At 44.0% G+C, this 72089-nt stretch overlaps 1 protein-coding gene and 1 long non-coding RNA gene across 3 annotated transcripts; one reads left to right on the top strand and one right to left on the bottom strand.

The window, feature by feature from the left end:
• Nucleotides 1-22680: 22680 nt before the first annotated feature.
• LOC110505277 (uncharacterized) lies at nucleotides 22681-29792 on the bottom strand. Its single transcript, XR_002470723.3, has 2 exons — nucleotides 29196-29792; nucleotides 22681-23147 (listed from the first exon to the last, which is right to left on the bottom strand). It is a non-coding gene; the product is annotated as an uncharacterized LOC110505277 (long non-coding RNA).
• msrab (methionine sulfoxide reductase Ab) lies at nucleotides 26183-70057 on the top strand. Of its 2 annotated transcripts, none has more exons than XM_021584406.3 (6): nucleotides 26183-26607; nucleotides 35549-35617; nucleotides 36417-36536; nucleotides 44950-45054; nucleotides 52770-52876; nucleotides 66050-70057. In XM_021584406.3, exons 1-6 carry the CDS (start codon nucleotides 26427-26429, stop codon nucleotides 66233-66235), a joined length of 768 nt encoding a protein of 255 aa, XP_021440081.1. In that variant the 5' UTR covers nucleotides 26183-26426; the 3' UTR covers nucleotides 66236-70057. The 2 variants fall into 2 exon arrangements, with proteins under 2 accessions (XP_021440081.1, XP_021440083.1); XM_021584408.3 differs by lacking the exon at nucleotides 26183-26607 and adding an exon at nucleotides 29267-30079.
• Nucleotides 70058-72089: the final 2032 nt, after the last annotated feature.

The raw sequence follows: 72089 nt of genomic DNA, 5'->3' as shown, positions 1-72089 counted from the left end.
AATGGAGATTGGGGAGGGAGTAATTTAAAGTTTTCTCTCTTTCTCAGATCTTAAACATGTTCAGATCTTACATTTTTGGTATATATATTGTCTGGTTCAATATATTCGTTGGGGGCAATTCGTTGGGGCATGGACTCTACAAGGTGTCGAAAGCATTCCACAAGGATGCTGGCCCATGCTGACTCCAATGCTTCCCACAGTTGTGTCAAGTTGACTGGATGTCCTTTGGGCAGTGGACCATTATTAATACACACAGGAAACTGTGAAGCGTGAAAAACCCAGCAGCGTTACAGTCCTTGACACACTCGAACCGATGCGCCTAGCACCTACTACCATACCCCATTCAAAGGAACTTAAAATCTTTTGTCTTGCCCATTCACCCTCTGAATGGCACACATACACAATCCATGTCTCAATTGTCTCCAGGCTTAAAAATCCTTCTTTAACCTGTCTCTTCCCCGTTATCTACACTGATTGAAGTGGATTTTTTTTCTACACACAATACCCCATAATGACAAAGTGCAAAGGTGTTTTAGAAATGTTAGCAATTTTTTTGAAAATGAAATACATAAATATCTAATTTGCATAATTATTCACACACCTTAGTCAATACATGTTAGATTCACCTTTGGAAGCGATTACAGCTGTGAGTCTTTCTGGGTAAGTCTCTAAGAGCTTTGCACACCTGTATTGTACAGTATTTGCAAATTATAATTATTTTAATTATTCAAGCTCTGTTAAGTTGGTTGTTGATCATTGCTAGACAGCCATTTTCAAGTCTTGTCATAGATTTTCTAGCCGATTTAAGTCAAAACTGTAACTAGGCCACACAGAAACATTCCATGTCCTCTTGGTAAGCAACCAAGCTCCCTTCCATGTATTTTTATCCTTAAAAACTCCAGAGTCCTTGCCGATGACAAGCATACCACGCTTGAAAATATGAAATAATATGAAAAATGCAAATAGTCCGGGTAGCCATTTGATTAAATATTCAGCAGTCTTATGGCTTAGGGGAAGAAGCTGTTAAGGAGCCTTTTGGACCTAGACTTGGCCCTCCAGTACCGCTTGCAGTGCGGTAGCAAAGAGAATAGTCTATGACTAGGGTTGCCAGAGACTTTGACCATTTTTGGGGCCTTCCTCTGACACCGCCTGGTACAGAGGTCCTGGATGGCAGGAAGTTTGGCCCCAGTGATGTACTGGGCCGTACGCACTACCATCTGTAGCGCCTTGTAGTCAGATGCCGAGCAGTTGCCATACTAGATGGTGATGCAACCAGTCAGGATGCTCTCGATGGTGCAGCTGTAGAACTTTATGAGGATCTGAGGACCCATGCCAAATCTTTTCAGTCTCCTGAGGGGGAATAGGCATTGTTGTGCCCTCTTCACGACTGTCTGTGTGTGTTTGGACCATGATAGTTTGTTGGTGATGTGGAAACCAAGGAACTTGAAGCTCTCGACTCGCTCCACTACAGCCCCGTCGATGTGAATGGGGGCGTGCTCGGCCCTCCTTTTCCAGTAGTCCACGATCAGCTCCTTTGTCTTGATCACAATTGAGGGAGATGTAGTTGTCCTGGCACCACACTGCAAGGTCTCTGACCTCTCTATAGGATGTCTCATCGTTATCGTTGATCAGGCCAACCACTGTTGTGTCAACTGCAAACTTAATGATGGTGTTGGAGTGGTGTTTGGTCATGCAGTCGTAGGTGAACAGGGACTACAGGAGGGGCCTAAGCACGCTGCATTGAGGGGCCACGGTGTTGAGGATCAGCATGGCAGATATGTTGTTGCCTACCCTTACCACCTGGGGGTGGCCAGTCAGGAAGTACAGGATATTGGTGCATAGGGAGGTGTTTAGTCCCAGGGTCCTTAGCTTAGTGATGAGCTTTGAGTGCACTATGGTGTTGAACGCTGATCTGTAGTAAATGAACAGCATTCTCACGCAGGTGTTCATTTTGTCCAGGTGGAAAAGGGCAGTGTGGAGTGCAATTGAAATTGCGGCATCTGTGGATCTGTTGGGGAGCTATGCGAATTGGATTGGGATGCAGGATGCATGTTTTGGAATATTTTTATTCTGTAAGGGCTTTCTTCTTTTTACTCTGTTATTTAGGTTAGTATTGTGGAGTAACTACAATGATGTTGATCCATCCTCAGTTTTCTACTATCACAGCCATTAAACTCTGTATCTGTTTTAAAGTCACCATTGGCCTCATTGTGAAATCCCTGAGTGGTTTCCTTCCTCTCCGGCAACTGAGTTAGGAAGGAAGTTGTATCTTTGTAGTGACTGGGTGTATTGATACACCATCCAAAGTGCTTCACCATGCTCAAAGGGATATTCAATGTCTGTTTTCTGTTTGTTTTTTTACCCGTTACCAACAGGTGCTCTTATTTGCGAGGCATTGGAAAACTTCTCTGATCTTTGTGGTTGAATCTGTGTGTTTGAAATTCACTGCTCGACTGGGGGATTTTACAGATGTGTGGGGTACAGAGATGAGGTAGTCATTCAAAAATCATGTTAAACACTGTTATTGAGTCCCTGCAACATATTATGTGACTTGTTAAGCCCATTTTTACTCCTGAATTCATAGAGAGAAACAGCAATGGCATCTTTCTGTAGGCACTAACTCCGCCTTGGTTCGTTGGACAAAGCATATGAGGAAAATGAATGCCGTTTTTGTAGTGTTTTTGGATAAATGCCGAAAATAAAAGTCCATGTTAAACACAATCTTAGGAGATCTTTTACGTTTTGTTCTATGAGATAATCATCAGTTAACATCACCTTTTGTGAATTTTGGAGACTGATGTAATAATAAAAAAACACCTAAATCACATACAGGCTTCCTAATTCATAAATGTCATTTAACTGATTGCTATTATCTCTTGAAACCAAAAAGTATAACATCTCCTAAACCTGTGTTAAAATCAGACCTTATTTCCAGCGTTTATTTCAAACCAACATTATTTTCACGTTCATTTTTCCCATAGGGAAGGCTGAATGAACCAGAGGTTATTTCTGGGTTTTAAGACGACAAGCCGGCGAGCTCTATTTAGGCTTGCCATAACAAAGATATTGAATAATTATTGACTCAAGACATTTCAGCTTTTCATTTTTAATTTATCTGGAAAGATTTCGTTAAACATAATTCCACTTTGACATTACGGGTTGTTGTGTGTTGGCCAGTGACACAAAGTCTCCATTTAAGAAAAATTTTGAAAAAGTTAAAGGGTGTGAATACTTCACTCTCTCTCACACACACATGCCGTATATGCAATAGAAGCAAATTCAATGGAGACTAGAAAGAGTCATTTTATGGTGCTTTCTCTCTTTCTCAGATCTTAAACATGTTCAAATCTTAAGAATTGTCTGGAGCAATATATATAAAAACAATATCTAAAGAAATTCACACACACTCGCTCACACACTCCTAGAGTACTGGTATATTAGAGAAAGAGGGAGATCACACTCTCCATTGACTTGCATTGGGATTATTATTTTTTTTATGCTGTATGATCAACTCTAGGAGTGTGTGTGTGTGTGTTTGTGGAATTCTTTAGGTATTGTTTTTATATATGTTGGTCCAGACAATTATCCAGGCTATATCACATCTGGCCGTGATTGGGTGTCCCATAGGGGCGGCGCACAGTTGGCTATCATTGTAAATAAGAATTTGTTCTGAACTGACTTGCCTAGTTAAATAAAGGTAACATTTTTTTTTATTTTTTAAAGTCAAAAATAAAAAGATTTTAACGTTTAAGATCTGAAAAAGAGAGAAAACACTGTAAAATGACTCACTCTCCAGTTTCCTTTGAATTTGCTTGTACTGCGTATACTCCAAGTGTGTGTGTGTGCGTGCGTGCGTGCGTGTGTGCGTGCGTGTGAAAGAGAGTGTGTGTGGATTTCTTTAGATATTGTTTTTATATAAATTGTCCCGGACAATCTAAATACCCAAAAATATTCTGATTTGATCATTTGAACATGTATGCTTATTTAAATCGCTTACCATTTTAAACGAAACACTCATTTATCATGGAATTGTATGCTGTCATGAATTTAGATTTAATCTAATCTCATGCATGCAGATGAAGGTTCGATTCTATTTCCTGTCTGTCTGGCGTCTCACAAATATCGACCTTCTGCGTGACTTTTTGATCACAGGTAGGTCTAAATGTAAAAAAAGATATTGTAATTCGTAGGCTTACTGATGATATTAAAGGTCACAAAATGTGTGTACATGAAAATGGTTTGTCGTCTACCATTCGATATCTTATTTTGCTTGTTTTGGCATCGCGTTATGTGAATGGCTTCGCCTGCAACACTTTCACATCAGGTCACTCCTCCATCTTTACCTTTTTGCATGACAGTTACATTTTGAAATGTATTTATGTATTGAATTGGGAAATAATAAATAAAAGCTTTCCTCTCACAGCCTTTTTTTGGTGTCTTTCATGCGCTCTCATCCAGGCTTTTGCTTTCTTGGAACCATGTCCAATTTGGCATTTGAAAAATGGACAAAAAAAAAATTTTAAACAGACAGTAGTGTTTCTCTCGATGTTGCTGCTTTATTTAAGGATACTTACAAAAAAAATAGAGGTTATAATTTCAATATTTCATCATCCAAAATGCAAGGGCATATTTGTTGAGTGGAATTTCACTTGCAAGAACATGGGCAGATGCCTGCATAGGATTTTAGCTGAAGATAAGTTTCTATCAGCCAGACGTAATAGATTCACCAACCAGTTCTCCTTTTAAATCAATTTCGGTACTGCACTGGTTTACTAAATCCGTCCAACTATAAGTGTCCCAACAACTAGGGCCACAGTTGGCTAGGCTACCCTGCTGTTACTCAGAATCCGGTGAGAATTCGTTCTAGTTGGAACACTGAAGATATAAGGCATAATTTGGGTCTACCTATCTTTCTCCCCCCTCTCTCTCTCTCTCTCTCTCTCTCTCAGATGGGACACATGTACCTTGGAGGCATGTGAACACATGCATAAACTCTGCCATTTGATTTCCACTTCTCGCCACATGGTCCGTGGCTACCCTGGCGTGATCCCTCTGTCCATTTGGCCATGGCGGTGGTCTACGTACGCATCTCTCTCTCTCTCTCTCTCTCGCTCTATCTATCTGCCCATTTCTTTATCTTTGGTTCAGCTCGCTGGTCTCTCAGGTGAGTAAGTGTGTGACGTCCATGGCTTCTCTCTTGGCATTCACCGCGTGCCTTAATTGTATTGAAATTAAATCAAGGTCCACTGTGAACACAAAGAGCTCAAACCCAAGTTCCAACCTCCTCCTCTTCTCCTTTTCATCCTGTCCTTCTAGGCTACGTCCCTATCACTTTACTATCCCTTTCTCTCAGTTGTCCTTCTAGGCTACGTCCCTATCACTTTACTATCCCTTTCTCTCAGTTGGCCTTTTTTGCTTTACATTCACTGTTCTTTTCCCGCCCCCCTCTTCTCTTCTCAGTCCCACGTAGTCTTGTCTGCATGTGGATGCCTGCATGTAGAGTCTTGCACCGCCTGTAGTCTTCCACCCCCTGCAGTCTTCCAACCCCTGTAGTCTGACACCCCCCCCCCCCCCCCCCCGTAGAGTCTTGCACCCCTGTACGTGCCCGACTGTGCTTGACCTAAGAGCTTCTAGTCCGTCCTCTCTGTTTTAGTCCATCAACTCTCCTCCCGCTCTCCTCTCATCCTCACCTGTTCTTCTCTTCCTCTTGGCTCTGGTGCTGTTCTGCCGACGTCCTTTTTGCAAGTCAGAAGCGCCTCGCCAGATAATCCCACGCACACACACATACATGCAGCCCCTTGGAACACGGAAGAAACATGGACTCGCTACTACACACACACACACACACACACACACACACACACACACACACACACACACACGCAACGTCTATATGCATGCCTATGCTGCTGCCTGCAACGTATGTGGTAAGTGTGCTGGTGGGTGTATGCATATGTGTATGTATGTGAAGAAGCAATTCCAAAAACACCTGTTCAGAAAAAACACCCAGTCACAGTCAAAGAAACATTCATATGGAATTGCGAATACTATTTTAGCATGCTACTGCTACAGTAAACCATGCACCAGAGAGAGAGAGAGAGAGAGAGAGAAATGTACCTTTTTTTGTATCATGCAGCCCTGGTACCTGCTTGCTAGTTCATTCCTGCAGTCAGACCTTGCCCGTAGTAGCAAAACAAAGGATGACAACACACACTGTGTCTGAAATGGCTCGACAGAGATGCTAAGCTATAAGCTATATCCATTACCCTTAGCGGTCGGATTGCAGCCCGTGGTTCATGTGAAGGTGTTCGCAAGCCGTTAGACCCACACCAAGCATTTCTCTGTCATAGTTAGTTTCAGCTGTGTGGCTCTCTCTCTCTCTCTCTCTCTCTCTCTCTCCATCCTATTCCCTCCCTCCCTCTCTCTCATCTCTCTCTCCCTCGCTCTCTTTCTGTCTCTCTCTCCTTGCGCAAGCATGTATAGCTCTTAAAGACACGTACGGAAAGAAAAAGGCAAAAGTGAAACATCCAAGATACTTTAAAGCACCACACTCAATGAAATGACTACATACACGCAAATAAATGAATGAGTAAATACACGTGATAATCAAACCAAAATGAGAATGGTGCGAATACGCCAAGACTCTCATACATCCATATCTGCAGAGGCACTTAGTGATAATATACAATTCCTTTTTCTTTAAATCTTGACCAGTGGGCTCGATTCCCTTGAGTTTAGATTGAATATTAGACACAAGAAGAACACTGCCGTTTCAGATAACATCCTAATGGAGAAAAAAAATAGTCAGCGAGCAGAGTATTTCCTCCATATCCTTGGGTCCTTCGATTGTGGCGCATCTCCGTCCTGTGAAGCACCATCTGGGGCGGGAGTAGAGGGGTGCACGGGGGCTGGGGTAGGGGTGCAGGGTGCTGCTGAAGGGGGTCTGAGGGGATGGGATGCAGGCAGGTGTCACGCATACAGTCAGGGTTAGAAGGGAAAGGGTAGGAAAGGGCACGATGGGGATATTTCAGTCGTTACCCCCCCTAAAAACACAAAAATCCTCCCCAATTCTCCCCGCCAAAAAAAATCCATTTGGTTTCTGCTCGCAAAACAAACCAAGAGAAAAAATGCCCAAAATATGAAATATACATATATATACATATATAAACCCAGAGAAAGGTATATATGTATAAGGATCCAAGGGAAGAGGAGGGAAACAGAGGTACAGGCGACTCGCTCAAACATACACACACACACACACACACACACTGCACGCAGCCTAGGCATGGGGCTTCAATTTATGCTCTCTGTTTCGACACCACCCCCACCCTCACTCCACACACACACACGCACACAGTCCCGCCCCTATCTGCCCCTGTCCCTGTCCCGTCCGGGTTGAGATGCGTGGCCCAGCTGATCTGTGCTGAGGGATTAGCCAACGGGGCCAGCTGGCAGGGATTACACAGGCGGGGGGGGGGGGGGGGGGGGGGGGGGGGTTGGGGTAGGCCCTAATGCTATGCTAAAGCTGGGGGGGAGAGACCCTCTCTTTCCTGGACACACACACTCCGAGCCCCAGTGGTTATTAAAGGCGGGGGCGACAGGGGGGCGCACGCAATGTTGTTAAATGTATGTAAATGTTGAAGAGGGGAGTGTGTGTGGTGGGGACGGGGGCGTCTGACAATGCAAGGGGATGACCTCTGAACCCTTGCTCGCTCCATCATCCACGCCGATCAGCTGATCACGGGAAACAGGCAGCCGGCTGCAGGCTGGCAGGGAGGGTGAGAGGGGGGCAGGCAGCGTCCCGATCTGCTGGGGCACCTCCACCCCCCCCCCCCCCCCCCCCACTCATTCCCTCTCTCCATCCCTCCCTCTCAGCCATTTGCTCCTTGCTCTGTTCATCCTAATACATCAGTTACTAGCACATTGTTTTGGACCGTGCTAAACTGTAGCTCAAAAATAGTGGCCTGGGTTCACCATTTACGGATCCACTGTTATGTAGTATTTAGTCCATCCTAAATATTCATATCAGCGATGTAAAATGTAAAAAAAGCCCCATGACCACTGCCATGTGAAGTTCATAGGAGCACATCAAATTGGGTGTTAAATGAAAGAGTCTATATTTCTGAGAAATGAAGGCTTAGATACATTTTTCAACCATTTTCCATCCCAAATTTTAGGAATAAGCAAAAACTTTCATATCTGGACAAACAGATGGAAAATGTGTCTTTAGTAAACATCTAACAGAACAAGTCTTAAAAGGTATTAGGAATGCATCAAAACACAATGATGTTGACGTCAACTAACACCAACATTGACATTTACTTTTGCAGAAATTATTATCCTTCTGTAAGTTTAAGAACTATTGCCTAGTGTCTTGTCATTCTGTTACCAAAACCCCACCTGTCTTTAAGATATGTTCACATTTCTATCCCTCGTGAGGGAGGGAGGATAATGAAAGTTCACAGAAGTAACAAGTAAAGGTAGACCCAACAAATTAGGTTATAGCGTTATTACTGATAGCAATTTGGTTTATGATTTATTAAGTGGTTAAAACATGTAAATCTAATACCAGAATTACTACACAATTGTGAAACATAGCTGTCTATGAGTGGTACAGATTTGGGTCCAGTCTGAACCAACCAAATTGTGTATTTTTTTTTTGGGGGGGGGCGTTTTGAATGATAGACATCGTGTAGAATAATACTCAAACATGCAAAAGGAGGATATTCAATTTTTCTACCTTTGTGTACCTATTCAGGATACACCACAATGAAGAGAATGACATTCATAATGATGCATTTCTGTATAGTACAGACCAGGGACCCATGATGTCATTCTGTTACCATCATTCTGTTACCGGTTGTTAATCCACTTCACTTAGTGTAGTTCAATATCCAAAAAGAGATGATTCTTTTTTTTTTTCAAACTCAAGGTGTCACATCATAGCTGACACGTTTCTGCAGACATCTTTGAATCTTATTTCAAGAGTAGAGTTTTTGGGGGGAAAAAGGTGGTCACATAAAAGAACCGAGGGACATTTTATCATGGTTTTTGTTACCAAACTTTACATTTGCACTGTTCTTTGAGTAAATGTTTTTTGGGGAAAAAAAATCTTCTGTAGAAATTGTTAAAAGTTCTCCATAGAGTTGAATGGTTTTTTAAAACTTTGAAATCAACTTTTTTTTTGTTGGGCGTACTTTTTAAAGGGAAACATCTCCGCGTCATTGTGTTACCGTGGAATTGCTCCAATGTAATTGTGTTATAACTCTATATAGTTTCAGAATTGGTCGGGGGGGACTTGTTTTTAGTACTTAGCTTTATTGTCCATTAATCCCCCCCCCCCCCCCCCCAAAAAACAGACCACGGCTGAGAATATACCTAAAAGGTATCGTATTTTGAATCAGACAGGCAATGCAGCACATTTGAATAAACAATATAATTTTTTTTGTGCCAAACACCAATGCACTGATGAACAAGGCCTTCTTGCCATTTTCCCTTTTTACATTTATTTATTTGTATTATTTAACCAGGTACAAAAACAACAACACAGAGTTACACATGGGATAAACAAACGTACAGTCAATAACGCAATAGAAAAATCTATGTACAGTGTGTGCAAATGTAATAAGATTTCCCCGTCCTTAGAAATGATATATTGCAGAGGTGCACGGGGGGGGGGGTGGGGGGGGCTGAGGAGTATTTATGTCTGTAATAAAGTCATTTTGTGGGAAAGACTTCTGATTTGCTGGGCCTGGCTCCCCAATGAGTGGGCCTATTCCCTCCCAGGTCCACCCATGTATGCACGCTTGCCTAGTCATGTAAAATCCATAGATTAGGGCCAAATGAATTTATTTCAATTGACTGATTTCCTTATATGAACTGTACCTCAGTAAAATCTTTGAAGTTGTTGCATGTTTATTACATTTGTAAAGCACCTTTTAGCTAGCGACTGGAACGAGCTGCAACAAACACTCAAACTGGACAGTTTTATCTCAATCTCTTCATTCAATGACTCAATCATGGACACTCTTACTGACAGTTGGGGGCTGCTTTGCGTGATGTACACTACCAGTCAAAAGTTTTAGAACACCTACTCATTCAAGGGTTTTTCTTTATTTTTTAAAACTATTTTCTACGTTGTAGAATAATAGTGAAGACATCAAAACTATGAAATAACACATATGGAATCATGTCATAACCAAAAAAGTGTTAAACACTTTTATAGTTGAGATTCTTCAAATAGCCACCCTTAGACTATTTGAACATTTTTTTGGGGGGGAGGGGGGATTTCTGCATATAGACACATGCAAATACAAACAGAACAAACATCCACGATTCCTTCCACGTGTGATGAACAGTTGATGTGTGGTGGTGGTGGAGAAAGCACTGTTTGTTTTGGTCATTGGTCGTGTGATATGTTCGAAGGAGATGTCGACCCTGTGCAGGCTAAACGGCATGCTTTTTTCCCCCCGTTGCCCCGTAGCAATTTGAGACACATTTCCCCCACAGCCTTTGATCTACATTTTTGGCAAGGGGAAAAATCTCTCTCTCCTTATCACGCCGAATTGCGTGCATTTCGAATAAATGAAATGACTTCTGATTTGTGCCGTTGAAAATATCGCATCGTCCCTAAAGAGAGCCTGTAACTGTTCGGTAGATATTAAAGCAGATTCAACTGCTTCTTCAGCCACCACCATTTTGTTTTATTCTATGTCATTTTGTGAGAAGCTGTATTCTATGTTTCTCACCAGGGGTCGAATCTTTAGGAAACGGTGATATAAGGCACAGAAAGCTCACTACTGTTTTCACTCTCTCAATCACTCTCCATTTTACTCGTATTCTCTCTCTCTCTCTCTCACACACACACACACACACACACACACACACACACACACACACACACACACACACACACACACACACACACACATACAAATATACATGCATGCACACACAAAGAGATTGCACACATATGTGTGTGCAGGAACACGAACACATAAACATACGCTACACATTGCACACACACACCGGTATCGAGAAAGATTATTGTAAAATCTAAAGGAGATTCTGAGCGGCCTTGCAGTCAGACGGCGTCGGGTTTTAATGGTGAACGTATCAAGTCACACATGGAATCGCTGCGAAGCATAGGGAACGTTGAGGACTTTTCACATGAACAACGCTGTAATGTTGCCTCGAGGTTTGGAGTGGGCTGATAGGGAAAGCATATGTTTGTTTGGAAGTTGTTAAGAAAGGGACTGAGCATTGGATTATTTGATGTCCAAGCTCAAATGTGTTGGTTTTTGTAGAGCGTTTTAGCCATTCTTATTCCATTCTATGAAGAGAGTAAATATGTGCATTCTCTAATTTCTGTGTGTGAATGCATGTCAGCGAGAGGTGTATGTTTACAAAGGACTTTGTAGGGTAAATACTTTGTGTGTGTGTGTGTGTGTGTGTGTGTGTGTGTGCGTGTGTGCCTGACTTACATAACGTGGCCTACATAATGTGGACTACACACGTGTGTCTGTGTGTGTGTGTATGTGTGCACGTGCACATGCTTGCGTACGTGTGTGTGTGTGTGTGTGTGTGTGTGTGTGTGTGTGTGTGTGTGTGTGTGTGTGTGTGTTACATAGAGGAGGAGGAGGAGATTTGGTATTTTTCTCTTTCCCATCTCCCTGCTACCACATCCTCCATTTTAACTGGTGTGCAGCAGAGTATCTCTCCGCCATGGTTTGGTAATCTGATGGAGAGATTAGCACTTAGGCAGCATTTGGGCCGGATTATGATCTCATTACAAACGACTGGTGCTTCTCCAGACCCTGTTATACGTGTTAATGTGGCATTACACAGATTCCAGTCTATTTTTGTCAGCCATTTTGTAAGTAATCGACTACTCGTAGGAAGAACAGATTTTATTTCATTCATCTTATGAATCGCATGTTTTTTTTTTTTTGTGGGCAGCTGCTGGCATAGCTCGGCACCTGTTTGTGTTCTATTCCAAAACAATTATTTTGTAAGCGCCCTTTTCATTTAATTGAATATATTTATAATACTGTATGTGGCTCTTTTTTATTTCTTTTTTGTTTCTTCATCTTGACATGACAACTGTTTTTTTGTGAAATCCTCTAGTATTTTAGGAAATATGTTGGCTCATAGCACACACACACATGGGCTCTTACACACACACACACACACACACACACACACACACACACACACACACATACGTTAAGGAAATGAATGCATGTTGAATTTTTCTAGGCCTACTCTAAAATGTAGAAATATTAGCATTAAGGAGAATACACTTTTTGATTAAGAAATATGCCCATGGTTATATATAAAGATGTTGTGTGAACCATTATTGTATGATTGCATCCTTTCAACAAATAGGTCTATAGTTTAATATTACATGCTGATTTTGCGAAAGATTTGATGTTAATCTACAGTGCCTTCAGAAAGTATTCATACCCCTTGACTTATTCCACATTTTGTTGTGCTATAGCCTAAATTCAAAATGGATTAAATAAAATAAAAAATCTCACCCATCTGCACACAATACCCCATAAAGTGAAAACATGTTTTTAGACATTTTTGCAGATTTATTGAAAATGAAATACTGATATATCTAATTCATGTAAGTATTCACACACCTGAGTCAATACTTTGAGTCGTCTTGGGTATGTCTGTATCAGCTTTGCACATCTGGATTTCTCTATTTTCTCCCATACTTCCCTGCAGATTTTCTCAAACTCTGTTAAATTAGACGGGGAGTGGCGGTGAACAGCAATCTTCAAGTCTTATCACAGATTTTCAATGGGATTCAAGTCTGGGCTTTGGCTGGACTTTCACATTCTTCTTCTGAAGCCATTCCAGCATTGTTTACCTCTTTACCCCAGTTTAAGGACATTTGCACTCTAAAGCAGGTTCTCATCAAGGATTTGCATGTATTTGGATTTATTCATTGTTCCCTCTATCCTTACCAGTCTCTCAGTCCCTGCCTCTGAAAATAATTCCCATAGCATGATGCTGCCACCACCATGCTTTACGGTAGGGATGGTGTTAGACGGGTGATGAGCTGTGCCTGGTTTTCTCCAGACATAGTGCTTTGCATTCAGGCCAAAGAGTAACATTTTTGTAACATCAGAACACATAATCATTTGCCTTATGCTTTCAGCGTCTTTCAGGTGCCTTTTTGCAAACTCCAGGAGTGCTCTCATGTTCCTTTTTCTCAGGAGTGGCTTCCGTCTGCCACTCTCCCATAAAGCCCATATTGGTGAAGTGCTGCAGTGACTGTTGTCCTTCTGGCAGTTTCTCCCACCTCAGTCAAGGAACTCGGTTCTTTCAGAGTGGTCATTGGGTTCTTGGTCACCTCACACTGACCAAGGTCCTTCTTGCCCGGTTGCTCAGCTTGGTCAGATGGCCAGAGTCTAGGAAGTTCCATATTTTTTCAATTTCCCAACGATGGAGACCACTGTGCTCTTGGACACTTCCCCGGACATATGCCTCATCACAATTCTATCTCAGAGATCTACGGACAGTTCCTTGCACTTCGTGGTGTAGTTTCTGCTCTGACCGGCACTGTCAACTGTGGTATCTTATATAGACAGGTGTGTTTCTTTCTAAATCATGTCCAAACAATTGAATTGACCACAGGTGGACTCCAATCTAGTTGCAGTGACATCTCAAGGGATGACCAAAGGACATTGGATCAACCTGAGCTTCAATTTGGAGTGCCATAGCAAAGGGGTCTGAATACTTTTGTGAGTGAGATATTTATGCCTTTCTCTTAGAGACGAACCCAGAAAGACTCACGGCTGTAATCCCTGCCAAATGTGCTTCTACAAAGTATTGACTCAGGGGTGGGAGATATTTCTTTATTTCATTTTCAGTAAATTTGCAAACATTTCTAACAACATGTTTTCACTTGGTCATTACGGGATATTGTGTTTATACTGGGATGAGAAAATACATTTTGAATTCAGGCTGTAACACAACAACATGTGGAAGAAGTCAAGGGGTGTGAATACTTTCCGAAGGCGCTGTATTAGCTGTAGTATTGTGCCAATCCACTGCAGCTCATGTGGCTTGTGCTGTACAAATATTCACATGAATATATTCTCGACTCATCCTAGATACTATTCCTTATGCTCTCCTGCATGAAAAACGCAGCTTTTTGATGTTAATCTTTCAGTTTAACAACTGGCCAGCAAATTATTTATTTATATCCATAAAGCAATTTCAAATGATGTCATCAAGGTTTGTAGTTGCACTGATTGCAGATGATTATGGACTACACGTCTCTGAGCCTATATGGCAATGCAAATACAGCAGCTTTATCGACATCACTAACGCATTGACAGACGCTGTGCACTGTCCCCTTGCCCAGATAAGCTTGACTAGCTGTATCTGACTGGAGAGTACAATGGGAATGGCCTTGCATTATACGCTATGTCACATTCTGCTATGATTTCTGATACAGATGGATGTGTAGGTGGATAGGAGGACATTTTAAAGCGTGTGGGTTTGTCAGTGTGTGTGCAGAATGTAAATGTGTGTGTGAGTGCGTGTGTGTTTGTATGAATAAAGCATGTGTGAAGTGTGTGTGTACTGTATGTGTGTTTGTGTGTTTGAAGCGAGCAGTACGGTAGGAGGGGGGAGGTGAGAGTAGCCGTGTTCCTCTATCTGGCACACGCCATAGAGCAGCTCGGCAAAATGGCTGATGGCAGCATGTGGTATTGTGTCTGCTGGAGCACGAACACACGTGTGCACCGCCTACTCATGGTGAGCTCTGTTTGCACACACACTCACAGCTCCTCGTAAACACACACACACACACACACACACACACACACACACACACACACACACACACACATAGTCTTGAAGATTTCACTGATTAAAGCAAGCACACTAGAACGGGAGACGTATCTCTATTGTATTTTTAACTACAAAGCTAAGCAGCCTCAATCTGTATCAAATAGGGGAAATAGCTATGCCTTTTTAGTTTTGATATAGTGTGTGCGTGTGTGTGTGTGTGTGTGTGCGTGCGTGCGTGTGCGTATGTTAATGTGCGTATGTGTGTGCGTGTGCACACTCATTTCAATTCCAGTGCGTGATAGAGCCGTTCATTGTGGACAGATCGATGACCTTGACTCTCAGTGGGTTAGACACTGATGTGCTCCAATGACCAGAATATCAGTTTCAGTTTCATTAGCGAGAGCACTAGAGTTACAGACTGACTGAGTTGTGTGTGTGTGTGTGTGTGTGTGTGTGTGTGTGTGTGTGTGTGTGTGTGTGTGTGTGTGTGTGTGAGCGTGTGTGCGTGTGTGTGTTCGTATTTATCAAATAGTAAATATTTTTAGAGGATAGTTTAATGTGCCACTTGGTGCTAAGTATCCTAAAACGGTTCATCTGGCTATTTGTCTACTGTATATTACCGTGTGAGGGTTTTACTCTTAAAGCTATTCACTGTTACCATGGATGAAAAAGATCACAATACAAACACCAGATAGTAGAAACAGGCTCCACTACTACCAGTCTGGAGCTGGTGATTATAGCATCCGTATCTGCTTATAGTGGCCTAAATGGTCTCCACACAGCTAGCTAAATCTTACACAGCTTCTCCCCTGCATTATGGGGAGAAAGACCTACCCTCAACCAATCACAACATAACACGACAGTCAGAGAGGATACTGGGGTGTCTTCAATAATGCAGGCCGTAGCAAAATGTTTCAAAATGGAAAAACCTTTTGCGATGAGATCGAGAGTTTCTGTTCAGGTAGATCCCTCCTGGTTTTGTTCTGTTTGGTTTAGTTTGGTTCCTATTGAATACACCACTGATGTTGAGGGGGACCGACCGCTTGACTGACACACATCGCATCTCTGAGAGAGCTTCCCCAAAACTTCTCTCTGCCTCTGCATCATTCTGCATTCAGCATGACCCAATTTCCCCCCCCCCCCTCTCTCTTCCATCCCCCTCTTTTTCTCAAATAAATCGCTTAGTGACCTACTTGTGATTTTGCACCATTTTCCAATCTTCACGTATAATTCAGTATTATTCTGCTGGACGATATCGTACGGAATTACATTTGTGCCAATAATTGATGCTATTATATCGGCACAAGTGTAATTACATAATATCAAAGAATCTGTGTAAAAAAAAAAACAATAGACAAACGCACAGGATTTGATTATGTGTTGAATAAAATTAAAATTCAAAACATTCTATTTAATCATTTAAATGTATTATCAGCTTTTTCAAAATGCTGAAATAAAATTTTCGATTGTTTGTCTGGTCCTTTGTGGCTTAGCTGGTAGAGCCTGGCGCTTGTGAAGCCTAGGTAGTGGGTTTGAGTTCTCTGACCACCCATATGTAAAATGTACTGTATTTACCACGTGACTGTAAGTAGCTTTGGATGAAAGCGTCTGCTAAACGGCGTACATTATCTAGAAATGGTTGTGCAATTACAGCTTACATTGTTATGCATAGGCAATACGTTATACTTTTTCCATAAAACGGTATGTATAACATTTGTAATTACAATACATGGTTCATGGAGGATGTCTTTTCTGAGTTAAACGTAGAATAACGTCCCTACTACTAATAATAACAGTATGTCATCGTGATTGCGGGGATAAGGTAAATCAATTTTGCAGCCTTGTTAAGCAGAAAGAAGAGTGGTAATTTTTAATAATAAGCGCCGGCTTAATTCAATGGCCCACATAACATTGATAACTCATTTAGGTCTGCACCAGTTGGTATTGGAGATGCTGTTTTTATTACTGTTCGTTTTTTTAGAAAGCCATAACATGGGTATGCTGCCAGTAGCTACCACCGACAGTGGGTTTTCAAGTATGTTCATTTGTTTTTAAATTAGAGTAGGCCTATATTGTTCAAGAGCATGCTCTGCTAGGCTAATTTTAGAGCGACATGGGGCATGTCTTGGCTAAACCAAAACAAAAGCCTACTGTATATATCATTTATTAGCTACAGAGATGAATGAATGTCACAGTGTGATAGGTGGCGGAGAAACAAACACCAGACTGAACAGTATCTACCAGTCACACAGTGATGGGACAGTTTCACCCTGCGATTGTGCATTTTGGCATCGTGCAATGAAGGGGATGTACTGTACAGTCATACGGTAGTAGGCCTGAAATCCCTGAATCCACTACTGGATATTGTGCAGAAGATGTGGTCATGTGAGCATGTACCATTACTATGCGTGTCATGCATGTGTGAATAATCACACACTGAGGGAATGAGGCGTATGCTGCAGTCTGTAGCACAGTGCTGCATGTGTCTTTTACTGTTAGCGTGAGTGTTGTTTATTTTTCTGTATGTGTGTGTGTGTGCGTGTGCATGCGTGTGTGTGTGATTGTACAGTGTGTGAGTTTGAGCACGTGTGTGTACGTTTGTACATGCTCGTGTGTGTGCATGTTTGTGTGTGCGCGAATGTGTGTGTGTGTGTGTGCATGTGTGTGTGATAGATTGAGGCTCCTTCCACTATACCGTTTACCAGTCCTGAGGAGAGGAGACGAGAAAAGCGGAGAGGAGAAAAGCGGAGAGAGAGGAGAAAAGAGGAGAGGGCACTGGGGACACGGTCGACCCTGATTGATTGGAATCAGACTCCACATGACGGCAAATCATTTTCATCCATTAACTATCTATCTCTCTCTGTCCATCCATACTCATCCCTCTCCTCCCTCGTCCTATCGCTCGCTCTGCTTTTTCCTCAAAGTATTCCATATGTTTGTCATTTCCTACTTCTCAATAACGGTAGTTGCACAAACGATCTAGCTATACTGTATGAACCTCTGAGCTGGTGGATTTGGAATGTCTTTGGTGTCAACTGCATTTGATTGGTACTGTTTTGCTGCATTGGTATGATGAGCCCAATCCATTAGTATTTTATGATACACTTTCATCTCTCTGTAGGGATTCCACTATAGAGATTCCCTCATTTTTTACTACGAGTGTTCAAGCTCAAGGGTATTTCTTCTTCTGCCCCTAAAGAATTGAACACAAAAACACTGGCCTACATCCTCTCTCTCTCTCTCTCTCTCTCTCTCGCTTTCTCTCTCTCTCTTTTACTCTCTCGCTCTCTCTCTCACCCTGGCTTTCAACTCAATGCGGAGCTCTGCTTCAGGGTGAATTTGCAATTTATTTCCGAAGACAAAAATACCAAAAGGGACGATATAGTCTTTTGTAGCTCCCTCCTCTCTCTTCTCCTCTTTTCTCCTCTCCACATCACTGTGCACTTCCTTCTTCTTACTCAGGCCTAGCAGGTTCCTCTGTCCCAGGGGTGATCGCACGGAGAGAGTATGGAAGGATGGATGGGCGCTGGGGGTTGGGCAGTTTGGGTGCAGGAGGAATTTCTAGACCATTGAAATTCCTTGGTATGTGTGGTCCATCGGAATTGTGTACACAAGTAGACATGCATGCACACGTATACACACACACACACACAGGCACGCACACACACACACACTTGCTCATTCTGTGGTATTAAACCCACATGGTATTTAAGTTGGTGCAACATTTTACCACACAATCATCATAGTTTGTGCACAAAATCCCAAGGTCTGTGTGTATTTCATACAGATAAGAAATCCATCTAGTATTTGTTTCATGTCCTGTATGATTTCTACTAGAGCGGGTCAGCTGGACAGTGATTGGCTTGGCCTGGGAGGAAAAGTTGACCCTAACAGCAGGCTCAGAGTCTGTGTGAGGAGAGGGGAGTGAGTCACTAAAAAGGATTTCACCCAAAGCCTCTTTCCAAAGAGGAGGGAGGGATGGGGTTGAGGAGGGAGGGATGGGATATTGGATGACACAAGGTCCAGATTAACCCTAATCCCAGTACTGGTGCTCCATGCAGGGTTTAGGTGAGGCAACCAGCCTGTAGGTTAAAACCAGGGCGGGGTATCTGGGGAGGGAGTTGCTAGGGAAGAAAGAGACTGGGGGGGTCGGTGTGTGTGTATGGTGGGTGCGTGTGTGCTTCCATGTGTGTGTATATATATGTGTGTGTCTGTGTCCATGTGTGTGTGTAGGCAGCAGGGTGAGGAGTGGTGACAGTGGCACATGCCTCTGGTGTCTGTGGGATTATGCACAGGGTTTAATCTGCCCTGTGTATGTAGGGCAAGAGTGGCTTAGCCGGGCCATTCTTAGCACGGGTCGATTGGGTTCGAGTTTGGGGAGGGCCAATGGGCTCTCCCCCTCTCTATAGATCCGGGCAGGCCCATAGTAACTTGCTATGCCCCATTGCCATTGTACACAAGTGCAGAGTACTCTTGCATGCTTGCAATCCCTTACCATATACTCAGTTGATGTGAGCGGTTGGATAAACTTGCTGGATTGTAGGCTATTTGGTAGGGGATAGTGATCTTGATCCGCAATAGACTTCCCTCCCTCCCTTTCCCTCTCTCTCTAACTATCTCTCTCTCTCTCTCCTGGCTTAAAGCAATGATGTAACAGGCAGCGAGATGTCACGCGGGTGTCACACCTACAAGGTGACCTTGTGCCACTACTGTACATTTCCTGTACCGACAGCTTCTGAATGTTCTGACTTCTTGTAAGTGAGAGTTAAGACTACACATGAGCTGGACAGAGCCCAGAATGCACTCCTTTGTATCTATTTTGTCATTCAAATAGCTTCCTGTCTCTCTCACACTCTATTATAGGTCACTTCCTGTTTCTCGAACTGTGTTAAACATTCCCTACTCAGATCAAACAATGTACAAGGTAAGGCCTTCACCCCCTTGATCCATTGCACACAAACTGTCCATCCTTGCGTTTGAATAGCCTTTCTCTAGTTCTCTCTCTCTCTCCCTCCCTCTCTCTCTCCTTCTCTCTCTCTCTCTCTCTCTCATGTGGCTAGCCTAAAAACATCTATGAAATTTGAAGATACAGTGTCATCAAGTAGAATGAGCCATGATGATGTAAGGCCGTGTTTGATCTCATAATGTGACCTGGAAAAAAGCCTGGCCTTAAAGACATAAAGTCAGTATGTCACCTGAGGTAATAAATAGGTCATAGGCCAATCCTGTCTATGTCACCACGGGGCAGCACCTGGGAAACGCTCTGTCAGAGAGTCACATGGCATTATTAAGCACAGACATAATCAGTCCTTTTGTTCGTTGGTGCCAACCGTGCCTCAGTCCCACCTGCCCAGGAAGAGGAGAGCCCTTTAGAAACGGCGAGCGAGGTGGAGTGATTGGTGAGTTATCATTTTAATGAAGGCCCTCAAGCAGTGTGAGACTAGCAAAAGCAACAATTACGCCAAAGTGCCAAACAGTCTGCTGCTTTTTTTAAAATGCTAATTCAAATCAGTTGTGGAGTCAAGAGGCAAAGATTGAAGCATGGCAGTAGTGGCCTATTCGTTTCTGACACACCTGGAGCCCAATCCCTATTCCCTTTATAGTGGCACTAAAATGGTGCACTATATAGGAAATAGGGTGTCACTTGGGATGCACTCCTAGACTGACACGGACTGTAGGTAGTCTCACTAATAATCAAATGGGGGAAGCATGCTCACAAAGTATCTGACACCAAAAACACACTAATTCACATGTCCCACACCATGCACCGGTGCACACACACACACACACACATAAACCCCAAACCTGGTTTTGACTCAATGAGACGCTAGTTTTTTTTTTTTTTTTTTTTTTTTTTTTTTTCAAACAACTTATATAACCACCACTGCAGTCAAACAGAATGGATGAGCCATGGAGTTCAGTGGGTTTGTTTATTCCAGGTCATTTGGTAATCTCTTTGATTCTCCGCCCAGATCTGCATAACCACTTCTTCTGACTGACGACAGCTGCCGTGTTTTTTTTTCTTTCTTCTTTGCTCCCATGGGACCTCGTTTATCAAAGGTGCATGAGCACAAAAAAAAAATACTTTAAACCTTGCGTGCGCCAGTATTGACCTAAAGGTTGGTATTTATCGATGTTGATCTTGCAGAGGAAATGTGCGTGTGTCCACCCAAATCTCAGACCATGCGTGGTTGAATGTTGCAAGCAAATGTGGTTCTTTTGAGGGGAAATGGAAATGTTTGGTGCTCGAGGAATTATAATAATGGAAGGCTAATAAAACATTAAAAACATAGGCCTAGTGATAAAACATGCATTTTCCATTGGTAAGGAGATCACATAGTAGCATGCGTTTCTGTAGCATGAGTTTTATGATATGGGCCTGAATCATAATCATATTTTCTGACATGACTGGTTTATTCCTGTTACACAACACATATTAGGATACCACTTATTCAATAGTCACGCATGCTCAAAAGTAAATAGGGCCAGTAGCCTAGACAGCATGGGTAGGCTCCAGTATTGCTGTGAGATAGGAGTGTGGCATCATAGCCTATTTCATCTACAGTAAGAGCCTTTACCAAGACAGGAGGTAGAAATACAAACAGCTATTGACAAACAAAATATTGAACAACAATTGTGACTTTGCATAGTGTGGGTTGTAGCATTTACTTTTAAATGGTTTGAACAGACAATCAATCATGATGAATGTGCGGCCGGTATTTGGCACTCGCTATAGGCGGCATGCGTTTAACTTTTTTTACTTTTTTTAATGTCACTTAAAAAGATTAAAATATTCTGCCCACACTTCTACAGAAATGTGATCAACTTTGATTATGTAAGAAACAGACATGGCCCAGTTCCAAAATGTCTAAATCATACAGCAAATGAAGGTGGTTTTGTTAGGTGAATGGAGGGCGTTTTCCAGGCAGGGGTTTATATGCTCGTTTATGAGCACACACATATAATATGGTTTGGATTTACCATGGCATTGTTGAATACTTGTTTCTGATTGGCTTGAAGGGCATTCTAGAGTGTGTATTATTTCCCTATAACGCGTGGTATATTTGCACGGTGGAATTGAATCTATTGTTCATTCTTACACGTTCTATGTTTGAGCTGCTTTTGAATGCAAAAAAAAAATACCCATTGTTGATTAGATTTTCATAATGGCAAGCTAGGAATGACGGTTTGGTTAGCTAAACTAGCAAGTCTGTTTGTTTGGTTACCACTGTAACTACTCTAGTAAACTCGCTAGCTACTTCAGTGGATGTTGAACACATTTGTAGCGGCAAATGTGTTACATTATAGCCATGGTATAAAAAGGCTAATCAACTTGGGGCTCTACTGTATGTGTTCTCTGGAAAATAATGTAACTCCGTGGAAGGTCAGTTCCACTCGTTGTCATTCATTATTTTCCATAGAATGCATAGCCCCTCGTTGATTATCCCTTACATGTCGCATACAACAGTTTGAGAAATCCCAATCATTTGTGGCACACACAAACCCTAGAATCTATACATACGCCAACATTTTGTATGAAATGCACGCACCGTTGATAAATGAGCGCCGGCGGACTCTAAAGGAAGTTACCGCTGACAACACACACACGCACGCACGCACACACGCGCGCGCGCGCACACACACACACAGACACACACACACACACACACACACACACACACACACAGACAGAGTTACCCATACTGCATCATTAAACAGATCAATAGTTTGCATCCACAGTAAACATCACCTTACTTACTCTCCATCCCATGCAGATTTTGTGAGCATGATCAGATCAGGGGAACAATCAAATGTATTGCAAGCTAGCATTTCCTCTTGTGATTAGAATACAAACCACACATGGCCACATAGTCAAAGGCTTTTATTCTCCAAATACAGCCTATTACACTTGAACATGGCAACCATGACATACATTAAGCTAATCACACAACGACGACTAACCAAATCTCTCTGGAGTTAGGAAAAACATGGAACACATTAATCTTTTTTTTTTCAGAAGAAAAAGAGGACACGCACAGACACATGAATGGGCTTAAAACACAAGGGCACAGCAGTCTTCTGTGAATCCCTTTCCTACACAACACCCCTCCATTTTTGCCCTTCATTCCGAGTTCTCCAATCAGTCAGCATCAACAGGCTTGTGAATCTTTCGCGTCTCTCACCGTCGCTTTTCCTTCTTGCTCTATTTTAGCCTGGGATGCCTTCCCCTCGCTCTCCTGGCTTTAGGTAATTACCTCACATTTGCATCGCAAAGTCCCCCGAGCAGCCCTCGGATCCCCTCAGCTCCTCCGCAGGTGATTGAGCTTCAATATCTACCATCGCAGACAGAGAGAGAGAGAGGGAGTTATGGAGGGGGTGATGTGATGTTATTTGTGGATTACATAGCCTACCTATATGTTTCATATCCACCTTGACAGGCAAAAAGAGAGAGGGGGAGAGAGGGATTGAGGCAGTTTGATATATGTAAATCATATGTGATATGATTTGCTTACATAAGTAGGCTACGCATGGTACCAGTCAAAAGTTTGGACACACTGACTCATTCAAAAGTTTGGACACGCCTACTCATTCAAAAGTTTGGACACACCGACTCATTCAAAAGTTTGGACACGCCTACTCAAAAGTGTTGAAATAGTCCAAATGTATTTTATATTTGAGATTCTTCAAAGTAGCCACCCTTTGCCTTGATGACAGCTTTTCCACACGCTTGGCATTCTCTCAACCAGCTTCATGAGGTAGTCACCTGGAATGCATTTCTTTTAACAGGTGTGCCTTGTTAAAAGTTCATTTGTGGAATTTCTTTCCGCCAATCAGTTGTGCTATGACAAGGTAGGGTTGGTATACAGAAGATAGCCCTATTTGGTAAAAGACCAAGTCCATATTATGGCAAGAACAGCTCAAATAAGCAAAGAGAAATGACAGTCCATCATTACTTCAAGACATGAAGGTCAATCAATGTTGAAAATGTCAAGAACTTTGAACGTTTCTTCAAGTGCAGTCGCAAAAACCATCAAGCACTATGATGAAACTGGTTGTTATGTCCTTGAGGCCAAATTTGAGATTTTTCGTTGCATCAGCTGTGTCTTTGTGAGACACAGAGTAGGTGAATGGATAATCTCTGCATGTGTGGTTCCCACTGTGAAGCATGGAGGAGGAGCTATGAGGGTGTGGGGGTACTTTGCTGGTGACACTGTCAGTGATCTATTTAGAATTCAAGGCACAGCATGGCTACCACAGCATTCTGCAGAGATACGCCATCCCATCTGGTTTGCACTTAGTGGGACTATCATTTATTTTTCAACAGGACAATGACCTAACACACCTCCAGACTGTGTAAGGGCTATTTGACCAAGGAGAGTGATGGAATGCTGCATCAGATGACCTGGCCTCCACAATCACCCGACCTCAACCCAATTGAGTTGGTTTGGGATGAGTTGGACCGCAAAGTGAAGGCAAAACAGCCAACAAGTGCTCAGCATATGTGGGAACTCCTTCAACTCCTCCTTCAATGTTGGAAAAGCATTCCGGGTGAAGCTGGTTGAGAGAATGCCAAGAGTGTGCAAAGATGTCGTTAAGGCGAAGGATGGCTACTTTGAAGAATCTAAAATCTATTTTGATGTGTTTTTGGTTACTACATGATTCCATATGTGTTATTTCATAGTTTTGATGTATTCACTATTATTCTACAATGTGGGAAATAGTAAAAATAAAGGAAAACCCTTGAATGAGTAGGTGTGTCCAAACTTTTGACTGGTACTGTATGTACACTGAGTGTACAAAACATTAGGAACACTGGCTTTTTCCATGACATACAGACCAGGTGAATCCAGGTGAAAGCTATGATCCCTTATTGATGTCACATGTTAAATCCATTTCAATCAGTGTCGATGAAGGGGAGGAGACAGGTTAAAGTAGGATGTTTAAACCTTGAGACAATTGAGACATTGATTGTATATGTGTGCCATTCAGAGGATGAATGGGTTAGACAAACTATTTAAGTGCCTTTGGACAGGGTATGGTAGTAGGTGCCAGGGTCACTGGTTAAAGTGTGTCACGAACTGCAAACACTGCTGGGTTTTTCACGCTCAACAGCTTCCCATGTGTATTGAGAATGGTCCACCACCCAAAGGACATCCAGATAACTTGACACAACTTTAGGAAGCATTGAAGTCAACATGGGCCTGTATCCCTGTGGAAGAGTCCATGCTCCAACGAATTGAGGCTGTTCTGAGGGCAAAAGGGAGTTATATATAACTCAATATTAGGAAGGTGTTCCTAATGTTTTGTACAATCAGGGTATGTGCATATTAATACACTCTCAAAAGCATAATGCCTAGTAAAGCTCTCTCACTGCCTGAGACAGGAATTATGAGTCGATGTACAGGTATGTTCTCTTGGTTTATGATTGTGAACATCAAGGTGAACAACTTAAATAAAGTCCTGTGATTGAAATATTTAATCTTCTACCTTGTATAATGGTAGTTTTAGTTTATATTCAGAGGCCACACATTATAACGAAGAAAAAAGTCATTTCTAAGGTTATTCCAGCAAAATGTATGGCAAGCTTGTTATTGACAAAGTGTCCAATCTCAAAAAACATACTACAGTTTCGGAGCTCTTGGCTTCTTAACAAAAGAAGGGTGGCTAAGACTGCTTACCACCATCAAAATGTGTCTGATGGTGGTCTTTTCCTCCTCCATTTTGGTGAGCAGGGATGGACCACACATCCTTCCCTTACCCATTATCCCCTTGTTTTTGAGAGAAACCCACTGGGCACAAACTTCAATTCAACTTCCTGTGCCTAGTAGAAACTTCAAAGTGGCCATATCCTCATCCACAAAATGGAGATCATGTTATAACAAGTCTGTTACAAAGGGATTTATTTTTGACAGCGATCCAATTCACTTTACACTAAACACAGGTACCAGCACTGGAGCAATAATAAACCTAAACTGTAACAGTGGAAGAAAATGCATGGTTATTATACTCAAATATGGCAGATTATTTCACCAATCTCCTAAACAAAATGGCACAAACATTTCAGTGACGATTCTTCGGTAAATATAGGAGGATTCACAGACAAGTGAATGAAATATTTCAAACGAAAGGAAAATGGTTGAGCATTCAAATCTGGAAAATGTTGTTTTCTGCGGAGCAATAAGATACCTAAACTTTATTTTAATTGAATTACCTAGCATTTTCTTCCACGTTTTCTACCACTGTTCAAAACACATGAATTACTTGATTGGAAATTACCAAAGGGGAAAAAATATATAGTCTGTCTTTGCCCTCTGCTGCGTTTAAACAGATGCACCGCCCTGAACTAACCCCCAGAATGAGCGATTGCGGGTGGTGAAAAAAAGCTCATTTGCATGCTGAACGGCGTTCTTAATGTGGATATTTATTTAAATTTAATTTATTTCACGCACACACTGCACTGTAGGCTTTTGTGCCAAAGTCATATTAACCCCTGCCTAGTTATTATTCAGTGCACGACGTCCCGCACGCACGTTGAATATTCATGTTGATGGACATTCGCTGTCGTTTTACTCCTCCCATATCCCAACGCAACAGCGGCGCGACGCAGCGCCATGGAGACTGTCAAAGTACAGAAGGAACTATGTTTACTGTTATCCGCTAAAGCGCAACTGCTTCTCGCTTGGCGCCTTCTTTTGATTGTGTCACTCGCTGTCGCAGACATGGCAGACACAACAGCCATGCCCACCAAAGACCGCGCTCTGAAAGGAAGGGAGGAAAAAATGGTCGTGGCAGGTAAATGAAATCACGTCTCTCGTAAAACTACATCGTGCCACAGAAGATGTTTGTTTACAAGTCCTCCGGGCACAGCAAAGTCAGATGACGATGCACACGTTTTTTGACGATTGTCATATGACGTTTCTATGTTAATATATGGTTCTTCACCTCTCTGGTTCAACTATAGGCATATGGGTTTAACGACCAATGAGGGGTGGTCCTGAGCCTAGTTTTGTGACGTGTTAGGCTACACCTTATGGTCACCAGTCATATTCAAAGTTATCCCAAACTATTTACCGTATCACTTTATCAGGCGCATAGTTTGCCCTCAGATCATTGAAAGTGTTGTTTGACTTGGTCTCTGTGTCATAATGGACAAAATATATTATTTTGACAAAGTAGCCTTTGCAAACATTCCCCTCCACTGTGGTGTAATTCTTTAGGGGCTATTTATTTGAGATAATTTGAGTGAGTTTAATGCTTATCAGAGTATGTGCTTGGATGTTGTCTATAAATGTCTATGTAAGTTGTTTTTGTAATAAGCATAATCACCAATTTCAAGATTCCAACCACATAAGTCTGCACACATGACATATCAGATTGTTGGCATTGATTATGCAATGCATCATCCATCCTGATATTGCAAAGAGGATGATTTTGAGGTCTGGTCAACCCCCCCACGCCCCTCCCCCTGGCCATCTAGCTGCTTAGTGCATGGCCTTGAGCACCACACCCAAAGCATTTTGGGGAGCTCTGCAGCCCACTGCAGCGTCCAGGGGCCCATCTGTGCATTATGCGCATGAGAAGCTCCGCCCTGTCGTAAATTCCCGGGCCGTCTGTCAGAGCAGCTCGGAGACACCGCATGGCGGAAATCTGTCCTCCCCTAGTCACCGTGGGGGGGTTGGGGTGGTTTGGGAGGGGGACTGAGAGAAGGACACCCTGTTCCTGGCCAACTTGGTCCTAAACGTGTCAGGGCCCGTTTTCACAAAGCATCTCAGATTAGGAACGCTGATCTATGATCAGGTCCCCATGTCCATGTAATCATATTCATTAGGATTTAAAAGGGGGAAATGATCCTAGATCAGCACTTCTACTCTGAGAACCTTTGTGAATATAAGCCCAGGCTTGTAGCTCAGCAGTAGAGCAGATGCTTTGCATGTACTGCACAAGACTTATCCATGGTTGATGGTTCAATCCTCAGCATATATCCTAATCGTGGTCTTGTTGTCTGTAGGCACTAACCAGAAACACCTAGCTTTAGGATAGACAGATAAGGTGGCAATACTATCCTAAGTCAGACTTTAACCTCAGGCCTTCATGGAAGGAAGTGCACACAGGCTATAGTGGTGTGAATGTCTACACACTGTGCGTTGCCACATTTTTTTTAAACTAGGCAAGTCAGTTCAGAACAAATTCTTATTTACAATGACAGCCTACCCCAGGCCAAACCCTAACCCGGACGACACTGGGCCAATTGTGTGCCGCCCTTTGTGACTCCCACGGCCGGTTGTGATACAGCCTGGAATTGAACCAGGGTCTGTAGTGACACCTCTATCACTGGGATGCAGCGCCTTAGACCCGCTGCGCCATTCTGTTGTCAACTGTTGTTCTCGGAAAGGAACTTGTAATGTCATTTCTCTGATGTGGTCTATCGACCAACATTTGTCCTGTCAATGCAGGTCATGTTTCCTACATGGTGTCAGTATCCCTGATATGACCCCGTCTCTTGTCAGTAGCCCAGATGGTCTCCCATCCAGGTTCTGACCAGGCCCAAGCCTGCTTAGCTTCAGATGACCGACAGCAGAGGGAATGACTGGTTGGCTTGTATTTGGTTTGACATGGCATCATAGTAGTAGCCGCTGATAGTCAGGATATAGCCTACTGTAGAGAAGGAGTCCTAACTGAGAAAGAATCCGCATGCTTTTGTTTTGGAATAGAGGCTACCTTAACACGGTTTGCTCTTTGGTTTTCCCTGTAGCCTCGTGTATTTTGTATTTTCTTCAGTATTCTGTTGCATGCTGCCGTCTTTCCCTGTACCTCCTGAAGTTATCAATTCCTCAGATTCCATACTGTAGCAGCTCCATCTTGCTGACTGTAGCAGTCAAGATCAATCGGGTGATGGGGCGGGAGTCCTCTCCATAGCAACCGGAAATGGTTGCTAGGATACACGTTATATGGGAAGCACGGGGGATGAATGTTCTGACGGTCTGTGGTCTCCCCTTCTCCCTCACTGTTAAAAACGTTAGCACAAACTTGCCCACAACCCCAGTTTTCCCACTTAATGCTGTCTCGCTTTGGCTGAACTAGCGAAAGTCGTTGCTTTTAATGCCTCACTACTAGTGGCCCGTTGCAAATAGCTTTTTGGAACTTTTTCAAATATGCTGACCGTGTAGATATACCAATGACTATTTTTACTCACAGAAAAAGATAGTATAGTAAGTTTAGTTTTAAACTTTCAGCCACAACACTCCAAATGGAAAACCATTTGGTTTGTCATGTATTTTTTTCTCACTCAGAAGAGCTCAAGGCTCACTCACCTCTTCTTTCCAATAGCTATACAACTACAGACCACCATCACCACCACCATATTGCTCCATCCCACCTACCTCTCCCCACAATGCCTCGCTTCGCCTCATCCCGACTTATCATCCCATGATGCTTTGCGGTGCAGCAGAGCGTAGTTGGCACCAGTAGAAAGCGCCAACCTTCGCCTCGTGCCGGACTGTCTGCCAGCCTGTGTGAGGGGACAGAGAGAGAGAGAAAGAGAGGGACAATGCCACTTGGGAGAAGTTAAAAGTCTGGAATGCAACCTCTACATCACAGCATTGGCATGGAATTCCCGATTCCCGGAAACCTGGATTCTCTCATATTTACGTGTGCGGCAGGAATCTGTTTCCGCGGACGAAAAACGCAGGAATGTTGCAGTGGCACGAAAGGCTAACAAAGGAAAACTCCAGTTCGGTGACGGAACTGGACATATTATCTGGTAGCAAAAGAGCGAACTTAGCCCTACCATGACCGGTGGAGAGGCTGGCTAAAGCAAGTTTTGACCGAACGTGGTAGCCGATGGTTTGCGGAGTTGTTTTATTTCTACCGCCACAATTAAAAACCAAATAAGCCAACAAAAGCTGTCTGATTACTGATTACTACTGCTTTACGGTTCGACTGTAGGCGCTTTTCAATTTCCTCCAAAAACAAAGGACAAAGGAAACGCCCATATTTCATCCAAGTCACACCAAAAGTATTTTTCACACGTTGTATCCTTTTGTAAGCTCACCACCACCCTCCCTTATTCCCTTTCTCTCCCTCCTCTCCATTGCTGGCATATTCAACCAGTTATTTTGCCTCCTCGGTGCTATTTGTAAGGTGGGGTGTTGTTGGCAAAGGCGCCCGCTGGCAATGGCGGGGGGACTGGGCTCAGTGAAAAGAGTCATCCTGAAATCATCTGGACCTCTGCCAGGGCTCCATGGGAGAAATACCCACAGCAGAGGTTGGTGTGTGTGCTCCAAGGAGATGTGGCTTTCGTGTGTGTGTTAGTGTGTGTGTGTGTGTGTGTGTGTGTGTGTGTGTGTGTGCATGTGTAAGGGAGAGAGAGGCTGATGATAGGAACGTGGTGGGAGGAGAGGAGGGGGTGTGAAGAGAGAGAAGGCAGGAGAATGGCAGAAACACAGAGAGAGAGAGTGAGAACGAGAGAATAGAGAGAGAGCGCGATTTTGGCGCTGAGCGAGATTCTGTTGACGACCGCTACATGTCAGCGTGTTCTTGGCCTTCTCTGTTTTTACATATTTAATTCCTTGTTTGTTTGTTTTTTCGACCCCCGTTCACTTTTTGGACCTGGCGCCCGTGCCATTGCGTTCATTTGCTGCCCAAAGGCATGGCGGTCTCGGAAGCCAAAATAATCTCGCCGTCCATCCCTCTGCCACAGTCATCTGTTGCTTCTCCCTGGCAATTTTCTTTTCTCTTTTTTAAGCATTTGGCATCCTACACTCCTCCTTCTTCTTCTCCTACTCCTCCCACTCTTGCTTTTCTGTCCTCTCTCCACTTATTTCTCCACTCATTGCCTTCTTGCAATACTGCGATACTGCCGTTTGCCTGATCCTGTCTTTTTGTGAGAGGGTGGTGGGTGGTAGGGGTATGAGTGTGCCCATGAATAGGAAGGCAAGGCCAGTCTACCTACTGGCTCAAGATGTAACCTGACACGGGGGAGCGCAGTAAGACGAGTGTCTGCTTGAAGCGATCTATCCCAACATTAGGATCAGGAGTTTTTCCTGATCAAGGTTGTTTTTCGTCAGGAGAAACTGTCTGCAGATCTTAGAGACTTTCCACTGGCGCCCTGTCATTCAAGATGGCTGTTCAGGGGTGGGTAGAGTGAGGCTACTCTGGGGTTCAGGGTTTACATTGATTTGTCGCAATGTTGGCTTTTCTATTTTCGAAAGAGCTCCGTGTTGGCCAAGTTATCGTATTTATCTACTTTCTTCTCCACACAAGTCAATACATTTCATATTGTGGGTATTTACTGGATCTCAAGCTGAAATGCTATATAACATCTATTTGTATGGACCCTATTACACACAGTGCATTTGGAAAGTATTCACACCCCTTGATTTTTCCCCACATTTTGTTACGTTACAGCCTTGTTCTAAAATAGATTAAATAAAACATAATACTCTGCAATCTACACACAATACCCCAAAATGAAGAAGTGAAAAACAGTTTTTTTGAAATATTTTCACATTTATAAAAAATGTAAAAGAGAAATACTTTATTTACATAAGTATTCAGACTCTTTGCTATGAGACTGGAAATTGAGCTCAGGTGCATCCTGTTTCCATTGATCATCCTCGAGATGTTTCTACAACTTGATTGGAGTCCACCTATGGTAAATTCAATTGATTGGATATGATTTGGAACGGCACACACCTGTCTCTATAAGGTCCCACTGTTGGCAGTGCATGTCAGAGCAAAACCCAAGCCATGAGGTCAAAGGAATTGTCTGTAGAGCTCCGAGACAGGATTGTGTCGAGGAACATATTTGGCGAAGGGTACCAAAAAATGTCTGCAGTACTGAAGGTACTCAAGAACACAGTGGCCTCAATTCTTAAAAGGAAAATGTTTGGCGCCATCAAGACTCTTCCTAGAGCTGGCTGCCCGACCAAACTGAGCAATCAGGGGAGAAGGGCCTTGGTCAGGGAGGTGACCAAGAACCCGATGGTCACTCTGGCAGAGCTCCAGTGTTCCTCTGTGGAGATGGGAAAACTTTCCAGAAGGACAACCATCTCAACATCCCTCCACCAATCATGGTAGAGTGGCCAGACAGAAGCCACTCCTCATTAAAAGGCACATGACAGCCTGCTTGGAGTTTAACAAGAGGCACCTAAAGGACTCTCAGACCATGAGAAACAAGATTCTCTGGTCTGATGAAACCAAGATTGAACTCTTTGGCCAGAATGCCAAGCGTCACATCTGGAGGAAACCTGGCACCATCCCTACTGTGAAGCATGGTGGTGGCAGAGTCATGCTGTGGGGATGTTTTTCACCTGCAGGGTCTGGGAGACTAGTTAGGATCGAGGCAAACATGAACAGAGCAAAGTACAGAGAGATCCTTGATGAAAACCTGCTCCAGAGCACTCAGGACCTCAGACTGGGGCAAAGATTCACCTTCCAACAGGACAACAACCCTAAGCACACAGTCAAGACAACGCAGGAGTGGCTTCAGGACAAGCCTCTGAATGTCCTTGAGTGGCCCAGCCAGAGCCAGGACTTGAACCCGATCAAACATCTCTGGAGAGACCTGTTAATAGCTGTGTAGCGACGCTCCCCATCCAACCCGACAGAGCTTGAGAGGATCTGCTGAGAAGAATGGAAGAAACAGGTGTGCCAAGCTTGTAGCGTCATCCCCAAGATGACTTGATGCTGTAATCGCTGCCAAAAGTGCTTCAACAAAGTACTGAGTAAAGGGTCTGAATACTTATGTAAATGTGATGTTTTTTTATATATTTTTTTATAAATTAGCAAAAAATTCTAAAGACCTGTTTTTGCTTTGTCATTATGGGGTATTGTGTGTAGCCTGATGAGGGAATAAAGCTGTAACGTAACAAAATGTCAGGGGGTCTGAATACTTTCCGAAGGCACTGTATGCTTTTAGGTCGCTAGTCATTTCATCAGAAGTCTAAAATTACAACCCAAGCTATCCATTGTGTGTGGCTTTAGGATCACAATTACGTCCATCATTTCTATTATATGATATTTCCCTAATTGACAGTGAAAGCAGTCCACTGTAGAGATAATATTGAGCATATTAGAACAACCACACACACAACCGGGTGGCACCTGGCGATTGGAGATCTTCACTATTCAGGTTAATGTCAAACATGATTTGAAATTCACCCAGATATAACACTGACCAAAAGCAAACGCCCCCTTTTACACTCTGGTGTATATGTGTGTGTGTGTGTGTGCGAGCATTTGTGCGCACACATTCACAGCCGTTTATCCACAAACTAAAATGAGTCTGTGAAGCAGTGTAAACCAGCCTGGCTCGGTTAGAGATTTACAGACTAAGTCACCTCAGTCGTGTTAGCATTAATCTGTGTGCTGGTTAGTCTTTCAGTTTTATACTTTGCGCTTTATTTCCATTCCATTTATTCCCGCAACCACTTCCGTATATGTAGCATATCATTTGTTTTTCAGGTTCTGTTCAATAACAAGGGGCACAGTTTGGCACGACAGCCATTTCCACCATGCCACCAGGGTCATACAAAGCGAATGCATCTTTCCACGTTTTGACCCCCTTGACAGAAATGGCTGCTGGTTGGTTTGAGTTAGGGGAGGGTGGCGTAGGGCTGGGCGATATGGACAAAATATTATCTCACGCTATTTAAAAAAACAATTGACGGTATTTGATGTTTTTTTAATAATACAAGTTCTAAATTTGTGTTATAAGTTAGTGCGTGACCCATACATTCTAAGTTAGGTGGCAACACATACATTCTAAGTGATTTCAATGGGTGTTTCTCCATTCTGATTGTGTTATACTGTTCAACTTCAAACCCCCAAAACGTCAGTATTTTCATTTGCATTTGAGATCATCTCCACACTGCCACGTAGGGCTGCATGATATTGGCACGTAAATCTGGGCCTTATTTTTAACCAAATTTAGAGCAAAACACTTGGGTTAACTGTTGGATTCATGGGAATATAATGTATATTCTAATTATATAGTTAGAATATACTAGTGGGCACATTTAATAAAGTGTGGTTTGACATGAAAATAAATCATCTTTGGCTACATTGAATGTTTTCTCTTAGCTACTTCATGTAGCTAACATATTCTTACTTTGCGTTTACCTCTTTAATTTAGAAGACACTGTTGCCCAAACAACATGCTGATTTAGGTCTACACCATCACTGGTATTATCAGGCTGTATTAGCTAGTTCCGCTTGCTCTTACTCCGTACATTTATTAGCCAGATAGCGATTAGCATTAGCGTCCACCAAGATTTAGGAACAACTTGCTAAGAAAAGGCAAACTAGCTGTTTGCAGATGTAAGAAGCACAAGCTAATAGTGATATTATAGAATGCTGCTAGTAGATTTATATTAAGAAGCAAAGTGAAAACGGCGTCATTGTCGTCAACATTGTTGCATGTGCTGCATTGACCATGCAGACTGAACGCAAGTGTCTCGTGGTTGAGGAACATCCAATGCGCTCCTTGAGTGACAGAAGGCGGGACGAGGTCTGTGTGGAAAGCGGCATGGAGAGAGAGAGAGAGAGAGAGAGAGCGGAGAAAGGAATGACTCAAGTAGCGGAGTAAACTATAAAAATGGACGTTACACACGGCGTATCACATTTAACAATCTAAACATTAAAATACCGTTATAGAAGGTAAAGTAAAAACCAAAACCGGTCCCTGCATCAATACCAGTATATCGCAAAAAACGGTATACCGCCCAGCCCTAGGGTGGGGTTAGAAATGGGGGTCAGAACCATTTAATCTTCTTAGTGTCTTCCAACTCTAGAGCCACCCGGCTCTGATCCCGCTTAGCAAGAACAGGCCAGCTTGCCAAAGCGGTCATTAATCCGACCCATGCAGCATGCCACCGTTTTAGTTTACCTGGGGAGAGGAGAGGAGGAGGACGAGGAGAGGGGAGGGAGGGGGAGATTATACTGGGGCATCGCCTGACGAGTGCCACTTTACCCTGCTCCGCTGTGGTGACCTTTGTCCTCCTGACCTCCATCCACTACTGTTGCCAGCAGCATACCACCCTGCGTACCACTGCTGGCTTGCTTCTGAAGCTAAGCAGGGTTGGTCCTGGTCAGTCCTTGGATGGGAGACCAGATGCTGCTGGAAGTGGTGTTGGAGGGCCAGTAGGAGGCACTCTTTCCACTGGTCTAAAAAATATCCCAATGCCCCAGGGCAGTGATTGGGGACACTGCCCTGTGTAGGGTGCCGTCTCTCGGATGGGACGTTAAACGGGTGTCCTGACTCTCTGAGGTCATTAAAGATCCCATGGCACTTATCGTAAGAGTAGGGGTGTTAACCCCGGTGTCCTGGCTAAATTCCCAATCTGACCCGCAAACCATCTTGGTCACCTAATAATCCCCAGTTTACAATTGGCTCATTCATCCCCCTCCTCTCCCCTGTAACTATTCCCCAGGTCGTTGCTGCAAATGAGAACGTGTTCTCAGTCAACTTACCTGGTAAAATAACGGATAAATAAAAAATAAAAATAAAAAAGCAACATGGCACAGATAGGACACATACATACTCTCACAACGGCATGTTGATGTCGCCACTCACTGGTCAGGGTTCTGATGCTGTGATGTTGATTGTCTCATATTAATCCGTCATCATTTTCATTTGAATTGCACAAACCATATTATACACAAAGATACTGACTGTCATTTCTCTCTCTCCTCTCTCTCTCTCGTTCTCTCTCCCCCTCCCCTCCCCCCATAGAGAAGCATGCTGTCAATGGCAACCCCACAGTGGAGCCGTTTCCAGAGGGCATGGAGACCATCATGTTTGGTAAGCCTCAATGTCTTTCAAATGACCGCTACCACCGATGACCGCTTTCACTTTTCATTGGTTCTCGTTAGCTGTGGTCATATTGCAGTCTTATGAACAATAGTAGCAGTGTTATTAGTATACTATAGTGGTAGTGTTATATGGAGGAACACAGTAGTATTGATAGAGTATGTGTTTTTGATCATCTAGGATCAGCTTACCCTCCCCAAATTGTAAACTTGACAAAATCCAATCAAATTACATTTGTCACATGCGCCGAATGCAACGGGTGTAGTAGACCTTACAGTGACATGCCTTCTTACAAGCCCTTAACCAACAATGCAGTTAAGGAAAATACCGCCATAAATAAGAAATAAAAGTAACAAATAATTAAAGAGCAGCAGTAAAATAACAATAGCGAGGCTATATACAGGGGGTACCATTACAGAGTCAATGTGCGGGGGGCACCGGTTAGTCGAGGTAATTGAGGTAATATGTACATGTAGGTAGAGTTATTAAAGTGACTATGCATAGATAATAACAGAGAGTAGCAGCAGCATAAAATAAGGGGGGGGGGGGTAGGGGGGGGGACACAATGCAAGTAGTCTGGGTAGCCATTTGATTAGATGTTCAGGAGTCTTATGGCTTTGTGGGTAAAAGCTGTTTAGAAGCCTCTTGGACTGAGACTTGGCGCTCCGGTACCGCTTGAGGTGCGGTAACGGAGAGAACAGTCTATGACTAGGGTGGCTGGAGTCTATGAGGTAAAACCATGTCAAACTGACCTTAGATCATGTCTTAAGTATGTCTCTCTCTGGGCCAGGTATGGGCTGTTTCTGGGGGCCTGAAAAGCGCTTCTGGCAGAAATCGGGGGTGTTCTCTACCCATGTGGGCTATTCAGGGGGACACACACCCAACCCCAACTACCAGGAAGTGTGCTCAGGTAACTACACACACACACACACATACACAAACCCCACCCTCCTCACACAAAAACACGTCTATGCACACTAGTGAATCACGGGTCAGCTTGTTTGTTCACCCGTCCGCAACCACCGGGTGATAAAGTGAGAATCTGAGGCCCACACCCGACCCCCTAACCCACAAATATAGAAAATGTGCTCCACAGTCAGAGATGCCGGCATGATTATTTGTTATTCAACTTGTCTATAATAAATAGATACATGCCGTTTCTCTTCTGTCATTACTTGGGACTCTATTCAATCAGATCCGCTTTAGACGACATCCGCATAGCGGCTGTTTTGGCGGTGTTGTAGGTGGAACTGCGTTAGAGCTGTCATATCCACAAGCGGCTCCTGGCATTATACCTAAAGCGGAGTCGCATTACGAGAAATCCCGTGCAGCCTTGTTTACAAGTTTGAACACTGGAATGAGAGATGTAAACTACACCTGGGTTAGGCTGATGAAAAATCTCATTATTTTGTTGAATGATTTTCAATTTGAGCGTCATTATTTCAATATAGCTTACACTTTCTCGTTCTGAACTTCTAACGTGAGTGGGACGGGTCTGGCTTTGTGACAATGATCAAGAGCAGCTACTCACCGATTTGACAGCCCCAATGCAGTTACACCTCCCCGGTCCTATGTCATACAGCGGTAGTTTTCTCTTTCATCTCTGCTTCTCTTGTGCAGCGAAGACAAGGGACGGGGAGAAAATACAATTAAAAATAGGAAAGATTTCAAATGACATCGGTTTGACCGGTTTTAAGGGAATTTAAAGATGTGATATCAGCCCAACACATTTCTGAAACGATTTGAGTTTGTCTTGGATGCATATTTTATGTGGTTGAAATACTGTCAGCTTTTTATGATGCTGATAAAGATAGCATCTTTATAGACGCTCCCTAACCGTCCATTCATTCTCTTCAATCCTGTTCCAGGGTCAAAATGTACATTTGTTGAATTATTTTACTGTAAGAACTGCTTAATTCTGCAGGAGTTAATATTAAGGCTATGTGAGCGGTTATAGACCTATAGTCAGTGTCCAGATTTCAGTTACTATTTAACCCATCTGAGCAGTGCAGTTCCCTTGACGTTCCGTATTGTTTTGTGACTGTCGAATTTGCATAGCGCCTCACAATCATCACGCACAACATATCTCCCAAACACTAGGCCACTGGTCTGGCCCTCCCTTCTCTTTATTTTCAAATCTCCATTATGCAGCTTTTCTCTTGTTGAATTCAACTCAGACATGATCCTTTTCGCCTGAGTGGATCAGCGTGAACTTTTTCAGCCCGAGTTCGCAAAAGCATTTGGCAATTGGCATGTGTTTGGCGCGCGTACAGTTAAGCCTTAAAGCTTAGGCTTACGCACTAACGCAAAATAAAGTCAAACCTGCGCATGACTTATGTACGCCATGTCTTTGTTGGCGTGTATGTGTATATGTCTGCAGTGTTTGCTTGTGTACGTCTGTGCAACACCTGAGTATCTGGGCAGAACATACACTGTATATACAAAAGTATGTGGACAAAAGTATGTCCACCTTCAAATTGGTGGATTCGGCTATTTCAGCACACCCGTTGCTGACAGGTGTATCAAATTCGAGCACGCAGCCATGCAATCTCCATAGACAAACAACGGCAGTAGAATGGCCTTACTGAAGAGCTCAGTGACTTTCAATGTGGGACCGTTATAGGATGTCACCGTTCCAACGAGTCAGTTCGTCAAATATCTGCCCTGCCTAGTGCTGCTAGAGCTACCCCGGTCAACTGTAAGAGCAACAACATCTCAGCCGTGAAGTGGTAGGCCACGCAAGCTCAAAGAATGGAACCGCTGAAGCGCGTAGCGTGTAAAAAATGGTCTCTCCTCGGTTGCAACAAACTGCCTCCGGAAGCAACGTCAACACAATAACTGTTTGTCTGGAACTTCATGAAATGGGTTTCCATGGCCGAGCGGCCGCACACAAACCTAAGATTACCAAGCGTCGGCTGGAGTGGTGTAAAGCTTGCCAACATTGGACTCTGGAGCAGTGGAAATGCATTCTCTAGAGTGATAAAATTGCGCTTCACCATGAGGCAGTCCGAAAGGACAAATCTGGGTTTTGGCGGATGCCAGGAGAACGCTACCTGCCCTAATGCATAGTGCCAACTGTAAAGTTTGGTGGAGGAGGAATAATGGTCTGGGGCTGTTTTGTCATGGTTCGTGCTAGGCCCCTTAGTTCCAGTGAAGAGAAATCTTAACGCTTTGGGATGAATTGGAACGCCGACTGCGAGCCAGGTCTAATCGCCCAACATCAGTACCCAACCTCACTAATGCTCTTGTAGCTGAATGGAATCAGGTCACCTCAGCAATGTTCTAACATCTAGTGGAAAGCCTTCCCAGAAGAGTGGAGGCTGTTATAGCAGCAAAGGGAGGGGACCAACTCCATATTAATGCCCGTGATTTTGGAATGAGATATTCGACGAGCAGGTGTCCACATTTTGATCATGAACACACACACACACATTTCACAATTCTATGTTTTTCCCGTGGCTAGCGTGGACAATGACATGCCCAAAAATATACCTAGACCCCTTTTTGTGGGCCACGCAGAGTGGCATGGCATCCCCTCCTTTGACAGTCCTCCGCCCTGATAATAGCAGCGTTATCACCAATTTCAAGATAATACCTGTCCAGTATCCCTGCATAGGATAGTTAGAGTGGGTAGTGCCACCCTACTTCTCAGAAGGATCAGTCCGAGTCAGAGAGAGAGAGACGGAGAGAGAGAGAGAGAGAGAGAGAGAGAGGACGAGAGATAGGCGTTCTACAGTAAAGCTCTCTGATCCTCCCTCTCTTTCGCTATGCTTCTCTTTCATCTCAGCCCCCCCCCCCCCCCCCCCCTCCACTTGTGACCTACTTGGAGGGATTGGATTCTGTACTGCGGCGTTTTGCTTCACACTGGTTCCTGTGCCACCTTCGCCTCCGCTGCCATACACTGCTAATGTACTCCACCACTACTCCTCTCTCTACTCTTACTGTAACTCAACCCTGCAGCTCAGCCCAAGGCAATTGCCCTCTTCCAATACCAATCCTTCTACCCTTCATTGAAGACGTCCTTGATCTGATGTAGCTGGATGGTTGAATGCTATGTGATGGATACGTTGCTTGCACCTATACAAATGTGTTTAGGTCAGTGGTTAGTTCAAGGGTGGAAGGGTGGTTTTGAAGTATTTAGACAGGGGACAATGTTCACTCCTCAGTAGACAATCAGCGTTTTATTTTCAGGGGATCGGTTTGAGCAAGGCAAGGCACAGAATCGCCGATCTCGATCACATAATGAGAAGTTGTTTGGGGATGCACAGTGATTTGTAGATCCAGGATTCCATGCAGTCCCACTCACACCCGTGTAGCTCAGTTGGTAGAGCAGAGCGCTTGCAACGCCTACGGTTGGGAGTGCGATTCCTGCGGGGCACCAGCACGGGGAAAAAGTCGTGAAAAAGTACGCACTCAGTACTGTAAGTTCCTCCGGATAAGAGTTGTCTGCTAAATTACTCAAATGTCGACCGGCAAAATGGGGGAGAGACAGACATCTTAAACCTGCAACGGAAGAAAGAGGAGGGTTGGGATGAAAAGCGTAACACAGTGGATTTCAGACTCCGTCCTTGGGCTGCTTGGCACTGTGAAGGGACAGCCTCTGGGAAGAGGAATTCATTCAAATAGATTCATCATTGTTGATTGGTACTGATTCATCTTTGGCCATGATAGCCATTGTGGCCATGTTCGAAAAGTCGCTTAAACTAAAAACCATACATATGATACTGCATGTCACCTTTTTAGGAGAGTACTTATGGTTTTGGTTAGCATAACACTTCGTAGAGCAGTTCATTGGTGCATTCGAAGATTCAATGTGAACAATACCAACGGGTGCAATGTCCCTGTTTTATAAATGAAAGAGATGAAACGATCCCAAACACAGTGAGAGTGTTTTCGGCTCCCCCCGCCGCTCAAGGCATTGGAATGCAAGCATGAGCACGGGTGAGCAGGGAGGCGAGCGGGCAGGGGCATGAGCGGGCGGGCGGCGAGAGGGGCGCTTCTGGCTTGGCTGGCGGACCTTCTGAGTGGAATCCCTTTGGGGGGTGCGAGCTCCCTCTTGCTGGCAGCCCCGAAAAAAGCTGGGGGAAAAAAGGGAGAGAAAAAAGAGATAGAGAGGAGAGTTGGGCACAGCGGAGGAACGAGCATCGCTTCACTGGGTGTGACGGATCCAAACGCTGCTCTGGAGACAGAAAGGAGGAGAGGAGCTGTCCACTGAGTCACGGGAGGGGGAAGAGAGACAGAGACAGGGGTCCAGTCCACTACAGTCCAGTGTGTGTGGGTGTGTTAGAATCAGGCCCTGTGAGTGTCTAAGAGGGAGGGAGAGAGGGACTGACAGCTGGGACTGCTTGATTGATGTGTATGTCAGTTTTACCGGGTCCCTCCTGTGTGTGAGTCACACCTTTTATCTCCTGTGTGTGTGTATGCATGCAGCCGTGTGTGTGTGTGTGTGTGTCTGTGCATTCTTTCTGTTTTCCTTCTGCACACTTGATTCAGTGTGTGTGTGTGTGTGTGTGTGTGTGTGTGTGTGTGTGTGTGTGTGTGTGTGTGATTCATAGACCATACCTGATTTATTTATTTATTTTCCATGTATATGACTAGGGTTGCACATTTTGGGGAATATTCAGAGGTGGAAATTTTCCGTGGGAATTAACGGAAATATATGCAAATTAATATTAATACCATTTAAATGTAGATGTTTTTTTGCATTGGATATATTTACCATATCATATGGAGACAGAAACCTTTTACCTTATCATAAGTAGACATAATTAAAATGATTAAATCCTTCCAATAGAAATAGAAAAAAACAATTTAGTTACGAATTTAACTTTAATTAAATGAGTTCACTCTTCACATGGGATGATTTCACTGAACAACAAAAGAAAGGGACTATTGAATGATCCATTGCATCTCCCAAAAACATTTTCAACATACATCTGTAAAATTCTAGTCTAGGAACTAAAGCTTTGATTGTCTTCCTCTCAGGCTTCCATGTCTTCTCCCTGGACCTCCTCAATGTCCACCTCTTGAACATCAGACTCTGAGGCCTCATCTTCACGGTCACTTTCCAATCGTGTTGAGGATGGCTCGTTGTCACCAATTTTTCAACCCTTGTAATGGTCAGCCTGTTGCGTGCTTTGGTGTGTGTGTTCCCAAACAAGGACCAATTGCGCTCTGAGGTGGCTGATGTTGGTGGGACTTGGAGGATGATGGAGGCAACAGGGGAAAGAGCCTCAGATCCACAAAGTCCCTTCCACCAGGTGGCTGATGAGATGTTGGCAATACTGCCATATTGCATCTCCATCCCAAAGCCCTTGCTTGGAAGTGTACTTCGCCAGACTGCCAAGAACCTTGCCCTCATCCAGGCCAAGGTGGCGAGACACGGTAGTGATGACACCATAGGCCTTGTTGATCTCTGCGGCAGACAGGATGCTCTTGCCAGCATACTTGGGGTCCAACATGTACGCTGCGGCTTGTATGGGCTTCAGGCAGAAGTCTTCACGCTTTTTGATGTATTTATTTCAGAACTGCAGTTTCCTCTGCTTGGAGCAACAGTGACGTGGGCAGGGCAGTACGGATTCCTTCTCTTTCATCTGCAAGCAGAGTCTGAACATCAGACAGGACCGCATTGATCGCCACCCTCAATCCGTGCAATGGCTACTGCTGTAGGTTTCAGGAGTTTCAGGCTGCTTACCACTCTCTCCCATAATACATCATCCAGGAGGATCCTCTTGATGGGGCTGTCCATATCGGCAGACTGTGATATGGCCATTTCTTGGAGAGACTCCTTCCCCTCCAGGAGACTGTCAAACGTGATGACAAAATCAAATCAAATCCAATTTGATTTGTCACATGCGCCGAACACAACAGTGAAATGCTTACTTTCAAGCCCTTAGCCAACAATGCAGTTTTAAGAAAATAAAAAATGAAGAACAAGGTCAAAGATAAGAAAAACAACTGATTAAAGAACAGCAGTGAATAACAATAGCGGGGTCAGTGTTTCAATGTACGGGGGTGTTGCTGGGAAGCTTCAATGTGGTGCTCTTATTCTTCTCACTTTGCTTGGTGAGGTGGATTGTTGCTATAACTTGATGACCCTTCACATACCTAACCATTTCCTTGGCTCTCTTGTAGAGTGTATCCATTGTTTTCAGTGTCATGATGTCCCCGAAGGAGCAGATTCGATGCATGAGCAGCACAGCCAATGGGTGTGATGTGAGGGTAGGACTCTTCCACTTGAGACCAAGCAGCCTTCATGTTCGCAGTATTGTCTGTCACCAGTGCAAATACCTTCTGTGGTCCAAGGTCATTGATGATTGCAATACAGTCTGTTTTCTCTATGATTTGCTTGACCTTCACTTGAACTCTGTTGAACTCTGCATCCAGCAAATGAGTAGATAAAGCATGTCTGGTTGGAGGGGTGAATGCTGGGCGAAGAACATTCAGAAATCTCTCTCAATACACATTGCCTGTGAGCATCAGAGGTGAACCAGTTGCGTATGCAGCTCAAGCAAGACATTCATCAGCATTTCTCTGACTACGTTCCTCTATTGAGTGAAAAAACATATGATTCCAGGAGGACTATGAGCTGTCGCCATCGATAAAGTGTCTGATTCATCATTTTCACCTCGAATAGAAGTAGAGGGACTTTTGTCAGAGGTTGCTTGTTCTGAGCGCTGAGGGAACTTTATGGACTTGGCCAGATGATTCTGCATATTTGTTGCATTCTTCACATATGATTTGACATAGTATTTGCAAATGTACACAGCTTTTCCTTCTACATTAACTGCAGTGAAATGTCTCAACATGAGAAAAAAATGAGTAAAAAAAACCAAATACAATTCCCTGTACAGATAAATAGTTAAGCAGTTAGATTAAGCAACTCCTTTGTAAGATAAATATTTCTATGTATGTGTATGGAAACAGGTGAATTAACACTCCTCAGTTAGCAGGCTCAAGCAAGCTAAAACCCACATGGTAGCAAAAACTAACTAGCAGAAATTGTTAACAAGTTAGAAATGATTTAAACACACTTTGCTGTAGGCTACTATATACTAGTTAACAAAAAATAATGTATTGTAATCACATCTTACCAGAAAGTATGTAGTCCTAGGCTCAGACAGTGTAGTAGTGTGGACTCAATAGCATCTCATGTCCAAGATCTTGAGGATCAGCTGTACATGTGATGAAAGAATGCACTGTGCATGCAGAGGGTTGCAATTCCATTGGATTGGGGATAGTTTAACCCAAATATGCCACAAGACCTAGAATTCCCTTATGTGTATCCCACAAAAAAAGGTTCACTGTTATAAGCTAACTTTTTAAAAATGAATTTAAGCAAAATTCCCAAAATTCCAAGGCTTAAATTCCCATTAAAAAAAATCTGGAAATTTACCGAAAGATTTCTGACCCTTTGCAACCCTATATATGACCCTCAGATTGCTTATTGCTTTGTGTCTGCATATGTGGATGTGAGTCTTACTGCACCAGCTGAGTGTGTGTGTGTGTATATGTGTTTGTATATGTGCATGTGTATGTGTGTAACAGCTGACCCTGAGCAGGACCCACTCTCCGGATGCCTCCAGGCGGCTTGTTGAAGCTTTGGGGTCCTGGCAGCTGCAGGCAGCCAGAGAGGTGCCCCCCACGGTGCCTGTGTGCTTTTGGCAACTTCCGACTCGAAACAGAAACAGTTGCTGTGCACCCACGCCGCCTCTAGCAATAACATGTATCTCAAGTGGATTCACGCGCGCGTGTGTGTGCATGTGACTGTGCGCTCCTCTTCACACAGAGGCTACATTCTAATCAGGCAACGTTAATGGGCAGACTTCCAAACACTAGCGGTGCTGAGCAAATGTAATATATTACATGTGATGCTGGGTGAATATTTTAAAGCGCACTCCGTAGGATTTCTACATTCAGCTAGACCATTATATCTATGCAATAGCTGTTTGTGTCAATAAATTGATTTCAAAGGAGAAAAGGAACACATTTTAGAAAATAATTGCTATAGTTTGATGTGTAAGTGGGGCATGCAAAATACTTTACAAGATGATGATGATAATGATCACAGAAATAAATGATCAATCAGACTTCTCACAGTAGGATAGATGAAAAGATGTGTTCACCGATAATATTCTATTCAATTTTAATGGAAATGTCTATGGAATGGAGTTGCATGAGTCCATATGTGACTATGATGTGTTCGACACTGTTATGGCCTGGGTTGCATTCCTTTTGTCACACTGTAGGAAAAAAATGTGCAAACGGGAAAATAATTTGCACCTTTCGTGCCTAATGAACACAACCATCTGGTTTGTCCCCAGGTTTGACAGGACACGCTGAGGTGGTGAGGGTGGTCTTCTCCCCCGAGGACATCAGTCTGGAGGAGCTACTCAAGGTGTTCTGGGAGAGCCACGACCCCACTCAAGGTAGCACCTTACACACACACACACACCCACACGATGCACACATGCAAAAGAAAAGTTGCCCTCCTCAGACAGGACCCAATCCCGGGGGGGCCAGGGTGTATTAGAGCAGAAGGAAGCATGGGTGTGTGTGTGTGTTTCTGTGTTTGTGCATGCGTGCGTGCGCGCACACGTGTGATGGCAGTGGGGGTTGGGTGGGTCTCAGGAGGGTAAGTCAACGACAGACTGTGTTAATGTGTCTGGGAGCCAATCATCCATGAGACTGACGGCAGGGGTAGTTTGTGTTTGTTCCTCAAACCTTCCATGACTAGGCTTCTGCCAAATAATATAATAATACAAATATAGAATCATACAAATATAGAATAATATATGTTTGGCATGTTTTGGAATATTTTTATTCTGTACAGGCTTCCTTCTTTTCACTCTGTTAATTAGGTTAGTATTGTGGAGTAACTAAAACGTTGTTGATCCTTCCTCAGTTTTCTCCTATCACAGCCATTAAACTCTAACTGTTTTAAAGTCACCATTGGCCTCATGGTGAAATCCCTGAGCGGTTTCCTTCCTCTCCGGCAACTGAGTTAGGAAGGACGCCTGCATCTTTGTAGTGACTGGGTGTATTGATACACCATCCAAATTGTAATGAATAACTTCACCATGCTCAAAAGGATATTCAATGTCTGCTTTTAGAATTTTTACCCAATAGGTGCCCTTCTTTGCGAGTCATTGGAAAACCTCCCTGGTCTTTGTGGTTGAATCTGTGTTTGAAATTCACTACTCAACTGAGGGACCTTGCAGATAATTGTATGTGTGGGGTACAGAGATGAGGTAGTCATTCAATAATCATGTTAAACACTATTATTACACAAAGATCAACTCATACTGTGACTTGTTAAGCACATTTTTTTTCTCCTGAAATTATTTAGGCTTGCCATAACAAAGGGGTTGAATAGTTATTGGCTCAAGGCATTTCATTTGTAAATAATTCGTAAAAATGTAGAAAAATATTCCACTTTGACATTATGGGGTATTGTGTGTAGGCCAGCGACAGAAAATCTCAATTGAATCCATTTTAAATTCAGGCTTTAACACAACAAAATGTGGAAAAAGTGAAGAGGTGTGAATACTTTCTGAAGGCACTGTACACACGCACACGCGCACACACACACACACACACACACACACACACACAGTTCTTCCCATTGTGTGTTTGTGAGTGTGCATGCGTGTGTGAGATCTCTGCCTTTTTGCCTTGCCTCAGTTCAGAAGGGCTTAGTCCCAACAATGTGATGTCGAACTGCATAGCCTCCACCAATCACGGCTAGGATAGCAACATTCCCAGCCAACCAGATACTCCCAGCAGCCTCCTCTTTGTGCCCTGTTTCCATATTCAGTAACACACTTAATCTGGTGAGTTCTCTTGGATGTTGCATAAAGACGTACGTGCATACCCTCAACACAAATTAGAAGTTTGTTCTTTCTGTCTCCTCACCAACACCCTCCATTTCTCTTTCTTTATTTCTTTCTCTCTCTCACACACACACACACTCTACTCTTATACACACACTGCTGTGTCGTAAAATGATCAAATCCTGTATGTGACATCTGCATATGGAAATACTCAAATGTAACGTTTGTTCCTGTGTGGATTCGAAAACTACTGTACTAAGAGCTTTGTAGATTCTCTTGGGCGCATATACATCATCACACACATTACGTGTACGCACTCTCAAAACGCATTCACACACATACAGAGCACACACCCACACACCCACACATACATGAAGAGACGCATACAGACAGACAAACAGACAGACAGACAGACAGACAAACAGACAGATAGACAGACAGACACACACACACACACACACACACACACAGACATACAGAGAGCACACACACGCTTGGTTGCTTCAGCAGTTCGTTACTTCCTTGTTAAAAGAGGGACCCAACCCCCTGTTCTCTCAGCGGACCCCGGGGCTCTCAATCTGTCTGGAGGATAAGAGCATCTTATCTCCCCTTTCCTTACCCATTCACCCCTCTCCTCCTCCCATCCCTCCACCCCCCTCTCCCCCTCATCCCCTAACACCCCAGAGCTGATGCTTTCCTCTCCTCTCCTCTTCCCTCCCCTCCTTTCCTTTCCTCTCCTCTCATTTCCACTCCTTTTCTCTGCTCTCATTTCCTTTCCTCTCCCCTTCTCTCCTCTCCTCCTCATTCCCCTCTCCTCTTGTCCCGTCAGCACATCCGCAGAGCAGAGCGGCGCTATGAGTCGACCGCTCCCCCCGAGGCCGTCCCGCTCATCTTCACGCTCCCCTTTTATGTCTTAGTCACTCTCTCCTCTCCTCATCCTCTCTCTCTTCCCCCATCATCAACCCCCACTCTTCATCTTACCCCCCTCCCCCCCTTTGTCTCCTCTCGTCTGTTTTTTTTCCTCCTTCCCCCTCTTTCTCGTTCTTTCGTACATTTTTTCGAAGACATGCCCGCCATGTGTCTGGCTGCCAATGCTGCTGCGTCAGTGAGCAAGGCAACAAAATGGCCGACGCAACCGTTTTCTTCAGAGGACAGCGACGCGCTCGCTGTGTGACTGTTGAAGTGATAGACCTGGGCCACGTTCAGTAGGCTCCACGTGTCCATCGTTGCAGAATGAAATGGCACGAATAGAGCTGACCCGATTCCTTATTCTACATGTCAGAGAGGCATGTTTGTTCGACATAATGCATCTGAATGTGCCACACTGCTGTGTCCTGCTCAATTGCGGGCCTGTTTACGCTAGCACAGGACCACGGAACCTGTATTTGCATTGATGCATTTTCCATGTTTCCCTTCACTAGGTTCCATTCTTTTTTTCCCCCGTTCTGCGAGTTAGCTTGTGCATGGACACACACAGAGGTAAGAGATAGGTTTTGCAGTATATGGTACAGGGCATATAAGTACGTGAATACCTCCCTCTACCTCCCACACAAATGCTGAAGACGGAAAAGCAACATCGCGGATGTGAATGTCGAGAGGATTCCACATAAATCACATTGCCAAATGCATCAACGAACTGCGGGACCCTTTTTATTTGATTTCTACCTCCCCCTATAAACCAGTGACGCCATCACACATTTGTCTGCTACCATCCATCCATCCCATCTTACCTCCCCTCCTCCCCAGCTGGAAAATACACGCATCCCTAATGACACACATCTCCCCCCCCCCTGCCATATTTTAGGGGAACCCCCTATCTAAAGCGAGACGCCCTCTTGGGGGGTGACCTTAACCCCCCTCCCGCACCCCTCCGTCATGCTGAAAGTGGCCCACTCCCCTTCTCATTACCACGTGTCACTTCATTACTGACGACGGGTGGGGTGACAGGTCGAATGTATGGAGATTGTCTGCGTTGTGTGTGTGGTAGTAGGTGAGGCCTCCCGGTATGGCGTTAATATCTCATTGAGGAGATGAATTAGCTTGTGATGAGACACAACAAACAATCACCAGACATGTACCCGGTGAACCCCCCCCCCCCAAATACACCAATATGTGGTGATAGGAGGTGAGGTTTTTGTATACACACACACACACACACACACACACACACACACACACACACACACACACACTGACTAGACTGATGCTTGAAGACCCCAAGTGGTGTGTTGTGCATTGATATACTGTTCATATTAGCAGTAATACATATGGTTGTACAGATAGTAAAAGGACAGCATGACTTTATTTAGAAGACAGACAGACAGACAGACAGACACACACACACACTTGGACGACACAGTGATGAAATCAAATCAAATTGTATTTGTCAGATGTGGCGATTACAAAAGTGTAGACGTTACTGTGAAATGCTTTGCTTACGCGCCCTTTCCCAACAACGCAGTTCAGAAGTTAGAACATGAACACGTAGAGAAGCAGAAAAAAGTAACACAATATAACAGCACAATGAAATAGCAATAACATGGCTATGTACAAGGAGTAGCAGCAGACAAGCAGAGCGTCTTCCCCTGTCCCTCTCCATGATCCTCAGTGTGTGTGCGTCCGTGCGTCACCCTCAGCCAACCCTCTGATGAGCAGCCCTGTTCTACTTTAGCAGGGTTAGCTGAAGGGCTAGCTGTGCCCTCTTCCTCAATGATCCCCTACTCCTAACCCCTACCCTCTCACCCTGCCAGAGAGAGAGAGAGAGAGAGCGGTGGAGGGACGGGAGACTGTTTGTTTGTGTGACTGCCATCCTGCTCGTGCACATTTACACGCACGTTTCATTGCGTACGGGCCCTGAGGGGGTCTTTCTTATGTTTCTCTCTCCTGCGCGTCAGCAACGGGTTACGTAAGACAGGGGCAAAAATAGCAGCAGTGAGTGGAGCGGTCGGTCTCTGGGTTGGCACGCACACAGCTCAAGCAGTCCCGCGGGCCACAGCGCTACCTGGGTACTGGCTGTTGCTCCAACACTGGGGGCTTTAGTGGCACTGCGGCTCTCCTCTAGTACTGTTCTGTAGTACTATTGCCTTTCTTTAGAATAGAAGTTTAGAATAGAATGCAATTTGAATACTAGCTGTGAACGAAGGAGTTTGGCTTGTGTTTAGTGTGTTTGTCTCTGAAAATAGAAAAAGTGTTATTGTGTGTGTAGATATTACTGTGGGCTAAGTTAAGCTATTCTAATCACATCGGATAGCCTTACGCCTAATAGGCTTATTTTTTATGCGAGTCGATTTGAATAAAATTGCCAGTGTTGTCTTGGTTCTGTTCTTTGGTGTGAATTATTGCGAGATGTGCAAGGTTATGGTGCAGGATTACATTGGCTTCCTTGCCAATCCATGCGCTCTGTTCTGCTCTGTCCTAGCTGCCGACTGTGACACTGAGTGACTCTGAGTTGTCCTCGTCTCTGCTCCACTCTCTGCCAGGCACGGAGACATGAGTGTGTGTACGTATATTTGTGTGCAAAGGCGCGTGGCACTGCCGACAGCAGGGTGAGAAGGGAACTAAAGAGAGGAGGAGAGGAACGCGGGCGAGAAGGAGCGGCTAATCGGAGCACTTTAAGTTGTTAACGGGATAAGGGAGTGGGGGGGGGGGGGACGCACACACATTTACACCATAACACCGTCTCTATCAAACATAGTTTGTTATCTTTTGGCTTGAGTGTTTAAAACAAAGTGTTAAGCATTGAGGGGCTGAGATGGTGGTGGGGGGTGTCTGCCATTTTGTTTTCTGAATTATGGTTCATCATCATTTCGAGTAGGCCTTTCTCCCTCAGTTCTCTTCCCTCTTTCCACCCCTACTCCTCGTCCTCCTCCCTCCCTCCCGTTTGCCTTTTTTTATAGCAGCCGGCGTGCCCCTTAATCTGATTAACTTCTTACCGTTTCATCCACTTTTTTGCCTGCAACTGAAAAACACACAAATCTGTGCATAGTATAAGGCCTATACAAACGTGCACACACACACACACAATGCACAAACATGTTTCAAATACACACACTCAGACCTATGCACACACATACCCACACACGTTTCACAGACACACACACACACTCCTCATCCGGCCACGCGATTTCATCAGAGTGGCAGAGAGAGATGAAAGAAAGAGAGAGGGGCAGAGAGAGAAATACAGGAAAGAGACAGAAAGGAACGAAAGAAAGAAAGAGGCTTTTAGGATGTATCCACATCCAACAACTGCCAGAAGTAGGAAGCTAGCTGCAGGGACTGTAGTGTGTACGTATGTGCCGGAGTTAGTGCTGAAAAAGATTTTCTTTCTGGAGAATGGATAAGTAGGAAATCTCTTGAGGGTTTAAAGCACAACCAAGAGGGCTGTGTACCAAATGGCACCCAATTCCATCTACTTTGGGCCCGGGGCCCATAGGGCTGTGGTCAATGGTAGTGCACCACACAGGGAACTGGGTGCCATTTGGGAGGCAGGCGAGATGTGTTGTTGGGGAGAGTTGTCACTACTAACTAGTAATCTCCCTAGAACTCAGAAAACAAACTTTTTATCACCCAACTTTTGTTGCCACATTTTGAGATTTTTTGGGGGGGAGGGGTTCCTTTTTTTTTAGGGGGGGGGGTAATTTTTTTGGGAAGGGGATCTTTTTTTTTTTAAGAACACAATTTTAATTAGGGCTTGGTGATGCGTAGGTTAGGTGGGTGACCTTTTGTGAAATGTGCGGAGGGTGGGGTAACCCCTAGCCCCCTCTACACCCCCCATTATCCCCTCTGTTTTCAGAAGCAAGGCACTCATGAATTATTCAAGAGGAGCAGGGAGGCTCTCATTAATAATTTCTGATGCTCTTTGATGGATGGTGGAGAAAAATAAGGGCCCTTAAAAATAAAGGAAGGGGAAGAGAAGGAAAGAGGGCAGCGATGGGTAGTTTTTAAGTATTAGATTATTTTTTGGGGCTCTGAGGAGTTCTTAACGGAAGAGTAAGAGGGATCAAATGTGACATGATTTACAATATTTAATCGTGATATAGGATGAAGTGTGATGATGCCGTGGATCATGTCATGGATTCCTTGGTTTCATCATTGTCTCCCTCTACTCCATCACCAACCTCTGAAGTGAAAACTATAACATTTGATTTTGTTCTATTTTATTCCATTCTATTCTGTTCCATTATATTATATTAATTCCATTTAATTCTATTCTATTCCATTCTATCTTTCTGCTCTCCTCCTACATTCATCTCTCCCCCCTTCCCCCTTTTAAAAAAAAACTAAGTTTACCTGAGTCCCTTTTGCTTCCAAAATATTTGTTTTCAACTGTTTGTCATCCTACGTCATGGTGAAAGCCATGTGGGGCATGAAGTGGCAACGGCGATGGTCACTGTGGCGGTGGCTGGTTAGGGACCCTAGGAGGTCACACGGGAAGGTCACGCGGAACGGTCGGCGGCGCTGGGCCAGCCAATCAGGGAGCGTTGTTGTGCCCTTTGATGAAGGTGTTTTGGCGGCAGCCATAAGCCTTATCGCACTGACGGGAGCTGGGGGTAAGATGGCCTTCATCCAGCCCTGCCGAGAGAGAAGGAGAGAGAGAAAGAGAGGGACAGAGGGAGCGGGGGGGGGGGAAATATGACGGAGGGATAGAAGGAGAAAGGGATCAGAAGCAGGACAGAGAGTGAAATTGAGAGGGAGGGAGGGATGTGAAGAAGGACCAGAGAGGGGAAGATGGTGAAAGAGGGAGAGAGAGCGAGAGAGAGAAAGAGAGCGATGAATAGAGGGACAGACGGCCTAAAAGAGACTGATGCCATTCGATGCCAAACGTCCCCCAGGATAGTGGCATTTCAAAAGTAGAAAATAGAAGCAAGCTTTTTGGCCACTTAGCAGTACATATACGGGAGCCAAGTCTTCTCCGACGCGTCTGATGTAAAGCTGATGAAAATATTGACAAGCTGCAGAGCACAGCTTGACAAGCCGCGCTAGCAGACTGAGAATGGGAAACAGATACACTGCCTGTCCTCCACTACTGTGTCTACAACACAAGAGAAAGAGCTGCACTTCTATAGAAATAGATGCACGGAGATGTTTAAATGGGTAACTCAATGACAAATGTAATTTCAGTTCACTTACAATTTGAATAATTTTTTTCATACAGTATGGAAATGTAGCCAGGCGGTGTAGAAAATGTATGCTACAATCTTGACCAATCAAGTCTGCTCCTTCATGACAAAAATATGATGTGTATATCACGATGTTTGTTGGCACTTCTACTACAATTACCTGCGTTGTCTGTCTCGTCGGTGTGCTTTCAGGGATGAAGCAGCAGGCAGACTATGGAACCCAGTACCGTTCAGCCATTTACACCTCCAGTCCCTCTCAACAGGAGCTGGCTCTCAGCACCAGACAAGCCTACCAAGAGGTACTGAAAAACCTTCTAACCCTACGCTAACTACACGAACAAACACACACACACCCACACCCGTGTGCACTCACACACAGACGCACGCACGCGCACACACACGCACCAGTGGCGGTCGGTGCCGTTTAAGATGAGGGAGGACGATAAGGCGTGGCCTTATTTCTATGACAGCATATTGGGATGACTGTCATTCATATTCAATTCACCCAGCTCAATGTGACCTCGATAGGTTTAGGCTACTACATGATACTCGAACGTTCCCTATACCCAGCACGAGGTTGCTACAACCTAGCTTATGAATGAAAGTTTACAACGTAGGTGCACACAGGTCGAGATGATTGTTTTAGGTGACAGACTGACACATTTAATAGCGCCTTGCACACTCTTGCCTGCATCTAGCTGGTCTAGGGTGTGATCATTAGTCCAACAATTTGCAAACGAGAGTTTCTATTGGACAAATGAAGGTATGTTTATCCACGTTTCATTCCTTTTGCTGAAGTTTAAGAAACATTTTTCAACAGAATCAGTGGAATGGATATACCCTGATCACATGTAAACACAATTCACTTTCATAGCAGCCACGTTGTATTCCTTGGAGCGTCTAGGCGCTCCCCTTCTCTCACCTTTTCCCTTCGCTTGTGGACTTCAATGCATAACAGCTGTCTGTCACCAGGTGAAAGCCAAACCATATCATAAGCCCTGACCTCTACACACAGCCTACATGGTTGTCACCATATTAGCTAAAGTAACGTCATAATCAGCATACTGTAGCTAATAGAACTAACGCATCAGTAAAGCCGCTACAATCATGCAGTACAGTGTTCCCCCTCTGAATGGCACACACACACACACACAATCCATGTATTAATGTCACAAGGCTTAAAAATCCTTCTTTAACCTGTCTCCTTCCCTTCATCTACACTGATTGGAGTGGATTTAACAGGTGGCATCAATAAGGGATCATAGCTTTCACCTGGTCAGTCTATGTCGTGGATAGAGTAGGTGTTCCTATTGTTTTGTCAGTGTACTCACATACACTATGATCTAACACTACACTTCTAACACGTTGCCTCTTACACTAGGATAACAGTTTTGTTTTTTTGCCCTAGCACTACATAATAATACAAAATAATAATAATAATGATGAACTCATCGTCAAGCTGCGATTATTTGAACCAGCTGTGTAGTGTTAGCGCAAAAACCAGGGTCTCCAGGAACGAGTTTGGGAAGTACTGGTTTAAACAAACCTGAATCTCTGCTTTACGTTGACATTACGTCATTATTAGGGAATTTTGATATCACAAGTGCCGCTGTGTAAAAACACGGACTACTTTTTGCTCCCCGGGTTCACTTGTCTCCAGCAAGTCATGATTCATTGCTAGCAAATGATAACCCTTCAATATCATAGAACCAGGTACTTACTGTAGCACCGTAGGAGGCCGTTCCTTCTCTTGCTAGAATAAAAGACGCCCCTGCTGTGTTCCGACCTGGTACCCACGAACCTGCAGTTTGCAGTTCGCAATGCTCGTCAGTGGTCGAGAGCTTGACTTTGAGCCAATCAGAGAACACAAACCTCCACATGGGAAAGCCAACAAAAGTGACAAGAAAAAATAAAAAAGAGGGCACTTTTCCCCGGTGTTGTCCAACCCCTATTTCACGAGAATTGTTTTAACTATAATACTTCTTTACATCTAGCTAAGGAATCTTGTGCTTGAAGGATTTTTTTGTTTGTTAGGTTGAGTTTGATCATGTGCACCAGGCAGTCGCACACACTTCGTATGAAACAAATGGGGTGGTAAGTGCAGCACAATGCACACAACACTAAATGCTTTACCAAGCTAGTGATATATCAAGATTTTGATGAAATAATTGAATTCACTTTCCATTATTCCATGGTTAGTGCTATCCGGGATCCTTGGGACATCCCTACCCTAAACTGAAAAATAACCCTTACCTAATCTTAACCCTTACCTTAACCATTTTCATTTTCAAGGATCCTCACTTAGCATTATCCCTTCCTGCTTGCTAGCTAACATTAGCTAAATGGTTAGCATCGCCATTTAGCACAATGTAGCTAGGTACTCCACCGACTCTCTACAGTTAACAGGCAGCTTAATTCCAAAAACAAATCCAATGTGATGTAATTATATCTAGTTGAGGCCATCTGGTTAGTATCAACAAGGGCTTACTACATAGTCTAGCTAGCTAGCAACATTGTTAGAACATTAATTAGCTTAATAGCTACAGGCACAAGTCAACAAGCCTCTGCCACCTTGTGGCCTGGAGAATTTAAACAAAGCAAATTGGAGCTAGAACTGTTCTATGTGAACAACAGAAAGTTAACTTCCATCACTCTGGGCGGAGGTGGTAACTACCTATCGGCAGTCAGGTTTCTAAGTGTGTCTGACCCTTTAGTCTACAGAGGTGCCATTTTGGGCCACTTCGCATCAGTTGCACTGAGGAGACAGTGAAATGCTTGACACAGCAGAGGCCTCAGCAGGGTTTGTGACTGAGCGGGACTCTGTTGTCCCTCTTGTTTTCTGTTGAGTCAGGTCACTGGGCTCTTGGCTGACACTGAGGTTACAGAGGTGGCAGGGCATGTCCTACTGTCCTTCTGTGACAGTCTGGACGGATAGACGGACCTAGCCCTCCACCCCTCTGGGGGGGTCATAATATATGTGTGTGTGGTGATTCCTGGGGTGTGAGGTTCATGTGTCTCATTACGATTTAGGAAAGGAAAGGGTATACCTAGTCAGTTGCACAACTGAATGCATTCAATTTGTCTTCCGCATTTAACCTAACCCCTCTGAATCAGTTTGTGTGTGGGGGGGGGATCAGCGGCCTTTTGACAGCCCTTCAGTCTCGGCTCTGTGATCTAATTGCATCCCCTCCCTGTCCCCTTCCTAGCTCCCCTTGTCCCCTCTCTTTGGTCCCAGCTGCCACCCCTGCCTGACATTTGACCCCTGCCCAAGGCCAAGGCTAGGGGGGGGTGTCGTTGTCACAGCAGCCTGACAGCCCACCAGTCCATGACCGCTGACCCTGGGACCGATCAGTTACCATGGCGATCCCATTCCCCTCATTTCCTATGAATCCCATTTAGGACGGGATGGAGGAATGGATTAGGCAATACATGTGCGTCTCAGAGTCAGTTTGGATTAATGTGCCATTAGAGAGAGAGAGAGAGAGAGAGAGAGAGAGAGGAGAGGGGGAGAGCGAGAGGCGCAGGGTGTCAATCTAAGATGGGGTGAATAGGCGAGATGGCTTGTTTCACAAACTGGCCTCCAGTAGAAAAGATCAGGGCTTTAGAGGCTAACTGTTAACCCCAGTCATTGTCATTGAGAGGTTAACCACTAACCCCAGTCATTGCCATTGAGAGGCTAACTGCTAAGCCCAGTCATTGCCATTGAGAGGCTAACCGCTAACCCCAGTCATTGGCTGTATGTGCAGATAGGGGGCTTGCGGTTGGGGCCGTTCAAGATCACAACGGTCAAAGCTGTTGACAATAAACTGTTGAAACAAACGTTTGCTTCTCAGGGAGCTTGTGGCCTAGCTGGTTAGTTTTGAACAATTGCATATTGTAGAGAGAAAGATTTGTTTTGTAAGCCTGGGTCATGTTCATTAGGCACTGACATTGACAAAAACGGAATAAAACAGAGAAGGACCACTTGTCCAATAAGAAACACTTATTTCCGATTTGTGTTGCAAATTTTGTTTTCGTTGCATACCTTAATGAATGGAACCCTGCCATAGAAGGACTTCCGTCTCTCTGTGATAACTTAAATGGTTAGTCTTTTCTATATAGCTCAAGTCCTCATTCGTACAGTGCCAAAGCACATCTGATGGATTTCAAAGAATCTGTCCGTTGCAAAATAGCTGATGTAATGTGAAATTACTATTGCTCTGCCGTCTCATTACGATTTGGTGCTCTGTGTGTGTGTGTGTGTGTGTGTGTGTGTGTGTGTGTGTGTGTGTGTGTGTACTGCACGCACGTCCACTGCAAGCATGACTGTGTGTGCTTACGTGTGTGTGTGTGTGTGTATGTACTGTGCCCGTGTGTGTATGTGTGTGTGCCCCCCTAAAAGCACATCCTCATCCTTGGAGAGATGTGGTTGGCTTGGCAATAGGTACTAGAGGCTGCCCAAGATTCTGCCACACACACAGACGCACATACACACAGCCCAATGAATAATTAACCCTTACAAGGCTCCTTCCTTTTGCAGGGCTTTCAGTTTCTTAACTTCGGTACAGCGGCACAAAAAAGATAGTGTGCGTATTTAAAGCAACAACAAAAAATAGAGAGGCAGAAAAGCTTGTTTAAGCGTGAGAAGAGGGGAGGGCATGGAGGAGAGGAGAGGAGAGGAGGATGAGGAGAGGAGGAGGTGGAGAATTCGCTATAATGAAATTTGAAATGTGCGGAACATCAAAGACTTCTGGAGCAGCGCTGCTGTGCTAAGGAGCACCATAACGCCCCCCCCCCCCCCCCCACACACACACACTCTCTGTCTCCCCCCTCTCTCTCTCTCTCTCTGTCTCCATATCTCTCTCTCTCTCCTGTCTTTCCCTCTCCTTCAATCCCTCTACATTTCTCTCTCTTTCTCCATCTCTCTCTCCTCCCTCTACTTCTCTCCCCCTCTCCTCTCTCTCTCTTCCTTTTCATATTTTCTCCTTCTCTGTCTCTCTCCTGCAGTGTCTCTCCTGAGCTAGGGGGAAGAAAGGAGGGATGGGAGGGTTTGATTAAGGGGAGAAGCGTGGCGGGGTGGGGGGGGAATGGGGTGAGGTGGGCTAGGGGGTTTGTAGGAAGTTGGGGGAGGGTGTGACCGCGTTCCGTTCTGTGTGTAGAACAATGGTTTTTAACAAGCCAGCCAGAGTGCATTGAGTGAGTGTGTGTGCGTGCCTGCGCCCGTGCGTGTGTGCACCTTTGTGTGTGTGCGTGCGTGCGCCTGCGTATGTGATCGGAGCCTTGGCGAAGCAAGTGTGCCCTCTGATAAGAGAGCATGGCTTAAAGAGCTGTGTGTGGGTGGGGGGGGTGGGGGGGGGGGGGGCTAAAAAGTCTAGAGGAGAAACCCAGGCGTTCTTCAATGGGGGCAGAACTGCTCTTTTCGGGGCTCTAAAGAGTGTAAGTACCTGTGCTCTTTTACAGTCACTAAGGAATGCCTTATCCAATTCGTCACCTTGGTTTGGTCCATAAAACTCCTGTCCTTCCCTATGTGTGGTCTTTGACTGTGTGCCTGTCTGTGTGTGTCCATGTATGTGTCTACGTACAGTTGAAGTCGGGAGTTTTACATACACTTAGGTTGGAGTCATTAAAACTTGTGTTTCAACCACTCCACAAATTTCTTGTTAACAAACTATAGTTTTGGCAAGTCGGTTAGGACATCTACTTTGTGCATGACACAAGTCATTTTTTTTTTACAGACAGATTTCTTCACTTATAACTAACTCACTGTATCACAATTCCAGTGGGTCAGAAGTTTACATACACTAAGTTGACTGTGCCTATAAACAGCTTGGAAAATGCCAGAAAATTGTGTCATGGCTTTAGAAGCGTCTGATAGGGAAATTGACATAATTTGAGTCAATTGGAGGTGTACCTGTGGATGTATTTCAAGGCCTACCTTCAAACTCAGTGCCTCTTTGCTTGTCATCATGGGGAAATCAAAATAAATCAGCCAAGACCTCCACAAGTCTGGCTCATCCTTGGGAGCAATTTCCAAATGCCTGAAGGTACCACGTTCATCTGTACAAACAATAGTACGCAAGTAAAACACCATGGGACCACGCAGCCGTCTTACCACTCAGGAAGGAGACTCTTTCTGCCTCCTAGAGATGAACGTACTTTGGTGCAACAAATGCAAATCATTCCCAGAACAAAAGCAAAGGACCTTGTGAAGATTCTGGAGGAAACAGGTACAAAAGTATCAATATCCACAGTACAACAAGTCCTATATCGACGTAACCTGAAAGGCCGCTCAGCAAGGAAGAAGCCACTGCTCCAAAACCGCCATTAAAAAGCCAGACTACGGTTTGCAACTGCACATGGGGACAAAGATCATACTTTTTTGAGAAATGTCCTCTGGTCTGATGAAACAAAAATAGAACTGTTTGGCCGTAATGACCATTGTTATGTTTGGAGGGAAAGGGGGAGGCTTGCAAGCCGAAGACCACCATCACAATCGTGAAGCATGGGGGTGGCAGCATCATGTTGTGTGGGTGCTTTGCTGCAAGAGGGACTGGTGCACTTCACAAAATAGATAGCGTCATGAGGAAGGAAAATTATGTGGCTATATTCAAGCAACATCTCAAGACATCAGTCAGGAAGTTAAGGCTTGGTCGCAAATGGGTTTTCCAAATGGACAATGACCCCAAGCATACTTTCAAAGTTGTGGCAAAATTGCTTAAGGACAACAAAGTCAAGGTATTGGAGTGGCCATCACAAAGCCCTGACCTCAATCCTATAGAAAATGTGTGGGCAGAACTGAAAAAGCGTGTGCGAGCATGGAGGCCTACAAACTAGACTCAGTTACACCAGCTCTGTCAGGAGGAATGGGACAAAATTCACACAATTTGTTGTGGGAAGGTTGTGGAAGGCTACCCGAAACGTTTGACCCAAGTTAAACAATTTAAAGGCAATGCTACCAAATACTAATTGAGTGTATGTAAACTTCCGACCCACTGGGAATGTGATGAAAGAAATAAAAGCTGAAATAAATCCTTCTCTCTACTATTATTCTGACATTTCACATTCTTAAAATAAAGTGGCGATCCTAACTGACCTAAGACAGGGAATTTTTACTAGGATTAAATGTCAGGAATTGTGAAAAACTGAGTTTAAATGTATTTGGCTCAAGTGTATGTAATCTTCCGACTTCAACTGTATGTCCTTGCACCACGTTGTGTCTCAGCATACTCTTGAGTTGAACTATCAGTGATATATATCTCTATTATCCCCATAGTCTGTATTTTATCTTACACGCACACACAGACACACACACGCACATGCACACACACACAGACACACACACGCGCGCGCACAGACACACACACACACACACACACACACACGCACACACACCCCTTAGTCCTACTTATCCACCCTCTAGTTTATAACCGCCACAGTGAAAAAGGCTCTGAATGCTACTAAAATCCCCTACCGTTCACTATTGAACATGCAAAACCCATGCAGGTAACACATGCATATACTTGCGTGCATTCATATGTACATATACAGAATAAGTATTTCGAAAGTCATGGATAAGTAGAAATTAAAGGAGTGTTCATAGGTGAGCAGTGTGATATCGCAGCGTGTAGCCAGAGTGCTGTGGCTGTGAAAAAGCACAGCCACGCTGGCTGGTGTCTCGCTGCCTCCCAAACAAAATGTAGGACCGCACTCTGGCTGCAGATTTGAGAAGCAACCTAAAATGGATGCCTGACCCGGTCTGTGAGTGGGATGAGCGGAGAAGCGCTCACACGCTCTTCATCCTACGTGCACAGATGCGCACTCACACATACTCACACACACAGAAATGAGCATGCACACTCACACTCTCACAGAGGATACACAGAACGTAGCACCCACTCACACGGCAAATGTACTTTACATATAGTACCAGTCAAAAGTTTGGACACACCTACTCATTCCAGGGTTTTTCTTTATTTTGACTATTTCGTACATTGTAGAATAATAGTGAAGACATCAAAACTATGAAATAAGACACATGGAATCATGTAGTAACCAAAAAAGTGTAAAACAAATCAAAATATGTTTTATATTTGAGATTCTTCAAAGTAGCCACCCTTTGCCTTGATGACAGCTTGGCACACTCTTGGCATTCTCTCAACCGGCTTCATCAGGTAGTCACCTGGAATGCATTTCAATTAACAGGTGTGCCTTGTTAAAAGTTAATTTGTGGAATTTCTTTCCTTCTTAATGTGTTTGAGCCAATCAGTTGTGTTGTGACAAGGTAGGGGTGGTATACAGAAAATAGCCCTATTTGGTTAAAGACCAAGTCCATATTATGCCAAGAACAGCTCAAAAAAGCAAAGCGAAATGACGGTCCATCCTTACTTTAAGACATGGAGGTCCGTCAATCCGAAAAATGTCAAGAACTTTGAAAGTTTCTTCAAGTGCAGTCGCAAAAACCATCAAGCGCTATGATGAAACTGGCTCTCATGAGGACCGACACAAGAAAGGAAGACCTAGAGTTACCTCTGCTGCCGAGGATAAGTTCATTAGAGTTACCAGGCTCAGAAATTGCAGCCCAAAAAAATGCTTCACAGAGTTCAAGTAACAGACACATCTCAACATCAACTGTTCAGAGGCGAGTGTGTGAATCAGGCCTTCCTTCATTGTCGATTTGCTGCAAAGAAACCGCTATTAAAGGACACCAATAAGAAGTGACTTGCTTGGGACAAGAAACACAAGCAACGGACATTAGACTGGTGGAAATCTGTCCTTGGTCTGATGATTCCAAATGTGAGATTTTTTTTGTGAGATGCAGAGTAGGTGAACGTATGATCTCCGCATGTGTAGTTCTCACCGTGAAGCATGGAGGAGGAGGTGTGATGGTGTGGGGGTGCTTTGCTGGTGACACTGTCTGTGATTTATTTCGAATTCATGGCACGCTTAACCAGCATGGCTGCCACAGCATTCTGCAGCGATACGCCATCCCATCTGGTTTGCACTTAGTGGGACTATCATTTGTTTTTCAGCAGGACAATGACCCAACACACCTCCCGGCTGTGTAAGGGCAATTTAACCAAGGAGAGTGATAGAGTGCTCCCTCCACAATCATCTGACCTCAACCCTATTGAGATGGTTTGGGATGAGTTGGACCGCAGAGTGAAGGCCAACAAGTGGTCAGCAACTCCTTCAAGACTGTTGGAAAAGCATTCCAGGTGAAGCTGGAGAGTGTGCAAAGCTGTGCAAAACAAGGAGTGTGCAAAGTTGTCATCAAGGCAAAGGGTGCCTACTTTGAAGAATCATTGTTTACCACTTTTTGGTTACTACATGATTCCAAGTGTTATTTCATAGTTTTGATGTCTTCACTGTTATTCTACAATGTAGAAAATAGTACAAATGAAGAAAAACCCTTGAATGAGTAGGCGTGTCCAAACTTTTGACTGGTACTGTATATGATGTGCGCTGTCAGTTCACTGTTCCCATAAAGAACAAAGGCCATAATTGGAGAGTAGGGATACACAAACACACACACACACACTCAAAAGTGTTCATGGCTCTGTCGCTGTCCCGAACCTGTCAGGAGAAGACATTAATAGTCAGGCCTCTAAAGTTTCTTCTCTCTTTCTTTGTCCTCCTTTTTTTTCCCAGATAAAGAGTGAAGAGCAGGGAGCTCCCCTATTCCTCTCTTATTGGCCGTTACCTCTCCCTGCCTATCCATCTCCATGCCCCTCTCCTCTTCATCACCCTCTCTCCTCTTCATCACCCTCTTTCAATCTCCCCCCTCACTCAGGTCATTTGGTGCACTGTCATGGTTGCTCGCTTTGTTTATCTGGATAACAATTGTGTCGAACCTCTCCCTTCCCTTCGTCTTTCAGCTATTATTTTGCCGTTGATCCTCTACATAGGGAAGGATTCCCCAACTGGCGGCCCGCAGGATTTTAATTGGTCCAGAAGTTTTCAGAGCAAAAAAAAATATATATATTTTATTTTAAAGTTTTATTGTTGGACTTAAAAAAAAACTGTAAAAACAGCAACAAATCAGCTCCACATCATTTTAATTTTGGAAATCTGTTCCAAAGTATTCACACGCATAATAGAGAGATATATGTGACCGTAAACAAATGCAAGCAAGGTTTGAAATGATTATGTTTTAGTCAAATGTTATGCAGTGCTTTCGGAAAGTATTCCGGCCCCTTGACTTTTCCCACATTTTGTTATGTCATTTTTTTCAGCAATCTTCGCACAACACCCGATAATGACAATGCAAAAAAAACTCTCTATAAGGTCCCACAGTTGACAGTGCATGTCAGAGCAAAATCCAAGCCATGAGGTGGAAGGAATTGCCCGTAGAGCTCTGAGACAGGAATGTGTTCAAGGCACAGATCTGGGGATTTTAGCAGCATTGAAGGTCCAAAAGAACACAGTGGCCTCCATCATCCTTAAATGGAAAAGTTTGTAACCACCAAGACTCTTCCTAGAGCTGGCCGCCCGTTCAAACTGATCAATCGTGGGAGAAGGGCCTTGACGATGGTCACTCTGACAGAGCTCTAGAGTTCCTCTGTAGAGATGAGAGAACCTTGCAAAAGGACAACCATCTCTGCAGCACTCCACCAATCAGGCCTTTATGGTAGAGTGGCCAGACGTAAGCCACTCCTCAGTAAAAAGCACATGACAGCCCGCTTGGAGTTTGCCAAAAGGCACCAGAACACTATCAGACCATGAGAAACAAGATTCTCTGGTCTGATGAAACCAAGATTGAACTTGGGCAAAGTGTCTGAATAACTTATGTAATTCTGATATTTCAGTAGTTTTTATAAATGAGAAAAAATGTGTCACTATGGGGTATTGTGTGTAGATTGATGACGGGAAAAACATTTTTTTTTAGAATATGGCTGTAACGTAACAAAATGTGTAAAAAGTCAATGGGGTCTGAATACTTTCCGGAGGCTCTATATCCTTTTTTGGGCATTTTGCGGTCACTTTGCAGTCTACAAATGATGTTCCGACCCCCTGACCATCTGCGCCAGAAAAAATTGTCCTGCGGCTGAATGTAGTTGATGATCCCTGACATAGAGAGCATGTCAGGAGCATCATATTATAATATTATATCACAATGAGGTATTGCTTTTCAATACATTTTTTTTTTTTTTTTGTAACTTTTTACAGGATATTGTAGAGTGCACTGTGTGACGATGAGAATATACGTGTATTTTTTTCGAGCAACCTTTCTTTGATTGAGTAACGTATTTGGATTGTAGTAACATTATTATGGGATGCTGTGTGCTCTGTTTAGATATTACGGTATGTCATTTATCTGTGAAGCATTACCCAGAAGAGGACTGGGGGGGGAAAGGAACAGTCCTTTAGCTTGCTTTTGACAGAACTGTCGACCATGTTTTTTTTAAAGATTGCATAAATGACCATGTCCATGGTGAGGGCAAAACTCCTCTAATAATGTCCTACTGATGACTCAATGTGTTTGTGTGTGTCACTCTCTCTTTCTGTCGCTCTCTCGGTCTTTCTTTCTGTCTCTCTCGCTCTCTTTCTCTTTCTACAGCGTGGGCCTTTCCTGAAGTAGAAATATAGAGAATACGGTAGATAAATAGAGAGTGAACCTTTCTTTTTCTTTACTCGGTGTGTCACATTGTATTTGTGTCGGGCGTCCGTCTCTCTCTCTCTAACGGTGGGGGTCTCTTGCTTTCTCGCTTGACTGGAGCTACGGTGAAGCCCGCTCTCCACGGTCCTTCCGTCGTCACACGGGAGAGAGACGCGCTCGCTCGGCCGTAGTGCCTTTGACAGCCAAGCCTTTCCGACAGGCGTGAAGATGGGCTGACTGAGCTAGCTCGCAATGCAGGGCTCACTGGGGCTAGTGTAGCGCTAAGGTGCCCTGCACTCAAAGGCTGTTCAGTCCGACCCATTGCTAACACTAGCGCTAGCCGATTTTCCAGCCGCAGTGAGCCTTGCGGCTCCACTACGGCGTTTTGACACGACGTGACTGCATGCATTCTGATTTATGGGCTCAAAATGGCTGCCGTATTGTGACTTGCATTAGAGTCAGGCTTGAGAGTGTAGCCTATTCCTTCTCTGTTATCAGGCCATTTCTTGGGCATTGTATACCTCTCATATAAAAGCGAACCTCTAATGCATCTGATGCCCTGGGGCTTTCTGTCTATAATGAGTGGGTAGTGGGCCTATTTATAGTCCTGAAAAGCTGCCCTCCATTGTAAAATATGCAAAGGATGGGTAATCCCTTTGCAGCTTTCATTGGGGAATGTGTATATTATAACAGTGCATTTGCCATAGGAATATCCTACATTTGATATAAGTGCAATGCTTTTTGTCCCTCAACTTCTCCAAATGTGGCGTTTGATTTTGATGCAATGTCAGTCCGAAATATCTCATCACAAACCCTATTGGCCAGTGAGGACCGATGGTCTTGAATCCTGTTTTGAATGTGCTCGGGTTCTAAATGATCCTTTGGTTACAGATCTAGGATCAACTTACCTCCTCAAATACTAACCTTAACCACTCCCATCAAAATCAGTTTGTTTTCTGGGGGCAGTCAGTGCTTTGACATAGAGAGAGAACCACCACCTCGGGCATCACCTCCAGCACAATCCCACTCTAAATTCTTCACTGCTGCCTTGTGGCTGAAGGCTGGTACTGCATGTCGCTGCTTTATTCTTTCTCCCTGACAAAAAAAGGGACTAATACTGCTCTGTAAGCAGTACAATGTCTCTCCGCAATGTTTGGCATCCTCTCTCCTCCTCTCGGACCTTCCAATGTGTTTTGAGAACGAGGCCAAGACAACGAGGATGCAAAGAATCGAGGAAGGATGAAGGGATCCCCTTGTGACGGTGAACAATCCAGCACACCTTAGAAGGATTGTTTCTGTTGTGGTCTCCAGAGTGCTAGTCTTTAAATGTATTTTGCGGGTGGAGGGAAGCTGTGTGTTTTGCTGCAAAGGAGTACTCCCTCAGCAGGTAGAGAGTGTTTGAATCCTGCTCTCGGGGTGCTTACACCATGTTGCAACACTTATGGAGAGCTCAAAGCTACCGGGGGACCCTTTCAAGCGTTGTCCCAGAGCGCAAGGGAACAGAGCCAACGCTATAGAGAAACAGAGTCTGTTTCATGTGTCAATCAATCAACCACGCTGCTTTCTAAGTCAGAGAGCAGATCCATTATCTTTGGAAAGAGGGCACCTGGTTCATGTTCTGGGCATATCGTAGCAAAACATTTCAAAATGGTGTGCAATGGATAACGAAAATGAGCAGTTTAGCACCATTTCCGGTTATTTTTCGTACATTTTCTGACTAGTGAACAAAACCTTGAAGTCAGTTTGTAGCTGTTGTTCCGATTAGGGCATTTCCTGACCATGTAACCTGACTAATGCCTCAAAAACGGAATCTAGATTTTTTTCCCTGGTCAGGAGGGAAATCTCCTGGCTCCGTTCATGATACATTTCTTGTATTTTGACCTTGTGTCCATTTCAGGTGTTATCTGAGAAGGGCTATGGATCCATCACCACAGAGGTTCTAGAGGGCCAGGAGTTCTTCTACGCGGAAGACTACCACCAGCAGTACCTGAAGAAGGTCCCCAAGGGCTACTGCTGTCTGAAGGGGACCGGGGTGAACTGTCCCATCGGAGCTGAAGCAGACGATGACAAAGACGAGCTGTGAAAAGAGAGAGCGAGAGAGAGAGAGAGATAGAGAGAGAGAGAGAGAGATAGAGAGAGAGGGTAGAGAGAGAGAGAGTGGATTGAATACAAGGTGGGTTTTTCCGCAGATCTGAGTTTGTCGCTATCCAGGTGGAAATCATGCTTTTTAATTTTCCTGCTTCATATAGTCTCTTTATGGCCAAGTTAGGAGACTTGTTTGGACAATCTTGACTTTCTATAAACAATCAGCAGTAGGTATGGGTTGAAAAATGTTTCCACTCCCTAAAGTGTTTCTGAACTCGCTTAGCATTGTGTTTATCTGACTAATTGGCTAAATAATTTCAAAAGTATTTAGCAATCTGTATGAACTCTATTGTATACAATGATAATTGTATTTTCTCATTTAAATTGAAGTGTTACAGTTCAATATAGCCCATATCAAGGTTATTTTATTATTATATTGGTGCATGATGCCATGAGACCTCTTTGTATGCGAGGCTGAAGTACTGATAGAAATCCACAAGATGGCAATAGATACCAACAAACTTAACCTCTCAACAAAACAGCTTCAGCATTTCATTCCATCCACTCAATGTGACATCCTCACCCTTTAGGGCTATCTTCCATTAAGAGAGAAATTAGTACCCTTTCCGTAGAAGGGATTTGCACGTTGTGGTAGAATTCTTTTTTACATGTGTGTTGGAATCACATCAGTTTTCTCTCCTTCCATTGTCTCATTGCTCAGAAACATACACTGAGTATATACCAAACATTAGGAACACATTTCTGATATTTAGTTGCCTTCAGAACAGCCTCACTTAGTCGGGGCATGGACTCTACAATGTGTCGAAAGCATTCCACAGGGATGCTGGCCCATGTTGACTCCATTGCTTTCCACAGTTGTGTCAAGTTGGCTGGATGTCCTTTGGGTGGTGGAACATTCTCGATACGCACAGGAAACTGTTGAGCATGAAAAACCCAGCAGCGTTGCAGTTCTTGACACTTCTCCCATACCCTGTTCAAAGGCACTTACATTTTTTGCCTTGCCCATTGACCCTCTGAATGGCACACATACACAATCCATGTCTCAATTGTCTCGAAGGCTTAAAAATCCTTCTTTAACCTGTCTCCTCCCCTTCACCTACACGGATTGAAGTGGATTTAACAAGTGACATCAATAAGGGATTATAGCTTTCACCTGGTCAGTCTATGTCGTGGAAAGAGCAGGTATTCATTATGTGTTGTACACTCAGGCTTATGTGTGAGAGCATCCCTGGTTTTCAACTAAACAAAATCAAATCAACGTTTATTGGTCGAGTACACAGTTTAGCAGATGTTGTAGTGGGTGCAGCGAAATGCATATGTTACCGGCTCCTAACAATACCGTAAAATGTTTTTTTTAAAAGCACACAGGGCCTCCCGAGTGGTGCAGTGGTCTAAGACACTGCATTGCAGTGTTAGCTGTGCCACTAGAGAACCTGGTTCGTGTTCAGGCTCTGTCGCACCCGGCTGCGACCGGGAGACCCATGGGGCGGCGCACAATTGGCCCAGCATCGTCCAGGTTAGGGAAAGGTTTGAGCGGCAGCGCAATAGCGACTCCTGTGGCAGGTCGGGCGCAATGCACGCTGACACGGTCGCCAGGTGCACGTGTTTCCTCCGACACATTGGTGCGGCTGGCTTCCGGGTTAAGCGGGCATTGTGTCAAGAAGCAGTGCAGCTTGGCTTGGTTGTGTTTTGGAGGATGCACGGCTCTCGACCTTCGCCTCTCCCGAGTCCGTACGGAAGTTGCAGCAATGGGACAAGACTGTAACTACCAATTGGATACCACGGAATTGGGGAGAAAAAAGCACTATAAATCAAGAACATTGGGACAAAGCCAATTAATAACCTAAATAGCATCGTAACAGTAATCAAAATGCAAGCTATATGCATGTACACTGGAAGATTTTAGACAAGATATGCTATATTGAATAAAAATATACATGCAACAATTTCAAATATTTTACTGAGTAACAGCTCATATAAGAAAATCCGTGAATTGAAATAAATTAATTAGGCCCTAATCTATGGATTTCACCTGACTGGGAAAACAGATGCATATCAGATGCATAATTTTTTCACGCAGGAAAAAAAGATAAAACGCGTAAAAAAATATCTTGCTGCGTTTTGTAAAAACAGATCTAAAATGCTTCCAATTGTAATTTATGCTCGTTATCAGACTAATTGTGTGCTTCAGTTGCACTTCTAAACTCTGATGTGTAGCTTCTTTTAAAATGCTAGATTAACTTTAAGCGAAACATTAAGGAAATGTAGCTGGCTTTCTATTATAGCCCTAAACATTAGAAATATGATGGCCATATATAGTTATGCAAAAAATACCTTGCCTTTTCATTGTAAGCTCATTTACTTGTGGGGCATGCCAGCCAAACAGCGTTGCACTTCTATTGTCATCTGATGAAAATGAAGCTATTTTATGTTGAATGTGTTGCACTAATGTATTTTCTGTGAAAGGAAAACTGTAGTTGCACGTCCCTTTTCACTCTATTGAAGCAAATAAAAACACAGTTGACTTTCAATATGAAACGTGACCGCTGTCACCTGCTCCTGCTTTCTACTGTTGTGCTGTTTGCAAACAAACACGTGACTGGCTCAACTGTGCTGGGGAACTAAGTAAGCTTCATAATGCAAAATAATGTGACGGATGAAAATGAAGTATGTGATCTTTATCTCCTAACGTATTGCACAAGTTGACTGCAGGTATTTACTTAAAAAATAGCTACAAATATGAAATGTGTCAAATGTATTCAAAAACTTCAAATAAATATTTTCAAAAGAATTGAAAAACCATCCCGTGGCTATTTCCAAATACCCCATTATACAGTATATGCAGAATACCGCCCAAGCCTAGTATGTTCAGCAGTAGGTATATTAGAGTAAGCTATGCCAAGAATCCAGTATATAAATAAATATGTATAAATGTATATGTATAAACAGTAGAACAAAATATAAAGTACAGTCGTACAAAATATTTGAATGAGCTACAGTATGTCAGGAATGCAGTATTTAAATACTCAGTGTGAAACAGGAAGTGTCCAATGGTTCAATGTCTCTGACATGGGACAGCAGAGTTGGCTGTGTGGGAGAGTGTGTGAATTTGTGTATGTGCGTGTGTTTATGAGTATGAGGTGTGTGTGTGTGATAGCGTGTGTGTGTGTGTGTGTGTTTTGCATCACCTAATAGACGGCTAGTGATGGCTGTTCAACAGTCTGATGCCTGGTAATAGAAGCAGTGTTATAGTCTCTTTGTCTTGACACTGATGCGCCTGCACTATCTCTGTCTGCGCCGAGTGAACAGTCCGCGAGGTCCTTAATAATCTACAGAGTGGCCATTAAAGCTGACATCCGCGATAGGCGAAACAAATGTGCCCCTAGGCGCATTTGTTATTGTTTTTGTTTTGAGGAAATGAAAATCCAGCATGGTAGTAAAATAAAAACGTAGTACTCTGCTGTTCTATCGCGTGTACAATGATGTGCAATGATGTTTTTTATTCTCTATTTTGGTTAGGCCAGGGTGTGACTAGGGTGGGCGTTCTATGTTCTTTTTTCTATGTTTGTATTTCTTTGTTAATGGCCGGGGATGGTTCTCAATCAGGGACAGCTAGATGTCTGTCGTTGTCTCTGATTGAGAACCATACTTAGGTAGCCTTTTCCCACCTTGTGTTTTGTGGGTAATTATTTTTCCCTGTGTGTTTGTGTGCACCTCGGTTGCGTCACGGTCTTTGCTGTTTACCTGTTTGTTTTTTGGTTGTTTCGGTTTCACTTTCATTAAAAGATGTGGAACTACATGCACGCTGCGCCTTGGTTGATTTATGACAGGGAGTTTGAGGATAGCGAGCGTGACAGAATTACCCACCACAAGAAGACCAATGTCACACCCTGACCATAGTTTGCTTTGTATGTTTCTATGTTTTGGTTGGTCAGGGTGTGATCTGAGTGGGCATTCTATGTTGGATGTCTTGTTTGTCTATTTCTCTGTCTGGCCTGATATGGTTCTCAATCAGAGGCAGGTGTTAGTCATTGTCTCTGATTGGGAACCATATTTAGGTAGCCTGGGTTTCACTGTGTGTTTGTGGGTGATTGTTCCTGTCTCTGTGTTTTGCTGTTTTATAGTGTTAATGTTTATCCTTTTTGTTATTAAACATGAATCAATATAATCACGCTGCGTTTTGGTCCGCCTCTACTTCACCACAAGAAGACCGTTACAACCAAGCAGCGTGCGCCAACTTGAAGGAGGAGTTGGACCGGGGAGGAGAGAATGGTAGAGGACAAGACCTGGTCACTGAAGCCCGAGAGGCAGCCCCCCCAAAAAAAATTGGGGGTGGGCACACAGGGAGTGTGGCGGAGTCAGGTTGGAGACCTGAGCCCACTCCCCGTGCTTACAGGGGCGAGCAGGTGACAGGTCAGGCCCCGTGCTATGGGGTGATGCTCACTGTGTCTCGGCCGTGTATTCACAGGCCGGTGTATTCACAGGCCGGTGTGCTCGGTGCCAGCGTCCCGCATTTGCCGGGTGGAAGCCTGTGTGTCCAGTGCCTCGGCCAAGGAAGAGGCCGCCTGTATGTCTCCCCAGCCTGGTGAGACCTGTGCCTGCTCCCAGAACCAAGCCACCCTCCTATCCGGAGCTGCCAGAGTGAACCATCCATTTGTAAACTAAATAAGGTTATTCTTCTAAATATGTTGGTAATCCCTGAGTCTCTGTTTGAGAGGGACATGGGTGGGGGGTGTGTGTGTGTGTCACCTTTTCTGCTCTGCAGATGAGCAACACTGGGACTTGTATATGATTCACAGACTGTTTTAGAACTCAGACAAACCTTATACACACAAATGATTGAACAAATACACACACACACATACACACGGATACACACAACAGTGCCTAAAGAGAGAGACACAGACCTCTCTACCAGTGGCGGTCAGTGCCATTTAGATAAGGGAGAGTATATATTTTTTTTTATGAGCATGGCCTTATTACTATTGATTATTGGATGACTGTAACGCTCTGGGCGTAGTGGGTGCGAAGTCAGGCGCAGGAAGCAGAGAGTACAGGGTAGTGCTTTAAATTGCACACACGGCGAACATAAGCCACCCCACAAAACACAGGGCGCACACGAAACAAATGCCCCAAACATGGGGACTCAAAGAGTCGGGAGAAAAGCCCACGAACGAAAAACACGTCAACCTCAAACGTGCACAGTAGCAACACAAAACAATCCCGCACAAAGAACAGGCGGGCCTACCGGTAAATGAAGCCCGACCAATCAGCCTAAAACACAAAACAGGTGAAACCAATAAACAGAAAGGGGAAAAGGGATCAGTGGCAGCTAGTAGGCCGGTGACGACGACCGCCACCCGAACAGGAAGGGGAGCCACCTTCGGTAGGGGTCGTGACACTGTCATTCATATTCCCTTCACCGAGATCAATGTAACATCGATATGTTTAGGCTACTACATGATACTCACATGTTTCCTATATCCATCATAAGGTTGCTACAACCGAGCCTATGAATGAAAGTTTACAACAGAAGTGCACAGGTCGAGAGAAGAATGTGAGTAATCAAGGTGACAGGCAAAACACATTCAATAATGCCTTGCACACTCTTGCCAGCATCTAGCTGATCTAGAATGTAATCATTTGTCCAATAATGGCAAACAAGAGTTTCTATTGGACAAATTCAGGTATGTTTATCACCGTTTTGTTCCGTTTGTTTCCGTTTAAGAAACGTTTTTCAACAGAATCAGTGAAATGAATACACCCCGGATCACACGCAGACACAGTTCATTTTCATAGCAGCCACATACAAATAGCACAAGCACTTTGCG

The sequence above is a fragment of the Oncorhynchus mykiss genome, chromosome 25, assembly GCF_057628025.1.
Source record: "Oncorhynchus mykiss isolate SJ-2025 chromosome 25, ASM5762802v1, whole genome shotgun sequence".
Taxonomy (NCBI): domain Eukaryota; kingdom Metazoa; phylum Chordata; class Actinopteri; order Salmoniformes; family Salmonidae; genus Oncorhynchus; species Oncorhynchus mykiss.
The sequence above is the reverse complement of the archived record's forward strand: the minus strand, read 5'-3'. Positions and strand labels throughout refer to the sequence as shown.

What these genes read in the sequence shown, in the direction of transcription:
- msrab (XM_021584406.3), top strand. Translation starts at nt 26,427, where the DNA reads ATGGAGACTGTCAAAGTACAGAAGGAACTATGTTTACTGTTATCCGCT. An exon ending in CATGGAGACCATCATGTTTG is followed by an intron (nt 35,618 to 36,416) that starts GTAAGCCTCAAT and finishes TCTCTGGGCCAG; the next exon opens with GTATGGGCTGTTTCTGGGGG. An exon ending in CCAGACAAGCCTACCAAGAG is followed by an intron (nt 52,877 to 66,049) that starts GTACTGAAAAAC and finishes TGTCCATTTCAG; the next exon opens with GTGTTATCTGAGAAGGGCTA.